The 72,089-nt window shown below is 38.2% G+C and overlaps 1 long non-coding RNA gene across 1 annotated transcript; it reads left to right on the forward strand.

The window, feature by feature from the left end:
- The first annotated feature begins 37,848 nt into the window (after positions 1-37,848).
- Positions 37,849-47,798, forward strand: LOC142174971 (uncharacterized). Its single transcript, XR_012704169.1, has 3 exons — positions 37,849-38,232; positions 38,334-38,385; positions 47,490-47,798. It is a non-coding gene; the product is annotated as an uncharacterized LOC142174971 (long non-coding RNA).
- The last annotated feature ends 24,291 nt before the right edge of the window (positions 47,799-72,089 follow it).

Raw genomic sequence — 72,089 nt, forward strand, 5'->3', positions numbered from 1 at the left:
ATTCGGGCTCGGGGGTTAATGTGTTTTGGTCCGAACTTCGAGTTTTGACCAAGCGGGCCCGGGGTCGATTTTTGACTTTTTGGGGAAAATGTTGGGAAACTTGTAATTATGCATTGGAATTGATTTCTGTAGCAATAATTGATATTATTAAGTTAATTATGACTAGATAAGAGTGGGTTAGAGGTGGAATCGAGAGGTAAAGTGATAATTGAGGCTTGATTTTGGCCGTGGAATCGAGGTAAGTGTTGTGGCTAACCTTAGCTTGAGGGATTATGTATTATTGCCTTATTTGCTGCATGTTTAATTGTTGAGCATGACGTATAGGTGAGGTGACGAGTATCTATACGTTGTTGACGGGTCATAGCATGCGAGTGAGTCTTATACTTGTGGCTTTTGTGTTTCTTTATACGTACTGTTCATGCTTAAACTGGTTATTCTTCATGTTAAACAAGCCCTATTATGTTTTCATGGTATTGGATATTGTTGAGTATTGACTCAAGTTGAGATTTATATTGTGAAGTTAAATGTTGAAACGAGATTGTTTATTGATATTTCCCTTGTTGGATTGTTATTGTTTTTGCTGTTTGGGTGAGAAAAAGTGTGAAGCACGAAGGGTGATGTCATGCAAATATTTTGCGAGTGAGTGATAAAGCACGAAGGGTGATGTTGTGCCATATTCTGTGAGTGTTAATGCACGAAGGGTGATGTCGTGTCGTATTCTGATATTGGTAATGCATGAAGGGTGATGTCGTGCCATGATTATGAGAGTGTTAATGCACGAAGGGTGATGTCGTGCCGTTTCTGTTGTTTCATATGGTGAGGATGAGAGTAAAAGCACGAAGGGTGATGTCGTGCACGTGTTACCGTTTTATTATTTCTATTGGTTCAAAACATGATATTTACTGTGTTTCTGTACTGTACTATTTTTAGAATTTGACATTCCCCTCAGCATGTTTTCCCCTTCCCGTTATTATCTGTTAAATTTCCATTATTATTATTTCCTCGTATATGATTTAACTGCACAGGTTCATGTTATTTGTCGTGTCCTAGCCTCGTCATTACTTCGCCGCCAAAGCCTCGTCACTTACCAGTACATGGGGTCGGTTGTACTAATACTGCACTCTGCACTTTCTATGCAGATTTAGGTGCCGAACCTCATTGATTAGAGTTGGGTTGTTGCCTTCAGTCCATCAAGAGACCCAAGGTAGATCGGCCAGCGTCCGCAGACCCTGGAGTCCCCTTCCCTCTATCTTAATTTTCCTGTCTCCTTCCATTTCGAGAATGGATGTATTTCTTTTAAATCAGTATTTATAGAAATTTTTTAGAAGTTCGTGGATTGTGACGCCAGATCTTTTGGGTAATCGTGTATTAGTGTTTTAAGTTGTTATAAAAATTTCCGCACTTCTTATTTATTTAGTTTAAATTGTAGTTAATTACTATTTTGGTTAATGATTAATGTGTTAGAACCATATCTGTTGGCTTGCCTAGCATTCTAAGAGTTAGGCGCCATCACGATCCCGATGGTGGGAAATCCGGGCCGTGACAGTTATATGAGTTTAGTTTAAGGAGTTTTATAACTTTATCCAAAAAACCAAATTAATTACCCTTGTCTATCCATTTATTTTTCTATATATTAAACTATTTATCTTTGCTACATGTTATAGCTTTTGTGGGTAATTAGCTTTTTTTTATCCTTTTTTCTCTCCTTTTTCTTTATTTTTTCCCTTTTTTCTCCTTTTCTGTTCTTTTTTTAAATCATATTACTATTTATTTTATTATTTTCAAATAATCTGATTCCATACTCAATTTTGGTTCCTTTTATTTTATTTTATTCTTTATCTTTTTACTTTTCTTTTTTTTTCATTTTCTTTATTTCTTCTTCCTTTTCTAAATTAATTTAGCTCTTTTATTCTTTTATTTTTTTGTTCTACATAATCTAATTACATTCACTTTTTTTTACTCCGTTTCTTTATTCTTATTTCTTACACAATAATAAAAGATAACTGATATAGTACATATTTATTCACCTTCTTTAATATAATTGATAGTATAATACACTATTTGTCTTTCTTTTTCTCTTTTTTCTTCTTTAAATCATTTATTAGAATGACTTATACATTATACATGTTTTCTCTTCTCTTTTTTTCATTTTATTTTTTTTATATATATATATATATATATATATATATATATATATATATATATATATATATATACCAAATAGGTATATTACTATTTTATGTCTTCCTGTCACGACCCAAACCGAAGGGCCGCGATGGGCATCGGTGCCTAACTCAACCGAGTACCAACGTAATGTATTTTTCTTATCATACTATTATGGGTAAATGAGCCGGAAAGGCCATCATGAGATAACCAGAATAAAACATAAGGGGATACTCGATATAGGATGACCCAACATGATATACAAACTTACACATGTGACATACATGCCTATAAGGATGACATAATTATTTGTACACTCAAAACATAGGCCAACAAGACCATACAAGTATCCATATACTTGACATATGTCTACAAGTCTCTAAGAGTACATAAACATCATAAAGGTCAGGACAAGGCCCTTCCATACCAATCATTTCATGTCCAAAATATGTTGACCAAATAGGCAACACCGGAGCAAGTGGAGTGCACTAAATACCTTCCGTTGAGCTAATAGCCTAATAGGAGGACTGCCGACCTGTCTATCGGTACCTGCGGGCATAAAACACAACGTCCCCAGGAAAAGAGACGTCAGTAAGAATAAAGTATCGAGTATGTAAGGCAGGAAATCATAGATATGAACAGTAATGTAAAGAGATAGAGAAGATACAATTTGTAACATCTGGGAGCCTCTGAGGGTGACTGGCATGAAATGTATGATACATATACATATATATATATATACACACACATAAACTTTTAAAAACATATACCTCTGTAGGCATCATCATCTTCATATCGTACCCGGCCTCGAAGGGGACTCGGTAAAAACGTACCCGGCCATCATAAGGCTCGTTATGAATCGTACCCAGCCACGTGGAGCTCGATAAAATCTAACTGATCAGTGATTGCATAATAAGTGTAGTATCCAGCTGACTATAGCACGACTCAGTAGAGTAATATATATATATATATATATATATATATATATATATATATATAATGCATGTTAGACTCATGGAATCACATTCTTAACCTTTCGAAGTGACGTAAGGTTGTTTCACCTTAGATTAACATTATGGACATCATACCATCAAAATGAACTTCAATAGGATTCAAGGATCATACATACTTTCTTAGAATAACTTTATAAGGAAAGAACAACATGAACAACCTTAGTTGGTAGGAGTAGATACGTTATAAAATAGCATATCATTTATGTTCATTTCACTTTAGATCATGCCAAAAGAAAAAAAGAAGTGCCTTAAAATACCTTTGCAATCTTCTCTCCAATCGTCAACCAAGCTCAATATGATCTTCTTATGTCTACAATGAGTAACCCGGCTTCGTCGTCATCATATAAGCATTCTAACTCTCATATTTCAAAACCAATATTCTACAAGAAAACAGACGACATCTCTCTAGTTTTTACTACATCCCATAAGTTATTAAAAGTCACCAAACAGTCCAAATAACAACAATATAATTCAATTTCTTACTTATTCTTACCATATCATTTTCATCCCAAAACATCATAAGAATAATCTTCAAAAATAGTCCATACGCCTAGCGCCTTAATCTTTATCGTCAACCTCTTGTTTTTCATGTTATCTTCTTTTATCAACTGAATTAGCACATAGATAAGCTTAACAACATCATCCAACACATACTCAAAATATTTATAACAATTTTTATCCAAAACAAGCCATATATATAGCCTCAACACAGCCTACAAAAAAAGATAATGATTCTATATGCGATGTCATTTATTATCTTGTAGATTTTCACTCAAACAACTGAACCAACACATGATTAAGCTTAAGCACAATCAAGAATATGATTTAATTGCCTTAGGTAGTAGATACAACTTGAAATCCCCAGCTGGTGTAGCTCATAACAACCCTCAATCACACCAGAATACTATAGGAGTTGTATTCTCTTCTTGAATCAACTTTTGTGTTCAAGTTGGTATGTAAACACTTGTATTTAACCTTGAAACTCTAATATATATGAAGGAGAGAATGATTATTAGCTTAATAATAAAGAATAACACGAAATATGAGGTTACATTACTTTGAAGAACCCTCCAAAACAGCCACAAGATGAAGAATTACGATCTAGGAAGCACCACGAGGTTTCTAGCGTTGGATTCATATTTGTATCTTAGGTTTTCACCCTAGAACATGGAGGAACCCTTGGAGAGCATTTAAGAGAGTTTAGGAACTATTTTGGGTGACAAAAATGCGTTCAAATGATTTGGAATCGACTTAAATACAAGCTGGAGTTTTACACCAACTTTGTGGATCCTATGGAAGCTACTTGCGCTGTCTCGCAAAAATACGAATATCTCTCTACTCTGATGTCGTATCGACGAACGGTTAAATGAGTTAGAAACTACACTCATATATATTCAATTTTTTAGGTGGATAACCCCATTATTCTAAGTATATTTATAGAAAAGCTCAGTTACATTTGACCTAATTTCAGCACATTTATGAATGAAACTTGTGATGGCTTTTGCCATCTTTTGTTCCACAACTCGCTTGACTTCAAAACTCAACATACGACTATAATACGACTATAATAACTCATAAAATTATCTCCTTATCATGTTAAGCAGCCAAGTCTCACCCCAAAAGTACATGTTATAACATTCCCAACTTGTCGACTCCCGATTTTCTTCAATTGGTTTAGCTTCCAAGCATTCCAACCCTCTTGGTACTTGTTAGTTACGATCATTAAATACTTGTAAGATCCAAGGTAACAATATTAACTTAATTTATATACTTCCAAATGTAATCTCATTGTAGACAATAAATTTACGTCAAGAAAATAATCGAGACCGAAAAATATCGCATCAATCGTAATATTTGATTTCGAATATTTGAGTGTTACAATCTCTAGGATTCTCTGATTCTTCTTTCCAACAGGAAATAAATTCAAGTGCCTTTGAGGTTGATCTTTAATCTTTGTTGCCACGAACTATGATCTTGAATTCAATTAGCACGAACTTTGATTTGAACTCGTACTCCTTGAACCTTGATTTGTTCTTCATTCTTGAGATTGAACTTGATTTGTTCTTCGTTCTTGAGCTTGCACTTGATTTGTTCTTCGTTCTTGAGCTTGCACTTGATTTGTTCTTCGTTCTTGAGCTTGAACTTGATTTCTTGAACTTAAACTTGATTGCTTGAAGCTTGAAAATTGTGGAGGAATTTGCAGCATTTGATCAGCGAGCTCTTTCTTGCTTCTTGTTATAACTTCTGGTGTCTTTTCTGAGTTATGAAGACCCTTATTTATAGTTGTGGGAGGGAGGAATTGTGATAAGAACAAACTCTTTTCTACCAATCAAGTTGAAGTGTGACAAGGGTGCATTAAATTGGCCAGAACATGTCACTTGTACACGTGGCACGATTTTATTGGCCTTTTAATGTGACTTGGAATGCCTTGTCATTTTGACGTATGGCATGATCCTATTGGCTCTTTGGTTTGATTTGGCATGCCACGTCATTTGACACATTGCACCAAACTAGGCCACTAGAAAGATGACATATTGAGCTTAATGAAGTGGGCTCATAACTTTAGCACAATTAAATGGGCTAGCCCAATAGATTCAGGCTTATTTATTTGATTCATATACATTGGATTTATATAACTAATCCAATTATATTAGCTCAATAAATTTATTGAATTAATATATCTTGGATTTAAAATATAGTCCAAATTATTTTGTAGATTTAATCCAATAAAATATATATGCCTACAGATGCCCCTTACTTCAAGACTTGCCAATATATCTACTAGTCGATTTTGAAAGACGAGGCTTGAAGTACCACACTTAAACGATTGAGTAACTCGCACATTGCTTTACATATAGATGAAAAGCTATTAAATTTTAAGCTTTCCAAGCTGAACTGCTTTTCTTTTAAAGTATAATCCATGCCAAGACTTTAATTCACAATCAATTAATCCAATGAGAAAATATCACAACGAAAGATAAAATCATATCAGAAAAGATAAGTCATGAAAACTTTACGGTAAACATGCCACGTTATTAAGGTCAAGTGACCAAAGACCACATAGAGTAGTATTGGGATATACATTTGGTCTCCAAGGACTTTCATTTGAAGAGAACTGGCGCAAATCAGCGTGAAAGGATTTGCAAGTGGTTTTCCGCACTGAGGCTGGATACTACAGACGGCTGCTTTTCCTCCAACCTTTATGTGGATAAAGCGATTAAACCAGGAAGCTATTTGACTCCTCCTTGAAGTCTACTAGTCATGTAATTCACATTGGACACAAATTATGCTACTGCCTTAACGTTGCTCCACATCGCCCAACAAAACTTTTAATTTCATATCTTGATTACTATATAAACTCGTATGCCTCCTCTTTACTAACATCAGTTGCAGCGTTTGCAAGCTACTTTCGAGTCTATTTTTGACGACTCGAGAATATTGACGCAAAGGTAATTTTTTCTTCTATTTTTTTTTTTGAAGGTTAAACGAGAAGGATGCGTTCTTGTTTAACGAGATGATCCATGCATGAAGAAGATAATCTTATGGTGTGAGGGGATGAATACTCATCCATACCCGAATATTGGAGAGATTACTCTCAATGTGGCTCGACTATCGGAGATATTACTCTCAATGTGGCTTGACTATTAGAGAGATTACTCTAAATGTGACTCTACTATCAGAGAGATTACTCTCAATGTGCCGCGACTATCGGAGAGATTACTCTCAATGCACCCCGACTATCGGAGAGATTGCTCTCAATGTGACTCGACTATCGGAGAGATTACTCTCAAGAGACTTACATGCCCGCCTTAAGATTGGAAAGTATAGTTTCCTTTTAAGGACAAACCCACAAAAGGCCAATTTTAGGTGCAAAGGGACTTATATGCCCACTTTAAGATTGGAAAATTATAGTTTTCTTTTAAGGACAAACCTACGAAGAGGCCAACTTAAGGTGCAAAGGGACACATATGTCCACCTTAAAATTGGAAAATTATAATGCTTCAACTCGAAGATTTCGTGGACTTAACAATGTCAACTTGAACACTTGGAAAACTTTGAAGATTTGGCGGACTTTGCAGACTTCAACTTGAAAACCGACAAACTTGAAGATTTGATGGACTTGAAGATTCGGGAGACTGTGACGCTTCAACCTGAAGACTTTGAGGGCTCAAATACTTCAACTTGAAAACTAGCAAGTTTGAGGACCTCAACTTGAAGACTTCAACTTGAACACTTGGATGCTTAAATATTTTGCCTTGAAGACTGGCAGACTTAAAGATTTGGCAAACATGAAGACATAGTGAACCCCCGGATTTCAGCCCTAAAAGACTATAATCATTTTATTGAAGACACCAATTTACCATAGCGGCTTGCCCCCTTTAAATCAAATGGGATCCAAAGTTTAATAGAAGAATAGTATCTCAACTCAATTTCCAAGTGCTGATTGAATGAATTACATTTCATCATACTTCATTCGGACAACGATTGGGGGATTATGTGTCTTTTGAACTTATGTGACTGAACTCATAATGAAACTCTAAGCTACCTACGTACCTCGGTGAAGAGGATCAAGTCATACCGTATTTCAGAATGGGTGATTTTTTTATTTTTTTATGTCCTAACTTTTGCCTAGGCCGCCTCTTTTGAGGTTTTCAACCTAGCAAACTTTTTTTTTTTTACTTTGCCTAGACTTATGCGGGCCAGGAGTGTAGGAACATGTTGTTTAGTCTCATGCGTCAAGGAGCATATTAACTTCAAGGATAATACTTCTTCAGAAACTTGCCATTGATAGAACCGATGCTGAAGTCATCTGCATCAACTAGCTTGTAAGCCCCACTTGAGTAAGCTTCTTGTATGACATATGGCACATCCAATTTTGAAGTGAACTTCCCTATAGGTTTATGGGAAGTAATTATGGGTCTTCGTATGGCAAGGACTTGATCTCCTACTTGAACAGATCTTGGGCGAACTCTTTTATTGAAGGCGCGAGACAATCGAGCTTGGTAACATTCAAGACTCTATTGAGCTTCCAACCTATAACGACCCGATCAGTCATTTTTAGAGTTATAGCCCCGATCCCCTAATTACTGCCTTCCACGTATCTGTTTCAGCTTATGTGACTTGCCGGGAGATTTTGTTTTTGGTTCGGGAGTGTTTTGGGACACTTAGACCCTAAAACGGAAGCTTAAGTCTTAAGATTTTGACCATAGTCGAAACTGTATGAAGACGACTCCGGAATGGAGTTCTGCAATTTCGTTAGCTTTGTTGGGTGATTTTGGACTTAGTGGCGTGTTCGGGTTGTGTTTTGGAGGTCTGTAGCTAATTTAGGCTTGAAATGGCGAAAGTCGAATGTTTGGAGATTTTGACCGGTAGTAGACTTTTTGATATCAGGGTCAGATTTCAATTCCGAAAGTTAGAGTAGGTACGTGATGATGAATATGACATGTGTACGAAATTTGGGGTCAATCGGACGTGTGGTTTGATAGGTTTCAGCATCAGTTGTAGAAATTAGAAATTTCAAGTTCATCAAGTTTGGATTGGAGGTGATTCATTATTTTAGTATTGTTTGATGTGATTTGATGGATCGACTAAATTCGTATGGTATTTTTGGAATTGTTGGTATATTTAGTTGAGGTCTCGGGGGCCTCAGGTAGATTTCGGATGGTTAATTGATCAAATTTGGTTTTGGGAGAATGGCTGAAGTTGTTGCACCTCGTGTAGTCGCACCTATGCAAGATTGAAAGCAGGTGCGAGCCAATAGACGTAGGTGCAATTGGAGAAGTTTGGTCTGTGGGCACAGGTGCGAGAGAAGGACCGCAGAAGCGGAGTCGCTTCTGCGGAAGGTGGAGCATAGAAGCGGAAGTCCTAGAGCATGGGAATCGCAGAAGCGGACATGTATCCACATAAGCCAGTGCGTAGATGAGGTCCACCTCGCGCAGATGCGGAATCTCGGTCTTAAGTTAAGTCTGTACCTGTAATGGTTTTTTCGCAGGTGTGGTACCGCAAATGCGGTGGACCCCTCGCAGAAGTGAGATCTTAGGCAGAAAAAAGGATAAGTTGAGGGTTTTATCCCATTTTCAATTTGGACTTTGAGAACTCGGATTTAGGAAATAATTCAGGGATTTTCCAGAGAGAACTTTGGGGTAATGATTCTTAACTCAGTTTTGGTTGTATTCCATTAATCTATAGTTGATTTTATAATTATAATTAAGGATTTTGGGTGAGATATTTGGGGGAAAAGGTTGGAAGTTCTTCAACTATGTTTTTGAGATTTGATTGGGATTTTGATATCGAATTTGGATAATTTTTGTACGAGTGAACTCGTGAGTGAATGTGTGTTCATAATTGTGACTTTTACCAGATTCTGAGACGTGGGCCCAGGGAGACTTTTTAGGGCAATTTTTTAATTTCTTGCTTTAGCTTTGATTTTATTAATTAAATTAGTTTATTACAGTTGTATTTACGATATGTAATTGCTTTTGTCTAGATTTGGGCCATTCGGAGTCGGATATTCGTGGAAAAAGCATTGTTATCGATTGATTGAGCTTGATTCGAGGTAAGTGGCTTGCCTAACCTTGTATGGGGGAACACCCCCTAGGATTTGATACTATTATGATATGTGAGTGTTGTGTACGTGAGGTGATGAGTATGTACATGGGCTAATTGTTGTAAAAACCCGATTTCCACTGAGTAATAGCCTGTTTTCTTCTTATTTGAGTTATAGCAGCATGTGTAGTATCCTGTTTAGCTTAGAATAGCTTGTCTAAGTGCCTTAATTGCTTATTTGAACTCTGTACAACATGTTTAGTGAATTTCCTACTTTTCCTTGACTCTTACTAAGTCTAAATTGTAGGTTTTTCTTGCTGCAACTATTATTCCACTGTTTGAGCTTCATATTTACTTTGGGACTACGGAACGGTATTCCGGGAGATCTCCCTACATATTTACTTTGGGACTATGGAACGGTATCTCGGGAGATCCCCTGTCTTATATATTTACTTTGGGACTATAGAATAGTATTCCGGGAGATCCCCCTGCATATTTATTTTGGGACTATGGAACGGTATTCTGGCAGACCCCCCCTGCATATTTACGTTTAGGACTACAAGATGGTATCTCGGGAAATCCCCTGTTGTTATCTCTATGTAGTATACTGTTAACTTTCAGTGATTTTCCTTCTAGTTGAATTTCAACCTGGATTTTACTGGGATATTTTTGTTCCGTCTTATTATATATATATATATACACACACACACACACACCAGTACGGCCCTGGCCTGACCTTGCCGGTAGGGCCCTAACCTGACCTCGTCACTACTCGATCGAGGTTAGGTTTGACACTTACTGGGTACTGTTGTGGTGTACTCATGTCTCTTCTGCACATGTTTTTCTTGTGCAGATCCAAGTATGTTCTACAACCTCGAGTTTAGTTGCACGGTTGCTGCTGTTCAGGAGACTTCAAGGTGCATCTGCCTGCGTCCGCAAACCTCAGAGTCCCCCTCTATCCCCTTATGTCGATTCTTCCCTTATTTCTTTAGACACTGATGTATAGAATAATTAGAAATTCTTAGAAACTTGTGACTTACGGTATCCCGGGTCTTGGGAGAGTTGTATATATTTCGAGAGTTTATTGTTGTATATGCCGAGCGACATCTCAAATGCTTATTTCAATTATCTGTTACTATTAGTAGTTAACTTTTATGGTTTTTATATCATTTATGGAAATTTTAGGCTTACTTAGTCGTAGAGACTAGGTGCCATCACGACAATTCACGGAGGGAGAATTTAGGTCATGACAAGTTGGTATCAGAGCTCTAGGTCCATAGGTGTCGTATGTAACAAGCTGGTTTATTAGAGTCTCACGAATCGGTACGCCGATATCTGTACTTATCTTCGGGGGGCTATGGAGTTGTTAGGAAAATTTCACTTCTTTTGATTCCTTGGCGTGCAAAATTGTTGACTTCGAAATTCTAAACTTATGTCTTCTATTCTCTCACAGATGGTGAGGAGACATGAAACCGGAGATGATCAGGCACCCGCACCCCCTACTAGAGCCGCTAGAGGTCGGGGCCAGGGTAGAGGCCGAGGACGCCCACGTGGTGTAGCCAGAGCACCCGAGCGAGCTGCTACAGAGAAGCCACCGGCAGCTCTACTTGGAGCTCACACACCTAAGACGCCTACTACTACTACTACACTAGCTCTTCAAGAGACCCTTGCGCAGTTCCTGAGTGTGTTCGGTACTCTAGCTCATGCAGGGTTGATTCCCTTTGCCCCGCCACATCTCAAGACGGGAGAAGAGGACAGACTCCCGCTGTCCGCACCCCAGAGCAGCGAGTCCAGGTTGATCATATTCTAGAGGTTCTATCGGTGCCACCTGTAGCCCCAGTTCAGCCTGATGGTAGGGCAGCAGTTTAAGAGGAGGTGCAGTGTAGACTCGAGAAGTACAAGAAGTACCACCCTCACACATTCAGTGGCATAACGTCAGAGGATGCTCAGGGATTTCTGGAGGAGTGCCACCGAATCCTCTGTATTATGGGCATAGCAGAGTCGAATGGGGTTTCTTTCACTACATTTTAGCTTCGAGGAGCAACCTATCAGTGGTGGCATGCTTATGAGTTGGACAGTTCGACTGAGGCAGCTTCCCTTACATGGACTCAGTTCTCGGATATATTTTTAAGGGAGTATGTTCCCCAGAACCTTAGGGAAGCATGGCGTGCCAAGTTTGAGCAGTTGCATCAGGGTGCTATGACTATGTCAGAGTATGCAGTTCCTTTCAGTGATTTGGCTAGACATACACCGGCCTTGGTTTCTACAGTTTGAGAGAGGGTTCATCGGTTTATTTAGGGGCTCCATCCCAGCATCAAGACTAGCATGGCCCGGGAGTTAGAGATGGATATTTCGTACCAGCATGTGGAGAGTATTGCTAGGAGAGTGGATGGCATGCTTGCTCGGGAGAGAGAGGCCAAGAGGTCTCGAGAGTCTCGCCATTATTCTGGTGCTCGTGCCCCACCTGCAGTTCAACATGGTAGGGGCTATGTGAGTCGCCCCATTCATTCAGCTCTTCCAGCAGCCAGTGGTATTCCGGCTATTCTTAGGCCCCAAGAACCTTATTATGCACTGCTAGTATCTAGTGTGCCTCCTACATGGGGTGCTTTTAGCGGTCAGTCCAGTAGACCTATCCCGAGCTAGTCACAACCGTTGTGCCCTCCTAGACCTTGTTTTGAGTGTGGAGACACTCGCCATATGGTAAGGGATTGTCCCAAACTTAGGAGGGGTGCACCTCCATAGACTTCTCAGCCACAACGTGCTCTACACGGTCCCCAGGCGATGATTACAACACCAACTACCACTTCACCTGCTCAGCCAGCTTGAGGTGGAGGTCGGGGAGGTAGAGGTCACCCTAGAGGGGGAGGCCAAGCCAGATACTATGCCCCTCCTGCTCGTATAGAGGCATTTGCTTCCGATTCTTCCATTACAGGTATTGTCCCGGTCTGTCATAGAGATGCGTCGGTATTATTTGATCTAGGTTCTACATATTCCTATGTGTCATCTTATTTTGCCTCGTATTTGGGCGTATCTTGTAATTCTTTGAGTTCTCCCATTTATGTGTCTACACCTATAGGAGATTCTATTGTTGTTGACCATGTGTCTCAGTCGTATTTGGTTGCTATTAGTGGTTTTAAGACCAAAGCCAATTTGTTATTGCTCAGTATGGTAGATTTTGATATTATCTTGGGCATGGAATGGTTGTCGCCCCATTATGCCATTGTTGATTGTCACGCCAAGACCATGATTGGTTATGCCAAATTTACCACGATTAGAGTGGAGAGGTACCTTAGAGTATGCTCCCTGCAGAGTTATTTCTTTTCTTAAATCTCAACGAATAGTTGAGAAGGGGTGTGACACATATCTAGCTTATGTGAGAGATGTCAGTATTGATACCCCTACAGTTGAGTCAATCGCAGTAGTGAGAGATTTCCCTGATGTGTTTCCAGCTGATCTTCTGGGCATGCCACCCAACAGAGATATTGATTTTGGTATTGATTTGTTGCCAGGCACTCAGCCCGTCTCTACTCCTTCATACTGTATGGCTCCTCCTAAGTTGAAGGAGTTGAAGGAGAAGTTATTGGAATTGCTTGATAAGGGCTTCATTCAGCCTAGTATATCACCTTGAGGTGCTCCTATCTTGTTTGTGAAGAAAAAGGATGGTTCTATGTGTATGTGCATTGATTATTGCCAGTTGTACAAATTTACAATGAAGAACAGGTACCCTTTGCCTCGTATTGGTGACCTATTTGATCAGTTACAGGGTGCCAGAGTGTTTTCCAAGATTGACTTGCATTCAGGTTATCATCAGTTGAAGATTCGGGAGCCAGATATCCTGAAGACTTCTTTCAGGACTCGGTATGGTCGTTATGAGTTCCTTCTGATGTCATTTGGGCTGACCAACGCCCCTGCAGCTTTTATGCATTTATTGCACAGTGTATTTAGGCCTTATCTTGACTCATTTGTCATTGTATTTATTGACGACATTCTCGTGCACTCCTAGAGTCGGGAGGATCATGAGCAGCACCTGAGGACCGTACTTCAGACCTTGAGAGAAAAGAAGTTATATGCGAGATTCTCAAAGTGTGAGTTCTGGCTAGATTCTGTGGCATTTTTGGGTCACGTAGTGTCGAGTGAGGGGATTAAGATGGATCCAAAGAAGGTGGAAGCGGTACAGAGTTGATCCAGACCGTCCTTAGCTACAGAGATTCAGAGATTTCTTGGTTTGGCGGGATATTACTGTCGATTTGTTAAGGGATTCTTATATATTGCAGCACCTATGACTAGGCTGATCCAGAAGGGTACTCCGTTCAGGTGGACAAACGAGTGCGAAGAGAGCTTTCAAAAGTTCAAGACAGCTTTGACCACAGCCCCAGGACTGATATTGCCTATAGGTTCGGGGTCTTATACTATTTATTGTGATGCGTAGCGAGTTGTTCTCAGCGCGGTGTTGATGCAGGATTGTAGGGTGATTGCCTACACGTCCAGACAGTTGAAGGTGCATGAAAAGAACTATCATATCCACGACCTTGAGTTAGCAGCTATTGCTCATGCCTTGAAGATTTGGAGGCACTATTTATACAGTGTCCCTTATGAGATCTACGCTGATCACCAGAATTTGCAGCATCTATTCAAGCAGAAGGATATTAACTTGCATTAGTGGAGGTGGTTAAATCTGCTTAAGGATTATGATATCACTATTCTGTACCATCCCGGGAAGGCTAATGTGGTGGCCGATGCCTTGAGTCGCAGGCAGAGAGTTTGGGGAGCTTAGCATATTTACCATCATCATAGAGGCCATTGGCATTGGATGTTCTAGCCCTAGCCAACCAGTTTGTTAGATTGGATATTTCTGAGCCAAGCCAAGTTTTGGCTTGTGTGGTCTCCCAGTCTTCTCTTTATGATCATATTAGGGAGCGTCAGTATGATGACCTCCATCTAATTGTCCTTAAGGACACGGTTCAACACGGTGATTCTAAGGAGGTCACTATTGGTGATGATTGTGCATTGAGGATGTAGGGCAGGCTATGTGTGCCAATGTAGACAGATTGCGTGAGTTTATTCTTTAGGAGGCTCACAGTTCACGGTACTCCATTCATCCGGGTGCCACGAAGATGTATCAGGACTTGAGGCAGCATTATTGGTGGCGTAGAATGAAGAAGGACATAGTGGAATATGTATCTCGGTGTCTAAATTGTTAGCAGGTGAAGTATGATCATTAGCGACCGAGTGGATTGCTTCAAAAGTTAGAGATTCTGAAGTAAAAATAGGAGCGGATCACTATAGATTTAGTTGTTGGACTCCCACGGACTCAGTGGAAGTTTGATGCAGTTTGGGTGATTGTGGATAGGCTGACCAAGTCAGCTCATTTCATTCATGTGATGACTACTTATTTTTCTGAGCAGCTGGCTCGAGTTTATATCTGCGAGATTGTCAGACTTCATTACGTGTCGGTATCTATCATCTCTGATCGGGGTACACAATTTACATCACAATTCTGGAGGGTCGTACAACATGAGTTAGGTACTCGGGTGGAGCTGAGCAAGGCATTTCACCCTCAAATGGACGGGCAATCCGAGCGCACTATTCAGATACTAGAGGATATGCTCCATGCATGTGTCATGGAGTTTGGAGGTTCTTGGGATCAGTTCTTGCCCCTTGCGGAGTTTGCCTAACCCAACAATTATCAGTCCAGGATTCAGATGGCATCATATGAGGCTTTGTATGGTAGGCGATGTCGATCTCCAGTGGGTTAGTTCGAGCCGCTAGATTATTGTAGTTCAGGATGCTTTGGAGAATGTTAAGGTGATTCAGGATAGTCTTCCACAAACCAGTCCAGATAGAAGAGTTATGCGGATTAGAAGGTTTGCGATATTGGATAAGGATCTATCTTATGTTGAGGAGCCAGTGGCTATTTTGAATAGGCAGGTTCGAAATTGAGGTCAAAGAACATTTCTTCAGTAAAGGTTCAGTGGAGGGGTGAGCCGATTGAGGAGACCGAGCACGATATGCGCAGTCATTATCCTTATCTTTTTACCACTCAGGTATGTCTCTATGCTCGTTCGAGGATGAATGGTTATTTTACAAAGGGAAGGATGTAACGACCTGGTCAGTCATTTTGAGAGCTATATCCCCTACCCCCTAATTACTGCCTTCCTTGTATCTGTTTCAGCTTATGTGACTTGCCGGAAGGTTTTGTTTTGGTTTCGGAGTGTTTTGGGACACTTAGTCCCTAAAATGGAAGCTTAAGTCTTAGGATTTTGACCGTAGTCAAAATTGAGTGAAGACGACTCCGGAATGGAGTTCCATCAATTTCGTTAGCTCTGTGGGATAATTTTGGACTTAGGGGCATGTTCAGATTGTATTTTAAAGGTCTGTAGCTAATTTAGGTTTGAAATGGCGAAAGTCAAATTTTTGGAGATTTTGACCGGTAGTGGACTTTTTGATACCGAGGTTGGATTTTGATTTCGAAAGTTGGAGTAGGTCCGTGATTTTGAATATGACTTGTTTGCAAAATTTGGGGTCAATCGGACGTGGTTTGATAGGTTTCGACATCAGTTGTGGAAATTGAAAGTTTCAAGTTCATTAAGTTTGGATTGGAGGGTGATTCGTGATTTTAGCATTGTTTGATTTGATTTGAGGGCTCGACTAAGTTCGTTTGGTGTTTTAGGACTTGTTGGTACATTTAGTTGAGGTCCAGGGGGCCTTCGGGTGGATTCAGATGGTTAACATATCAAATTTGGTTTTGGGAGAATGGCTGAAGTCGTTGAACCTAGTGTAATCGCACCTACGCAAGATTGACCGCATATGCGAGCCCACAGAAGCTATCCAATAGACACAAGTACGGTTGGAGAAGTTTGGTCTGTGGGGCGCAGGTGCGAGAGAAGGACCACAGAAGCAGAGTCGCATCCGCGGAAGGTGGAGCGCAGAAGCAAAAGTCCTGGAACGTGGGAATCACAGAAGCGGACATGTATCCGTAGGAGCGGGTGCACAGATATGACCCACCTTACGCAGATGCAAAATCTTGGACTTAAGTTAAGTCCGCACCTGTGATGATTTTTTCGTAGGTGCGGAACCGCAGATGCGGTGGACCCCTCGTAGAAGCGAGATCACTGGCAGAAAAAAGGGCTAAGTCGAGGGTTTTATCCCATTTTCAATTTGGGACTTTGAGAGCTCAGATTAAGGCAATAATTCAAGGATATTTTAGAGAGAACTTTGGGTTAATAAGTCTTAACTCGTTTTTGGTTGTATTTCATAAATGTATAGTTGGTTTCATCATTAAATTAAGGAATTTGGGTGAGAGATTTGTGGGAAAAAGTTGGAAGTTCTTCAACTAGGTCTTTGAGATTTGATTGGGATTTTGATATCGGATTTGGATAATTTTGGTACGAGTGAACTCGTGAATGAATGGGTGTTCATATTTGTGACTTTTACCAGATTCTGAGACGTGGGCCCAGGGAGACTTTTTAAGGTAATTTTTTTTATTTCTTGCTTTAGCTTTGATTTTATTAATTAAATTAGTTTATTACAGTTGTATTTATGATATGAATTGCTTTTTTCTAGATTTGGGCTATTCAGAGTCGGATATTCGTGGAAAAAGCATTGTTACCGATTGATTGAGCTTGGTTCGAGGTAAGTGACTTGCCTAACCTTGTGTGGGGGAACTCCCCTTAGGATTTGATACTGTCTTGCATAATTACTTTGGGACTACGGAATGGTATTTTAGGAGATCCCCTTGCATATTAATTTTGGGACTACAAAATAGTATTCCGGGAGATCCCCCTACACATTTACGCTTGGGACTACGAGACGGTATCTCGAGAGATCCCCTGTTGTTATCTCTGGGTACTGTACCATTATCTTTCTGTGATTCTTTCTTGTTAAATTTCAGTCTTTATTTTATCGTTTTATATCTTATTTTATATATATATACCAATAGTGCCCTGACCTGACCTTGTCACTACTCGACCGAGGTTAGGCTTGGAACTTATTGGGTATCATTGTGGTGTACTTATTCCTTTTCTACACATATTTTTCATGTGCAAATCCATGTACCTCCTACTAGCCTCAAGTTTAGTTGTACAATTGCCGTTGTTCAGGAGACTTCAAGGTACATTTGCCCGCGTCTGCAGACCTCGGAGTCCCCCTCTAATCCCTTATGTCGATTCTTCCCTTATATCTTTACACTATGATGTATAGAACAGTTAGAAATTCTTAGAAGCTTGTGATTTACGGTGTTCCGGGTCTTGGGAGAGTTGTGTATATTTCGAGAGTTGATTATTCTATATGCCGAGCAACATCTCAAATGCTTATTTAAATTATTTGTTACTATTAGTTGTTAACTTTTATGTTTTTCATTTCATTTTTGCAAATTTTAGGCTTATTTAGTCGTAAAGACTAGGTGTCATCACGACAATTCACGGAGGGAGAATTTGGGTCGTGACACAATCTCTTCTCACCAAGAGACTCCAACTCTTCTAATCGAAGTCAAGCATTTTCTTCATCAGTGATCCCTTATTGAATAGCTAATCGTAATAAAGTATTTGATGCTCGAGTGGTAAGACAACTTTGACTCCATAAACGAGTGCATAAGTGGTCGCTTGTGTTGGTATGCGCTGAGTTGTCCTCTATGCCTACAGAGCTTCTTCCATATAGTCATGCCAGTCTTGTTTGGATTTAGAGACAAGTTTATTTAAAAAGTTGCATAGAGTCTTGTTGAATATCTTGGCTAGACCATTGGCGGCATCATTGTACATAGAAGAGTTGCATTGCTTAAAGCCAAAGAGATCACAAATCTTGTTCATCAACCTATTGTCAAATGGCTTTCCATTATCCGTTATTATGTAATGGGGAACGCCAAACCGATAAATAATGTTTACTCGGATGAAACTTGTAACATTTTCCTTCTTTACTTCCTTAAGAGCAATAGCTTCAACCCATTTTGAGAAGTAGTCAGTTGCAGCCAAGATGTATAGGTGCCCACCAGAGGACTTTGGCAGTGGTCCAACAACATCCAATCCCCAAGCATCAAATGGCCAGGATGCAACAATCGGGTGCAACACTTTAGGAGGTTGATGAATAAAATTTGCATGGAATTGACAAGCTTTGCATCTTCAAGTATAGTCCAAGCAATCATTTACCATCGTTGAACAATAATATCCCATCCTTTTTATATGGAAGTGGAGCTTTGGTCCAGACTAGTGTGATCTACAAACACCAGAATATGCCTCTTGCAAAGCTTGGAGTGCTTCTTCTTCCCCCATGCATCGCAAGAGTACTCCCTCAAATGACCTTATGTATAGAGTATATTTGTAGTAAAGGAAGCAAGGTGCACGACAACAGATGTCAGTCCTTCTCCTCGGATTTTCTGGAAGTATCCCATAGCTTAAGTAGTCGAAAATAGGTTTTTGCCATTCTTCTTTCTCAGCTTCAGAAATAGCGACAAAATGCTTGAGTTCATTTTCTTCACCTTCGGCATCATTTGGTGGAGGTACTACCCATTTTTGGCAGACAACAACTTGCGCTTGATCAAGCAGGGTTAATGATGAAGCTAGGGCAGCTAAAGCCTCAGCCTTCTTGTTTTCTTTTCTTGACACATGTTGAATAGTCACGTCAACGACCCACCCCATTAATTTTTTTAGCATAATTATGATAAGGGCGTAGTTCAGGTTTCTTGACCTCGTAACTACCTAAAAGCTGATTGACCACTAACTGGAAGTTACCAAAGACTTGCAATTGCAACTGCTTCATATCAACAGCCATTTCAAGCCCGAGTATTAATGCGTGATACTCAGCAACATTGTTAGAAAATAGTTGTGTCAAGGTGAAGGAGTAGGGCAAGACTTCACCTTGGGAAGTGACGAATGCTACGCCAGCACCAGCTCATCCACGATGCACAGCACTATTAAAGTACATCTTCCATGGAGGTTGAACTTCAACGACCATTGCGTCCTCATCAGGTAGTTCGTCAGTTAGATCCCAGTCATCAGGTATCGGGGGATCTTCCAAGAAGTCTACCAATTCTTGTCCTTTTATAGCCTTTTGAGGGATGTACAAAATTTCAAATTATTGAAATTGGAGGTACCATCTCGCTAGTCGATCACTAAGAATATGTTTTGACATCTTGAACTTGATATGATTTGCTTTAAAAACAAGACAGACAACATGAGCTTGAAAGTAGTGCTTCAACTTTTGCATTGAGAAGACTAGCACCAAACACAACTCTTCAATTGGCGAATAATTCAGCTCATTTGGTGTCATCATCATGTTCAAGTTGTAAAGAGAGTTTTCTTTCCCTTACTATTTTCTTGGGCCAACAGTGCTCCAACAGACCTTTCTTGCGCCGCAATGTATAGTATCAATGGCTTTCCGGGCATAGGGGCTACTAAAACTGGAGGCTTCATCAAGTAGGTTTTGATACTTTCAAAGGCATTGGTACAAGCTTGGTCCCACTTGAAAGGAATGCCTTTCTTCATGAGGTGACTAAATGGTTGGCATCTCCCAGCTAGTTTTTAGATGAATCTTCTAAGGTATGCTAGATTTCCTTGCAGACTTTTCAAATTCATGAATATCCCGAGCCTCAAGCATTTTCAAAATGGCATCCACTTTGGCTTGATCAATTTCGATCCCTCGATGTCGGATAATGAAACCAAGGAACTTTTCAGAAGTAACTCCAAAGGCACATTTCAATGGATTCATCCTAATTTGGTACCTCCAGAGCAACTCAAATACCATTCTCAAGTCTTTCAAGTGGTCACCCTTCTCTCTTATTTTAACACCAAGTCGTCAACATAGCATTCGACATTCTTGTGGAGAAGATTGTCAAAAATATTCTGCATAGCCCTTTGGTAAGTAGCACTAGCATTTTTCAAGCCAAAAGGCATTACTTTGTAGCAATAAATATCCTTGGGGTGCGAAATGCAGTAAGCTCTTTATCTTTTGGTGCCATACGAATTTGGTTATAGCCCGACGAACCGTCCATGAAAGAAATTGCCTCGTAACCAGTAGTAGCACCGATCATCAGTCTGGAATAGGAGGTGGGAATTCATATTTGGGACACACATTGTTGAGATCCCTGAAGTCAACGCATACTCGAATCTGGCCATTCTTCTTCCTTACAGGGACAATACTTGAAACCCATGTTGGGTTTTTAGCTTCCGGAATAAATCCATCCTTCAATGAGTTTGTTAACTTCGGTTTCAATCAGGGGAACCAAGTCCGGCCTAAAGTGCCTTTGAGCTTGCTTAACAGGACGAGCGCCTTTCTTGACTGCAAGGTTATGGACTTCTACTTTAGGGTTCAAGCCAACCATTTCTTTGTAACTCCAAGCAAAGACATCCCTAAACTCCTTGAGTAACTCAATATAAGTTCTTTCTTCATCAAATTCTAGTAAAGCACTTAGGTATGTGGGTCTTGGTTCTTCATCAATGCCAAGGTTAACTTCTTTTAAGGCATTAATCGTTGCCTTCACCCTTTCTTCAAGTTCTGGTGGAGCATCTTTTGCATCTTCATCTTCTTGAGGGTCCGCATTGTTGAAGGATATGTGATAACATGTTAAAACATCATCCAATTTCTCGTCATCTTCCATTATAGATGAAACATCGTGCTTGCCTTGTGCAGTAAAATGATACAAAGAACCCACACTTTTTCATCTTCATCACGTTCTTTAGTGTAGACCACAATGTATGGCTTCACATTTAGAAGCTCATCACACAAAACCATGACTTTTGTTTGTCGCCTCATTCTAGAAGGAACCAAACTTTGGAAATCCTTAAAGATCTTCTGAATTTTGGGCGAAGAAAGTGTCATTGTATTTCGATAATTTCTCTAGAACTTATTCCTTTTCTTTAATGGACCCAATCTTTCAAACACGGAAGTCCTCACAGTTGATTTTCCAAGTCGATCAAAGACAGAAGGCTTGTTAGAAGCAGCAGATTCATCTTTTACAGTGATATAATTGTTGCTCGCCCTTCTTATAAAGATGCGCACTGGTGACGGTTGCTTATATCCCAAACCTTCGCGTGGTTGCCTCGTCGCAGCTTCTGATTCGAGCTTCCCTAACTTTGATGGCTCATTGGGATTGTCTCCAGCATTTGCAAATATTCTGTAAGCGTTAGGATCAAAACCTTCATCTGTTCACTTTGTAGGGAGTGCCACATTCTGCAAACGATTTTGGGCCACAAACCCTGCAAGTGGCTTTGAGGACAACTTTACTGCCTCAATTCGTTTTACCAGAAGAGTTAACTCCTTTAGAATGTTAGTTTGGAGATTAGATTATTCACCTTCATATTTCTTCCTTTTAGGGAGATATTGGAGCGCATGAGTTACTTTCTTGCCATAAGATGCAATATCCCCTCTATAAGATTTATTCAAGTTAGGTTGTACCTCCTCAGTAATAGCCTCGTCATTCTTGCTTTTCATGACATTATCAGCTTTTAGCTCCTTCAAAATGTGGTTCTTCAAGTAGAATTTTGCATCAACGAAGTGTGACTCAGCCTCGGTGAATGGCTCATCATCAACAATTATCTTCTTCTCGACTTCACCTTCGTAGTATTTCAAACATTAATGGTAGGTAGATGGAACCACCTTATTTTCATGTATCCAAGGCCTTCCAAGCAAGACATTGTATGAAGTCTTTGCATCGATAACATGTGATATTTTAAGCGTCAATACCACACAAGAGGGGGGGTTAATTTGTGTGGTACCCAATTTTCGCTCAACTGAACTATAGAAGGACCTGGTTCTTCTAGGTATTCCAACTACTACTATTTGCGGAATAATAAATACATAAAATAAAGAACACAGAGATTTTTACGTGGAAAACACCTGGCTCAAAAGGTGAAAAAACTACAACCTACTACTCAGTAGGATTTTCCCAACTTCCACTAAAATCACTGAGCCAAAACAGCATTTACAAAACTCTTTGTAAACCTAAGGATTAACTCTAATCCCGTTGTGGCAAACAGCCTCAACTGTTGTGATAACTTCACGTTAACTCTAACTTAAACACTCTAGGTACCTAATACAATTGCTTCTATGAAAGCTGAAAGGTACAATATAAAATCATTTACTACAATTGAACTAGAATAAAAGATAGACACATGGAACTGGTTCTTCTATCTCGTTCAAGTAGCTTCAAGATTGCACACTCAAATTACACATAAATTACTTGTAAAATCACCTTGCTCTTTTGCTCTCAATTTAAGTTTAACTTCTGCTTATGTGCATTACCTGTAAAAGAGAACAACACTGACATTTAATAGGTTAGTAATTAGAGTTTGACTTGGATTCAATTGCTACTCTTCTATCGTAGAAGAGTTCATGGTGATCTTAAACTCTAACACTATTTTCTTCCTAAACTATGTTCTCTTCATGTAAGGAGTCTTTCTCTCCTTATCAATATGCAATCATTTCGATCAGATTAGGAGATATTGCTTCTTGATCAGTTAGATTTATCTCTTTCAAGTGCATCTCACATGTATAGGTTGATCATGATTGTGCTTCACAAGCTGACCTGGTCCATGTCTGAGTTCTTTTGTCAATCTTCAAAACTTCACCTGTTCTTGGGCCAACAAATTCCCCTGTTTTGATGATGACAAACTCTGTGCTTTTTACTTACTTGGATCCTGTAAGAACTCAGCTGAACCATTAATTCAAAGTTTAGAAAATTCACTTATCATCAAGGACCAAGTTAATTAGGTTATAAATATCACATAATTCAGAATATGTAAAGCACTATCTCTTCTCCCTTTTAGCATCATCGAAAAGTTGCATACAAAGTGTGATTCCTAGATTTTAATAAATACTCATGGCCACTGGCGTAACTGCAAGTGCAATCATGGTTTAATCATCAGTAATCAAGCAAACATATTTAAACTATCAAGGAAAAATTAACATAGAATAAGAGCAAAAACATTAGATATCATTGATAGAGGATATGTTGCTACCACAATCCACAACCAAAAAACAAAAACATTTAAACCATAAGCAAAAAGATAGAAATATCCCTAATTCGGGTCACTGAAGATACTAGACAGATTCAGGAGACAAAATCTAGAATTCCTAAAGCTTGGGGGAGCTAGAGGGTTGGTTTTGGGCTTGGAGAAGATTCAGCATATTATGAAGAATTCCACCATTCTTCCCCTTTACCTTGGCAAGCTCAGTCTGAGAGCATCTCTCTCAGATTCCACCTCTGCCACATGAGTCTTGAGCCTAGCTATATCGGCATCCTTGGCTTCACATTCTTGAACAAGAGCCTTGATTTTACTATTAACAAGAGTCTTATTTGAAGAACCAGGTTCATTTGGGATGACATTGACCAAATAGTCATAAGCAATCAGAGTGTTAATGCCAAAGTGATCCTTGATTGAAGCCATTTCCCACTTCTTCAAAGGCACATTGCACCTATCCAGAATCGTAGTCAGAATAAAGCCATAGGGGGTAGCATGAGCCTTTGATCCATTGATAACCCTGTCCCGTAACTTGATGATGAAGGCAGACAAATTAATTTTCCTTCCACTTTCCAGGCACTCCATAAGAACTAGGTCCATATAATTTGCAATATGCCTTCTCTCTTGTTTGGGCAATAGGCACTTATTGACAAATTCAAACAAGACCTTGTGTTGAGGCCTCATTTCACTTTTCTGAACAGCCCTAGCCTCATTCACATCTTCAGCATCACAGAACCTCCTGGTAATGTCAAGGGCAGTAGGAAAGGAGTCCAGACAAGGCCACCTTTGCCTTGTATAGTCATCAAACCCTTCAGAGGGTATATCAAGGATCTCTCCCAGTTTTTCTGCATCAAAGGACACTTGAACTCCTTTCACCAGGTTGTTAACCTTGCCATCCTTAACCTCTGTATTTGCCATGAACTCGATGATCTCATTCCTGACTAGCCTACCATCCATCTGAAGGACCATGTCCTTCCACCCCTGAGCAGCTAAGGCATCCATCAGTCTCATCATTCCTGGTTCCACCAGGTCTTTCAACAGTCTACCCTTCAAAATCTTTCTTTTGCCAAACATGGCAAGCTTGTCTTATTCACCATCAGACTCATCATCTTCTTTTTCTTCCTCTCCACTCCATTCCTCATCTTCAGAAATTCTTACTTGTTTATTTTCACTGCAGACCTTGTCCTCTTTGCTAATGAAGGTTCAGCAGCCTCAGACACAGAGGAAGACTTCTTGGAAGAAGTTTTGGATTTTTTGGGCTTGGGGGTCTGAACCTCCAATATTTGAAGTTCCTCCTGATGGACCTGTTCCATCTCCTCAACCTCCACAGCCTCTGAGGACTCTGCAACCTTCCCTTTTCCTTTAGCCAACTTTTTCTTCTTACTCTCAGCTAGAGCCTTTTGAAGATCACTCTCACTCTGCTTCACCCTGCTTCTTGTAGCTCTTCCCTTTGGCAATAAAATTTCAGTAGTTGTTGGGATGAAGCCTTTCTTTTTTTGGAAGGTTTAGGAGCACTGGGGGTTTTTGGTGTGGGAGTTCTTCGTTTCTTAGGATCATAACTTGCCCCAACCTTTTTCAACAGGTCAGCTAGGGTCTCTTCAGTAGATGAACCAGGTTCATCTCATTGTTTGCTTAGATGAACTAACCCTTCAGCAGCTTCACCAGAATCACTTCCCCCTGACTTCTTGCCACTCTCTTATACCTTTTCTTGTTTAACCCCACATATAGAAGGCACATATAAATCAACAGTGGGTGAATGATCAACCACTATTTTCCCATTTCCCCTCTCTTCACCACATGCACCCTCTCTCTCTTTTTCTTTTTCAGAATTCTTTTTACCTCCACTCCTTCGTAACTCAGGTAATTCTACATCCTTAACAGGCCCAACTAGAATAAACCTCTAGTTTCTAGATTTTTAAATAGAGAAGAACTTACCTTAGAATGAGATTCTTTAGTCTTTTTAGAGTCAGAAGACCCAGGTCCTCCCCCCTCACTGGCGGATTTGTATGACTCAGAATCAGAGTTGGAGTCAGATTCTTGGACTTGGCTAGCCTTTAATTTCTCATTTAATTTTTTTTTGAGAGCCCCAGACGCTACTATTTTTCGAGCAAGCATTTTCACCCTTCTTAGCCTGGGTTTGGGAGATATACTAGGTGGAGGAGGGGTAGATGAATTAGAGGGAGTGGGTTGTGGTGGAGTTCCAGGATTGTTTTGTGGGTTTGTCATGATCGCTGGTTTGAGAGAATTGATGAGTTAGAATTTTGGAGAAGAAAGCAAATGAAAGCGAAGAGGGATTTTTGACGATTTAGAATTATGGAGATGGCAGGAGTTAATGATGTGTAGTTAAAGAGAAATACATATTTAATGTATAACGACAACTTTAGCAGTGGTCAATTAGAGGTCTAATCAACCTGAAATTGCAGGTTTGAATGATCAGTTAAGCTTTCCTAGATTTTAGGCAATTTTTGTGGTTTAGAATTCTAAGGCAGACGGAACTGGTTCAAAGCTAACAGATAGAATTTTCTAAGGAATTGAGCCAATTATAGGACTTCTGCTCATGATTTAAATATTTATATTTCTAATTGTGCAGAGTATAGAAAATATACCTTAGCTTTCAGATGAACTCATACTGATGAACCAGGTTCTTCATTTAGAATTCTCTTGAACATGCCTCAATTTGCCATAATAGAGAATATTTTGTAAGAGATCAGTGAGTCATATTAACACATGTCACAAGAGTATACTAATTACAGTATGAAGCTGAGTAAAAATTAATCTAGATATTTATACAAGTTCAGATTTCCTAGCCAAAAAAATTCATTTTTTTCATTTTGCATTCTGAGCTGGTCTTATTAGGTGATCTTAATCATCCCTAATTTCAACTTGTTCCTCTCATAGTTTTCTCTACTCAGTGCTTTAGTGAAGATATCAGCAATTTGTTTATCAGTAGCATAGAATTCTATATAGATTAATCCTTTCTCATAATTATCTCTTAAGAAGTGGTGCCTAACATATATGTGCTTAGTCATGTTATGATGAACAAGGTTCTTTGTCATACTTATAGCACTAGTGTTATCACAGAATATAGGAATGCAACCAACTTCAATGCCAAAATCTACCAACTGCTATTTGATCCATAGCAATTGAGCACAACAAGAGGCAGCAACAACATATTCAGCCTCAGTAGTGGATAAGGCCACTAAATTTTGCTTTTTAGTGGCCCATGATACAAGACATGAACCAAGAAAATGAGCCATACCGGAGGTGTTTTTCCTATCCACAAGGAAACTTGCATAATCAGCATCAACATACCCTACTAAATTGAAATTACTACCTTTAGGGTACCAAAGACACAGACCAGTAGTGCCTTACAAATATCTCAGTATCCTCTTGACAACAGTCGAGTGAGATTCCTTTGGATTAGCTTGAAAGCGAGCACAAAGCCCTACACTAAAAACTATGTCAGGTCTGCTGGCAGTTAGATATAAAAGTGAATCAATCATACCCCTATACAACTTCTGATCAACTGATGAACCAGGTTCATCTATGTCTAATTTAGTGGCAGTTGCAATGGGGGTGTCTATTTCCTTTAATTCATCCATTTTAAACTTTTTGATCAGCTCCTTTGCATATTTCTGCTGATGGATCATGGTTCTATTTGGTCTTTCTTTGATCTGTAAGCCTAAGAAAAAGTTAAGCTCACCCATCATACTCATTTCAAACTCACTCCCCATTAATTTGGCAAAATCCTTACTTAGTTTGTCAGTGGTTTCTCCAAAAATTATGTCATCAACATATATTTGTACCACAAGAAGATCCTTACCTTTTTCCCTCAAGAATAGAGTACTGTCAATTTTACCTCTTTTGTAGCCATGCTCAAGCAGGAATTTGGACAATCGTTCATACTATGCTCTAGGAGCCTGCTTGAGTCCATAGAGAGCCTTGTCTAATTTGTACACATGTTCAGGACACTCCTTGCTCTCAAACTCTGGAGGTTGTTTAACAAACACTTCTTCTTTTAGGTAGCCATTCAGGAAGGCACTCTTGACATCTATCTGATGAAGAGTGAATTCCATGTGTGCTGCAAAAGTTATGATAAGTCTTATTGCCTCTAGTTTTGCAACTGGAGCAAATGTCTCATCATAATCTATACCGTCCTCTTGACTGTAACCTTGGACCACCAGTCTTGCCTTGTTTCTTGTAACTGTTCCATCTTCATCAAGCTTGTTTCTGAAGACCCATTTTGTGCCAATCATTGATCTGTCCTTGGGTCTTGGAACTAGATTCCAAACTTGACTTCTCTCGAACTGATTGAGTTCATCTTGCATTGCATTTACCCAATCTACATCATGCAAAGTCTCAAAAATATTTTTAGGTTCAATAAGAGATATGAGAGCATCAAAAACACATAGATTCTTTAATTGTGATCTAGTTTTGACTCCAGAGGTTGGATCAATAATTATGTTCTCAATAGGATGAGAACTTTGATACTTGTGAGGTTTCACAACCAACTGATTTGTGCTTGATATTTCTCCCATGTTCTGCTGCTGAGGAACAGGGTCATGAATAGGTTCCTTTAGGGGATTGGTTTTAGTTCCTCTTTGATCAGTTCCCCATGTCAGGTTTCCTTGGATGGAAGAACCTGTTCCATCACCCGTTTCTTCTTTTGGAGCCACTTTAGCTTGAGCTGAGACTTCACTCAAATCTTTTACCAGCCCAATAGCTTCATCTTCATGTTCCCGTCTCTCAGAAAGAATGTTAGTTTTATCAAACACTACATGTACACTTTATTCTACACACAAAGTTCTTTTATTGAACACTTTATATGCTTTGCTATGTGAAGAATATCCCAAAAATACTCCCTCATCACTTGTGGGATCAAACTTACCTAGGGAGTCCTTTCCATTATTGTGCACAAAGAACTTGCATCCAAATGCCCTAAGATGGGATATATTTGTTTTCTCCCTTTAAGTAATTCATAGGGAGTTTCACACCTCCTTTTTACCACCCCTGTAAGGGTATAAGGGACTTTTTCTAATTTAAGTGACAGTCGAAACGGGATTATTTATATTAAAATCAGAGTCGCCACTTGGGATAATTTATGGTGTCCCAAGTCACCGGTTTAAATCCCGAATCGAGAAAGTTTGACTCTGTTTTATAGTCCGCGAAACACAAAAATCCGTGTAAGAAATTCTGTTAGCCCGAGAGAAGGTGTTAGGCATTCCCGAGTTCCGTGGTTCTAACACGGTCGCTATGATCATACTTGACTTAATCAAATTATCTAATTACTCATTTTAGAACCTATGTGCATTTGCCTCTTTTAATCAAGAAATTATCTTTAAACAGGTCACGTGCACGTGTACCTATTCGCTTGGCGCGCCAAAAAATCATGTCACGCGAACGTATCCACAATTAATAACGCTTTATTATTATTAAGAAAGGTTTGGCCAAAGTTGCACGAACGCATACTCCGGTTTTGTTTTTAAAATCGTAATCATGTCACGCGAACGTGTCCACAACCACGATAGTATATTAAACGTGCCTAAAGCAAACTACAAACATTTTTCATTTTTATATCTAGGTTATGAAATTAATACAAGAGTCATGTATGATTTAACGGTGTATGGCACACCTCAAACTATATGAACTAAAATTAATTAACGGCCCATTAGCACCCATTTTTATTGTTAAGAAAGTTTGTATGAAGTTGCACGAACTCATACCCCGAATTGGTTTTTAGAATCGTAATTATGTTACGCGAACGTATACATAATTACAATATTATTTTAAACATGCCTAAAGACCTTTCTACGAATATTCATTCTTAATAAATAATGCAACATTTATGAGGGCCATTGTGGTATAATTAAATGGCATGCCTCACTCTGTTTTTAAAGAGTCATATTTAAACTGGGCCTAAAGATGCTTGCATTTGCAAATAATTTGAACTTAAAGGAACTATTAGTCGTAAATAGATTGGACAGTGGGTTATTTTAACAAAATGGACCAACATGTCAGTACCTTGGGCCGTTAAAGTCAAATGGCCATAACTACTAAAGAGAAACATTAGGGGTCTTGGACCTGAGAAATGAATCCAAAATAAAAGGGAAGGTCCTGAGACATGCGAGCCTAGCTTGGGCCCAGCAGTCTCACTTGGGCCATTTAATAGGCCAGACCGATCCAAAGGGTGTGGTTCAATATTTTTATTTTGCAACCCTTCAAGCATCTGTTACACTTTGAGTAACCCAAACATTAATCTACATTAAGCTAAACTAATTCATCAAATCAAATAAGATATATTCACCATCTAATTTAAATCCAAACTGTAGAACGTTAGAACACTATACACTCAGCGAATACTCAGGCCACATGCATTTTAAAAATTAAAACTACTACTAACTGATGTTGAACTCATACATATAGTGATTCTAACAGTAGGATACTACAGACATTTAAACTAAGTATTACAATGGCAACAATGGATCCTAGACTCATTCAGATACTTAAACCAAAAGCCAAAATAGCAAAATCATGATGAGAGTTAACCTGGAACTTAACATCACTACTAACTTGAATCAATTCCATCAAAATCCAACAAAGAATGTTACTCATCTAAATTAAGCCCTCACTATAACAATCCAAACTAAACTCACATGACAAGCTAAAGTTTAATACAACCCTAAATGTATGGTCAACAACACGAATAAATACAGTAGATCATATAGTAAAACTGATGTAATGCATAAAACAAAGATAGATTATAAATAACATTAGCTGATACTAATGCTTAAATCTCCACATTCGATTACATGCTTCAAGTTTGAGCTTCACATTCAATAAGGTCTAAGAGGTACCTGGAAGTAAAGATAAAGCAAAAGATAAGGATTTCAGCAGTAAGCAGTAGCGCAGCAAATCAACATAGACACTTTTAGCTTCCTTAAACCATTTTTAGGACCCAGATAGTTCAGAAATCCCTTGAAACTCTCAAACTACTGCTAACAATGAAACGAAAGAACAATTCTTAGGAATTTTAACCCAAAAAGATGCAGAAACTTTGAATGCCTTTTTAGAGTATGAATTTTATCTTTTTTAGAAGTTTTTGTGCAGAAAAATGAGGCTTGAAGTCTGGTCTTGAGTAAAGGAAATGCTGCCTCTTTATAGGCCAAAAAAAATCCGATGTGCTGAAACAGAATTGAGAATATTTTCAGTCTGCAAAGTCATCTTTTTTAACTAATTGGGACAGTTGTCGACCTCTGATTGCCAAATGAGGCTAGCTGCCCCTTATTCTAGATCCTTCCCACAGGTTCTTTTACCCTAGACAAGTTTAACCACCCCTCAGATAAACTCCTGAAGTTTTCTTTCGTTTAATTAAACTCCCAAAACTATCTAGTGACTTACAAATTATAGCAAACATCAACAGAACCCATAATTGTTCTAAATCAAATTAAAAGACTGCCTAACTAAAAAGCAATCATGCTGGTCTATGCTAATATAGGCGATATGAACAACCAATAGAACACTAAAAGCCCTTAAATCATGCTAACTTAATCAGAAAATAATTTTGAAAGGGAAAACAAAAAAGAATAAGGGCAGAAAATAACACACAGTCACGAATCTGAAATAAATCAATATTACTAACTAACTTATGGCTAACAAAACAAGAGAAAACAGAATCAAACAAAACTAAAAAAAAAAACTAAATAAGATAGTGGTCTAATGATATTTTTTTCTTTTTGTTTTCACAAACATGAATCAGAAAAAGAAAAGATTGTACCTATTTGAGGAATAGGAAAGGAAATTCAAGTGGATCTCGTGATTGGGCTTCGATACAGCTCAAAACTGACCCCAAATGATTGTTCTTTGTCAAGGACAATTCATTTGGGGTGAGTTTCGAACTATCGAATGGAAGAAAATCACGGAGGAGTGACCACGCAGGAACCAGTGTTCTTTTTTTTGATTTTCAGATTCGATCTTTGACTGGTTTGAGGCGGATTTGGGAAAATAACTCATGGATTTGGAAAGGAGGGGTGAAGGTGGTTGTGTGGTAAAGATCTGAAGGTGTTTGGAGAGATAGAGTTTGGGAACTCTGGTCTTCGATCTAAAATTCGAAGGGCTCGATGATAATTTGAAGGAAGCGGGTTGGAGATTTGGGATGAGGGGACGAAGGGACGAAGGGAATTCCGGGGTGTTAAATTGAAGGGGATTGGAATGGTTTACGTCATCGCCGCCGGTCGGTGAGGGGTTTGGGAATTTAGGTCGGCTAGGGTTTGGGTTCTCAGAAATTGGGAGATGAAACGAGGCAGATGGAACTAGGGGGTCCAATTCGGACATATGTATATTAACCAAGCACCAGTTCCGGGCCGTTGGATTATTAAAATCCAACGGCTGATATGACATGCACTTGAAACGGGGTCGTTTTGGCTTAATGATGGGGCTGGACCGGGTTAGGGATTGGGTCTGGGCGGATAGGTCGAAATTGTTTGGATTGAATGGGATTTGGGCTTTGCATTTTGGTCCCTTACACAACAGTCCTGTTTTTAATTCTTTCTTTTTTTTCTTTTCAATTTTCTTTCCCTATTTTAATTAATTCAAACCTAAATTAAACTCCTAAAAATAATTAATTTGAACAAAAAAAAATAAAACTGATCAACTACTAAAATATTTATGACAATTAATTACTCCTAAATTAAAAGGGAAATTACAAATTTAAAATTAAAAGGCTAAAAATGCAAAAGTAAGCCATTTTTTGTGATTTTCATTTTTAATAAAGCAACGAATTTGCTAATTAACCTAAAAATGTAAAAATAAATCCTAAATGCAAATGCATGGTATTTTTGATATTTTCATGATTTTTAACAGAAATAAACATGCACGGAAATGCAAACAATTAGCACATATTTTCACAAAATCCTATAAAATTGCAAATAATGGAAAAAATTTATTTTCTTGAATTTTATGGGAGTGATTCATATAGGGAAAAAACCACGTGCTCATAGGGAGTCTTTTCTACAAGAGGTCTAGTCATACATCTATTTATGATATAACATGCAGTGTTGACAGCCTCTGCCCAGAAGTTATGAGGCGGTTTACTAGAAAGAAGCATAGTCCTAGCCATATCTTCAAGAGTCTTGTTCTTCCTTTCAAGTACTCCATTTTGTGGAGGAGTCCTAGGGGCAGAGAAGTTATGATCTATACCATGCTCATCACATAATTCAGCAAACTTAGCATTTTCAAATTCAGTTCCATGATCAGACCTGATGGATGCAAGTTGATTACCTAGTTGTTTCTGAGTTTTTCTAACAAAGGCAGTAAACATATCAAATGCTCCATCCTTTGATGTTAAGAATAGTACCCAGGTAAACCTAGAATAATCATCAACATGTACCATAATATATTTCTTACCACTTTTGCTCAATGTTCTCATTGGACCATATGAACCAGTTCCAACGTCCTGGTCGTGCTTACCAATTTCTTACTTTTAAAGGATGATCTTACCTGTTTCCCCCTTACACAAGCCTCACAAACTTTGTCTTCCTTGAACTTGATGTTAGGTAACCCTATCACCAAGTCCTTGGAGACTAATTTGTTGAGTTGGTTCAGACTCGCATGACCAAGTCTTTTGTGCCACAGGAGGGGATCATTGTCCAACACACTCAAGAAAGTGAGCTCATTTTTTGAAAGAGTGAACAAATCTACAATGTAAATATTGTTAACTCTTTTTCCCTGCAAAACAATCTTGTCAGTGGTAAGGTTAATCACAAAGCATTTGGTAGAAGGTAAATGCTACAAGGTTACCTCTGTCACACAGTTGTGATATACTGATTAGGCTATATTTCAAGCCATCTATCAAGTAGACATTCTCAATGGAGTGTGAGTCTGTCTTACCTACCTTTCCAACCCCAATAATCTCACCTTTCTTCCCATTTCCAAAGGAGACATTACCTCCTTTTAAGTCCTAAAGTGAAAGGAACCGATTCTTGCTTCAAATCATATGTTTTGAGCAGCCACTATCCATGTACCATATTTAGCTACTTCCCTTCACTTGGACCTGCAAAAAGAAATTAGGGGTTAGTCTTAGGAACCCAAACTAGTTTGGGTCCCTTTCTATAGGCAAAGGGATAAATCAAATTTCTTTTAGCCCATACAGGCAGCCTATTTTTCTCTTGAACAAAAGCTTTGTTCTTTTGACTGGCCTTTTCTTTTGTATTACATTTATTTTTGTAATGGCAAGTCTTGCCACAATGTGTGCAGATTTTATTTTCAGGAAGAGTGAGGTACTTGCTTTTGGGGTCCCACTTAGGTGCTTGTGCCCCATAGCCAAGTCCTCTCTTGTTGCTACTGTGATGTTCTTGTAGCCAGGATAGTGCATTAGAAGCCTTATTCCATTTGTAAGTTCTGTCTAGTTCATGTTTTACCTTCCCTAGGTCTTCTTTTAAGACTTCTATCTGCTCATCCTTCCTGTACAACTCATCCTTCATTATTCCTAGGTTTTCTTCTAAGGTGAGATGTGTGTGATCAACTATCTTCTTACCTGTTCCTAATTTTAGTTTTAAATTATCAGACCTAAGTTCTTGGATACTGGTGTCAAGTTCAAGAACCTGGTTCATCAACTCCACATTTTTACTGTCACTCTTATTAGCCCTAGATTCTAGATTTTTGCACTTGGCTTTTAAGATCACACACTCCCTAGACAGCTCTTCATTCTCACTATTAATTATTTCAGACTCATTGATGAAGTCCAGCAATAGTTCAGACAACCTTTCTTTAGACAAAAATTTAATCTTGTCTTTGAGATGAAGGACGCTTACCTCTTGTTCATCATCTGATTCTCTGATGGCCATAAGTACTTGTTCATCTCCAGCTTCATCTTCTGAATCCTCATCTGATGTTTCTCCCTAAGAAGCAACCACAGCCTTTGTTGTTCCTTTGTTCCTTTTGGGTTGAACCTATTCCTTCTTCTTGTTCTTTCGTTCAGCCCTTTCCTTCTTCCATTCAATTTCCCACTGAGGACAGTTCTTGATCATGTGATCAGTCTTGCCATATTTGTAACAACCCTCGTTGGTTTGTTTCTTAGGAGCCCTTGGTTTGTTGAATGTTGTACCTCTTGAAGAACCTATTCCTCTCATTAGGTACTTTTTGAAATCCTTGTGATCATGGCAATTTCATCATCCTCCAGATCTGCACCTTCAGCTATTCTGAGAGCCAAACTCCTCTCTTTCTTGGGTGCATCCATTTTCATGGTTTGCCTTCTCAGTTCATAGACAGTGAGGTTTCCAATCAGTTCATCCAACTTGAGAGTAGCAATGTTCTTTGATTCTTGAATAGCAGTGATTTTGCTTTCCCAAGTCACTAGTAAGACCCTTGTCAAGATTTTCTCAACCTTGTCTTCTTCAAGGATAATTCTCCCAAGAGATTTAAGTTCATTTGTTAGTTTTGTGAACCTTGTGTACATCTCCTGGATAGTTTCTCCTTCCTTCATAATGAAATTCTCATATTGATAATATAGCAGTGTTCCTCTTGATCTCTTTACTTGAAGAGTTCCTTCATGAGCCACTTGTAAAGTGTCCCACATATCCTTAGCAGTGGTACATCTTTGAATCATGTTGTACTCGTCTGGACCCAGTCCACACACAAGCCATTTCTTGGCCTTGGCATTCTTCTCTCATTTCTTCAAGTCTTCAGTAGTGTAGTCAGCTCTTGTCTTTGGCACATCCACTTCTTCAGCATTCTTCTTTGTAGTTGCTAGGGGATCATCAATGACTATGTCCCAGATTTCATAGTCTTCTCCTATGATATGATCTCTCATCTTGTTCTTCCACCAAGAATAGTACTGACCATTAAAGAGTGGAGGCCTCGCAGTGGATTGCCCTTCCCAGTTTCCAGGTGGTGCACTCATCTTGATCTTTTCCTAAGGTGTTAACCTCTTCAAGGATAACCTGCTCTAATACCAAATGATATTTTAAGCGGCAATACCACACAAGGGGGGGGGGGTGATTTGTGTGGTATCCAATTTTTGCTTAACTAAACTATAGAAGGACCTGGTTCTTCTAGGTGTTCCAACTACTACTGTTTGCGAATAATAAATACAGAAAATAAAAAACACTGGGATTTTTACGTGAAAAACACCTGGCTCAAAAGGTGAAAAAACCATAACCTACTACTCAGTAGGATTTTCCCAAACTTCTACTAAAATCACAGAGCCAAAACAGCATTTACAAAACTCTTTGTAAACCTAAGGATTAACTCTAATCCCGTTGTGGCACACAACCTCAACTGTTACGGCAACTTCAAGTTAACTCTAACTTGAACACTCTAGGTACCTAATACAATTGCTTCTATGAAACCTGAAGGGTACAATATAAAATCACCTACTACAATTGAACTAGAATAAAAGATAGACACATGGAACTGGTTCTTCTATCTCGTTCAAGTAGCTTCAGGATTGCACACTCAAATCACACATAAATTGTTTGCAAAATCGCCTTGCTCTTTTGCTCTCAATTAAAGTTTAACTTCTGCTTATGTGCATTGCCTATAAAAGAGAACAACACTGACATTTAATAGGTTAGTAATAAGATTTTGACTGGGATTCAATCGCTACTCTTCTATCGTAGAAGTGTTCATGGTGATCTCAAACTCTAACACTATCTTCTTCCTAAACTATGTTCTCTTCATGTAAGGAGTCTTTCTCTCCTTATCCAATATGCAATATTTTCGATCAGATCAGGAGATATTGCTTCTTGATCAGTTAGATTTATTTCTTTCACGTGCATCTCACATGTATAGGTTGATCATGACTGTGCTTCACAAGATGGACCTGGTCCATGTCTGAGTTCTTTTGTCAATCTTCAAAACTTCACCTGTTCTTGGGCCAACAACATGCAGCCATGCACTTGATTGCATATCTTCAATGGTAATTCCCAACCTGATCACACATATAGCTCTTTGCTCCCCTTGGTTGAATCTTTGGATCATCACACAACTTTCTAAGAGTTCATTCATGGGAATCAAGTTCTTTCACAATGCAAATTGGCAAGATGTTCAATGAGGATCCTCCATAATTTGATTTACCCTTTCATCACTCATATAGCCAATCAGGTACAATAGGCAGTTATGAAGAGTGTCACCTAGTAGATGATCGTCATCAACTTCTTGAGGAATAGACTCGATGAGCTTTTCTGAAGATGGTGCCAGCGGTAGTTCATCACTCTTTTCTTCCCCTTTATCAGCATTGCAACAAGAGGCCTCAATACCATCACGGTAAAATGTAAAACCAACATGGCAAGTAATCCTCCAAGGTCACTAGATGTTGTGGCTTTTGAGGGTGGTGCACCTCCACTTTTGCTTTCCCAAACGCGTAACTGGATTATGTTTCATTGGTCTTTTTACCATCATTTTTCTTGTTGGTTGTTCTATCGATTCTTTTCGTGGGCTCCTTTTATGGCGCCTACGACGAGTCATCAACGTTCAACCTTCATCATCATCAGGTTGATCGACTCCAACTTTGTTGTTCTCCAGTAATCCTTCATCTTTACTTTCTTTAAAACCATATAATTCATCCGGACTGAATGAGCCAAAGGTGATAGAATATCTCCAATATCATAAAGGTTCACTGAATTCAATCAAGTCACATTATCCACATAAGACTTCATATTCATAAGAGTTATTCAATTCTTGAAGAGTTCAAAGACAATATCTCCAATATCAAGTAATCATTTAAGAAACCTCATTTATCTGAAAATCAACCAAGTCCATCAAATATCAACCAGCACTTAGTTCACCATCAGATAATCAATGCAATGAAGTATGTATGGTTTGAATGCAATGCATATGCCAGGTACCTTTCTTTTCCCATATAAAGGTCCAAATTCTATGGACTGCACACCCATAGGGGACCCGTGAAGTCCATATATCCTCCGAAATTTCTCAACGGACCCCAGCCTTTGGCTGACTAATTTGTTGCAGTCGTGCAAGCCATACCCCCCCCCCCTCCCCCCGTGTATGGTGATTACCACAATGTTTCCAAAAAAAAATTACCCACTCCGTGATAATGATAGGCGGGTCGGGGCGGGTCAACGAAGGGAGTGGGGGTTTCCATCCAAATAGGGGTATAAGTGTGAAGTTTAAAGACGGCAGGGGTATTTTGTTCATAATCGCTAACGAAGGGTAAAGTTAGCGAATAAAATAAAGTAGAGGGGTACTTTACCCACAACTCAAAATTAAAGTTACAACTCAAAGGGAAAAAAGAAAAGGAATAATTCAAATTAGTATGAAATGGGTCCAGGTGGAGTACATACTGTATATGAGAATTTTTATTTTGTTTCTTTCTCCAAAAAAATTCAAAATTTAATTCTTTTTTGCTGGCGCTTCGTATTGCCAAGTGCCTGCTCTGATTAACATTAAATTTCTTCTATTTTAGCATTTTATTCTCTTAATAGCAGCATCTTCGAAAAAAATTGGGAAGCTTTCTTAGATTTTTCTGGATATTCATGTTGCCAAGGAGTTTTTTCATCTAAATAAGATTTGAGAAGAATCATCAATGTATATAAGTGAAGATTAAGGTACTTCTTACCTTAGTCCAATTCAATTTAATTTATCTTTCTTAGTCCAAATTTCTTCTCCTAAACAATTACTGCTCCTTTCCGCTCCTTTTGTTTTTCAGGTTTTCTCCTTTCTACCTCCAACATTGTTTGCTGTCTCTTGAGCACTTACAGGTAAACATTTCTCTGTCTTTTGAAATAATTTCTTGCTGGATTTTCTTACATGCATGTTGTTTGTTCTGTCTGATCTCTTTGTTTATTTGGGAATCAAACTTAACTCTTTTTCCTCTTCATTTACGAATGATTGCAATTGAATTTTCGTGAAGCTATCTAGATAGATTGTTTCCTACATATTTCTTATATTAGTGGATCCATCCATCTGAAGTTGTATGTCTTCTCTTCTTAGATATTAATGCAGAAAATGCGCATTTTCTTATGCGATCTTTATACTTTGATTTTGGATGAGTTGTATCTTTAATAATTAGTAGTTCAACTTCTAAAGATAGGTAATCATTACCAAAATTTAATATAATTGTCCATATTTATTCATTTCTTATATATTGGTTTCTGTTTATATTTTGAGAAAGAATCATCATAGAATTAGAGGATGAACAGAGAAGATGAAGTATCTCAGTGGCTCATCTATATCCTCATGCTCCATCTAATACGATTTTACAAAAGTGGGTGGCTATCAGGATGAAATTGGATCTTATGATAGGTATTAGATTATTATAATGGAAGGATTATGTCCTTAGATTGTTCGTATTTCTATCCTATTGTAGCATAAAATAGAGTTTCTTGACAGTTTGTTGTTTGAGGTTTATGGTGAATACTTAAAAACTATTAATTTGAAAGCGGATAGACTGCGGCAAAGAACGCTGCACCTGATGCAAATTAAGTAGTGGAGCTTAAATATATTTAGATTTTCATGACCTGTTTTGTGAACTTGCTTGGCTTAAATAACTTTTTCTTTCTTCATTAAATTAGCAAGTAGGTTATGTTCATTTTCTTCTCATTTTGTTGCTAGAGAATTTAGGAATGGGAATCTTAAAAGAGAAGTGGTGGAGCATGTGGTTCTAAATAGGACACAGTATAGAGCTAATATATACCGTTGACCCGAATTCATTTGGAATTGAGATAGTGATATTAATCGATCAACATTCATTTCGTGTACATAAGTCAAGAAACACTAAGATCTTAAATTGAAGTGTCATTGTGCTACCTCACTTTTATAGATGCAATTCAAATATACTCACAAATGCAATGTCAGATCTTCTATTTTGCTGCTAAAAAGGCCTTTCAGTAAGCAAGAGGCAAACCAGTGTATGGAATTGAACTTTCTTGGTAAGGGTGTGTTTGGTACGAAAGGAAAATATTTTCCAATTTTTCCATGTTTGGTTGGCTTAAATATTTTGGAAAATATTTTCCTCATCAACTCATTTTCCTCTAATTGGAGGAAAATATTTTCCCTATCAGAGGAGGGAAAACATTTTTTAAAACTCTTTCTCAACCTTCTTCACCCTATTCCTTATTCCTCACCAATCCACCCCACACCCACCCACCCACCATACACCCCAAGAAAAAAAATTATTTTTACTTTTTTTTTTAATTTTAAAATTTCTGTTTTTTTTTCTGCACCCCTCCCTACCCCCACCCCCTGCCCCAATCCCGCACAAGAATTTTTTTTTTTTACTTTTTTTGTAATTTTCAAATTTCTATTTTTTTTCTGCACCCCCATCCCCAACCCCCCTCTGCCGCCACCCCTTTTTTTCTGCACCACCCCCTCCCCCCGCCACCCCTTTTTTCTGCACCCCACCCCCTTCCCCCTCCCTTGGAAAAAAAATATTATTTTAATATATTTTCAGTTTTACTTTTTTCATCTTTCGGTTTACAAGTTCAAAATTTTACAAGTTCCACAGTTATGAGTTCGGAGGTTTATGTGTTTCGAAGTTTACAGGTTTAGAAATTATAAAGTTTACGGGTTCGAAATTTCGCGGTTTCAAAAGCTTTGCGATTCAGAAGTTTATGAAATTTGTGGGTTCGGGAAGTTGTTGGTTCGAAAGTTTATGGCTTCATGTTTATTGTATCAAAATTATTTATGAATACTCTTGAGAAAATATTTTCCCTGATTTGCATACCAAACACGGAAAATGAATAAGATTACTACTTGTGTTCCAAGAAAATATTTTCTTGGAAAACATTTTTCACGGAAAACATTTTCCGTCATACCAAACACACCGTAAGTCTTGTAGCCTTTTCAGTTGTTGTTGTAGACGTAGAAGTCAAGAGGATTCAACGAGTTCATTACTCAAATGGTCATTCAACTATCCCAAATTATCTCTTAAAGTCACTTTTCTTTCGTTTGTAACAACAAAATCACTGAACTATGCCTATTGCACTCAGGAGGTCACTCAACTAGATTTTTCAAATTTTGGATTATCAAATACCTATTTTAACCTTTAAATTATAAACATATATCTTCTTTTTATTTTTTTTTAACTTTTTAGTATTAACAACAAAAATTCAAAAATTTATTTACACTATTCAGAATGAAAGAAAATAAAGGTTGTAAAATATATATTTCATGTACGTAATATAAAAATAATTATTTAAATAAAGATATTTTTATAATATACATTATATATTCTTGAAAATTATGCTCAATTATATTATTATGTTTCTATCAACTTTCCGACGACACAAAGTTATGTCACTGGAAAGCAGGGGGACTATCTGTATAGGGTAAAATATGCTATGTTAATTTTCAAGAATATATAATGTATATTATAAAAATAATTTTATTCAAATAATTATTTTTATATTATGTGCATGGAATATGTATTTTACAATCTTTATTTTCTTTCATTTTGAATTGTGTAAATAAATTTTTGAATTTTTGTTGTTAATACTTAAATTATTATTACTAACAAATTATTCTAATTAATTTTTTTTACTATGCTCATTATTTTGTTATTCCAGCATTATATATGCTTAAATACTTTTTTATTTTTTTAATTTGTAAATAATTTATTTATTCTATAGGTAAGTCCATAATGTAAATTAAAAAGGGAAAAATTATAATATTAAAAAGTTTTAAAAAAATAAAAAGAAGATAAATGTTTATAATTTAGAGGGTAAAATAGGTATTTGACAATTCAAAATTTGGAAAATCTAGTTGAGGGATCTTCTGAGTGTAATAGGTATAGTTCAGTGACTTTGTTGTTACAAATAAAAGAAATGTGACTTTAAAAAATAATTTAGGATAGTTGAGTAATCATTTGAGTAATGGACTCCATTAATATGTCTTGTGTTAATCTTTTTGAGATTTATTCGGAAGGTCCATTACTACATTGTTCTGCCTTCTTTGGATTGAATAAGAATTAATAATTTGTTATTTCTCTAAAGGTCCGTGTCTTTGTGAAAATTGGAGCAATCTTTTCCTTTGAGTTCCTAAATATTCTATGCGAATATTATTAGATTTGATTGCTCTTACAGGTGGTCGTTGATGATGTCTATCTCATTGGAGAAGTATTAGGCATGTGCCTAATAAAAGTTCTTTTGGTTTGGTAATCAACCTTGTTGACTTGGTTTGGTTAGGTAGCCAACCTTGTTGAATTAGTTTGGTTTGGTAGCCAACCTTGTTGAATTGTGAAAAGTGTGTGTATATTGTCAAATATTGTAGACTTTAGAGGGTGAAACTTTGGCTATAAAAGGAGAGCTTCAACTCTCATTTCTACACACCAACAAAGAGAGAAAGAAAGAGTGAGGTTTCACAGACAATGTATAAGAAAATAGTCTGTGAGGAAAATAGAGAGTGAGCGATATTGTAGTGAGGTGAGAATATCAAAAGAGGGTTATTTCTTTTGAGTGTTGTAGTGGTCTTTGGAGTATTTATCTCCGACCTACAAAGTGTAAAATTCCTTACTATAGTGATATCAGTTGCTCCTCTCGGGGCCGTGGTTTTTTCCCTTATTAAAAGGGTTTTCCACGTAAAAATCTTGGTGTCGTTGTTACTCTTTTATTCTTGTTAATTACCGTATCTCGGTGCTACATTATTATTCCACTTTTATTACCGTGAATATTATTTTGGCAAGGGGTTTATTCCCAACAACTGGTATCAGAGCACAGGTTCTGCTCGTTCACTGAAATACTATTCACTATCGGTAGTACTATACTCGGTGAAAAATAAATGTCCGGAGTAAAGTACGAGGTAGCAAAATTCAACGGAGATAACGGTTTCTCAACATGGCAAAGAAGGATGAGAGATCTGCTCATCCAACAAGGATTACACAAGGTTTTAGATGTTGATTCCAAAAAGCCTGATACCATGAAAGTTGAGGATTGGGCTGACTTGAATGAAAGAGCTGCTAGTGCAATCAAGTTGCACTTATCAGATGATGTGGTAAATAACATCATTGATAAAGATACTGCACGTGGAATTTGGACAAGGTTGGAAAGCCTATACATGTCCAAAACGCTGACAAATAAATTGTACCTGAAGAAGCAGTTATACGCCCTACATATGAGTGAAGGAACGAATTTTTTGTCACATTTAAATGTGTTTAACGGACTAATCACATAGCTTGCCAACCTCGGAGTGAAAATCGAGGAAGAAGATAAAGTCATCTTGCTATTGAACTCGTTGTCATCTTCGTACAATAATTTGGCAACAACCATCCTGCACGGTAAGACTACTATTGAGTTGAAAGATGTCACATCGGCTCTTCTACTCAATGAGAAGATGAGAAAGAAGCCTGAAAATCAAGGACAAACTCTCATCACAGAAGGTAGAGGCAGGAGTTATCAAAGGAGTTCGAACAACTATGGTAGATCCGGAGCTCGTGGGAAGTCAAAGAACCGATCCAAATCAAGAGTCAGAAATTGCTACAACTGTGATCAACCAGGTCACTTCAAAAGAGATTGCCCAAATCAAAGAAGGGCAAAGGTGAAACCAGTGGCCAGAAGAATGACGAAAACACAACCGCCATGGTGCAAAACAATAATAATGTTGTCCTCTTTATAAATGAGGAAGAGGAATGCATGCACCTGTCAGGTCCAGAGTCGGAATGGGTGGTTGACACAGCGGCATCTTACCATGCCGCACCGATAAGAGATCTTTTTTGCAGATATGTAGCAGGTGATTTCGGCACAGTGAGAATGGGTAACACAAGTTACTCAAAGATTGCGGGGATTGGTGACATTTGTATCAAGACAAATGTCGGATGCACATTGGTTCTAAAGGATGTGCGGCATGTACCTGATTTGCGGATGAACTTGATCTCGGGAATTTCTTTAGACCGAGATGGATACGAGAGTTATTTTGCAAATCAAAAGTGGAGACTCACTAAGGGATCATTGGTGATTGCAAAGGGAGTTGCTCGTGGCACGTTGTACAGGACAAATGCAGAAATATGCCAAGGTGAATTGAACGCAGCACAAGATGAGATTTCTGTAGATTTGTGGCACAAAAGAATGGGTCATATGAGCGAGAAGGGATTGCAGATTCTTGCCAAGAAATCACTCATTTCTTATGCCAAAGGTACAACGGTAAAACCTTGTGACTACTGTTTATTTGGTAAGCAGCATAGAGTCTCATTTCAGACATCGTCTGAAAGAAAATTGAATATACTTGATTTAGTATATTCTGATGTTTTCGGCCCAATGGAAATTGAATCAATGGGCGGTAACAAATATTTTGGTACATTTATTGATGATGCTTCACGAAAATTATGGGTTTATATTTTGAAAACCAAAGATCAGGTGTTTCAAGTTTTCCAGAAGTTTCATGCTCTAGTAGAAATAGAGACGGGTCGAAAGCTAAAGCGCCTCCGAAGTGACAATGGAGGTGAGTACACTTCAAGGGAATTTGAAGAGTATTGTTCAAGTCATGGGATCAGACATGAAAAGACAGTTCTTGGAACTCCACAACACAATGGCGTAGCCGAGAGGATGAACCGCACCATTGTGGAGAAGGTGAGAAGCATGCTCAGAATGGCTAAACTGCCTAAGTCATTCTGGGGTGAAGCAGTTCAGACAGCCTGTTACCTGATCAATAGGAGTCCATCAGTTCCGTTGGTGTTTGAAATCCCAGAGAGAGTTTGGACCAACAAGGAGGTGTCCTACTCGCATCTGAAGGTGTTCGGTTGCAGAGCTTTTGCACATGTACCAAAAGAGCAGAGAACAAAGCTGGATGATAAATCTGTTCCCTGCATATTTATCGGATATGGAGATGAAGAGTTCGGGTACAGACTGTGGGATCCTGTAAAGAAGAAGGTCATCAGAAGCAGAGATGTAGTCTTCCGAGAAAGTGAAGTTGGAACTGCTGCTGATATGTCAGAAAAGGCGAAGAATGGTATAATTCCTAACTTTGTTACTATTCCTTCTACTTCTAACAATCCCACAAGTGCAGAAAGTACGACCGACGAGGTTGCCGAGCAGGGGGAGCAACCTGGTGAGGTTATTGAGCAGGGGGAGCAACTTGATGAAGGTTTCGAGGAAGTGGAGCACCCCACTCAGGGAGAAGAACAACCTCAACCTCTAAGGAGATCAGAGAAGCCAAGGGTAGAGTCATGCAGGTACCCTTCCACAGAGTATGTGCTCATCAGTAATGAGGGGAAGCCAGAAAGTCTTAAGGAGGTGTTGTCTCATCCAGAAAAGAACCAGTGGATAAAAGCTATGCAAGAAGAGATGGAATCTCTACAGAAAAATGGCACATACAAGCTGGTTGAACTTCCAAAGGGTAAAAGACCACTCAAATGCAAATGGGTCTTTAAACTCAAGAAAGATGGATATGGCAAGCTGGTCAGATACAAAGCTCGATTGGTGGTTAAAGGCTTCGAACAAAAGAAAGGTATTGATTTTGACGAAATTTTCTCACCTGTTGTCAAAATGACTTCTATTCGAACAATTTTGAGCTTAGCAGCTAGTCTAGATCTTGAAGTGGAGCAGTTGGATGTGAAAACTGCATTTCTTCATGGAGATTTGGAAGAGGAGATTTATATAGAGCAGCCAGAAGGATTTGAAGTAGCTGGAAAGAAACACATGGTGTGCAAATTGAATAAGAGTCTTTATGGATTGAAGCAGGCACCAAGGCAGTGGTACATGAAGTTTGACTCATTCATGAAAAGTCAAACATACCTAAAGACCTATTCTGATCCATGTGTATACTTCAAAAGATTTTATGAGAATAACTTTATTATATTGTTGTTGTATGTGGATGACATGTTAATTGTAGGAAAAGACAAGGGGTTGATAGCAAAGTTGAAAGGAGATCTGTCCAAGTCATTTGATATGAAGGACTTGGGCCCAGCACAACAAATTCTAGGGATGAAGATAGTTCGAGAGAGAACAAGTAGAAAGTTGTGGCTATCTCAGGAGAAGTACATTGAACGTGTACTAGAACGCTTCAACATGAAGAATGCTAAGCCAGTCAGCACACCTCTTGCTGGTCATCTAAAGTTGAGTAAGAAGATGTGTCCTACAACAGTGGAGGAGAAAGGAAACATGGCTAAAGTTCCTTATTCTTCAGCAGTCGGAAGCTTGATGTATGCAATGGTATGTACTAGACCTGATATTGCTCACGCAGTTGGTGTTGTCAGCAGGTTTCTTGAAAATCCTGAAAAAGAACATTGGGAAGCAGTCAAGTGGATACTTAGGTACCTGAGAGATACCACGGGAGATTGTTTGTGCTTTGGAGGATCTGATCCAATCTTGAAGGGCTATACAGATGCTGATATGGCAGGTGACATTGACAACAGAAAATCTACTACTGGATATTTGTTTACATTTTCAGGGGGATCTATATCATAGCAGTCTAAGTTGCAGAAGTGTGTTGCACTTTCAACAACTGAAGCAGAGTACATTGCCGCTACAAAAATTGGCAAGGAGATGGTATGGCTCAAACGGTTCCTTCAAGAGCTTGGATTGCATCAGAAGGAGTATGTCGTCTATTGTGACAGTCAAAGTGCAATAGACCTTAGCAAGAACTCTATGTACCATGCAAGGACCAAACACATTGATGTGAGATATCATTGGATTCGAGAAATGGTAGATAATGAATCTCTAAAAGTCTTGAAGATTTCTACAAGTGAGAATCCCGTAGATATGCTGACCAAGGTGGTACCAAGGAACAAGTTCGAGCTATGCAAAGAACTTGTCGGCATGCACTCAAACTAGAAGACAGTGCTACCTCCTCTTGGATGAATGAGACTGGAGGGGGAGATTGATGATGTCCATCTCATTGAAGAAGTATTAGGCATGTGCCTAATAAAAGTTTCTTTGGTTTGGTAATCAACCTTGTTGACTTGGTTTGGTTAGGTAGCCTACCTTGTTGAATTAGTTTGGTTTGGTAGCCAACCTTGTTGAATTGTGAAAAGTGTGTGTATATTGTCAAATATTGTAGACTTTAGAGGGTGAAGCTTTGGCTATAAAAGGAGAGCTTCAACTCTCATTTCTACACACCAACAAAGAGAGAAAGAAAGAGTGAGGTTTCACAGACAAGTTATAAGAAAATAGTCTGTGAGGAAAATAGAGAGTGAGCGATATTGTAGTGAGGTGGGAATATCAAAAGAGGGTTATTTCTTTTGAGTGTTGTAGTGGTCTTTGGAGTATTTATCTCCGACCTACAAAGTGTAAAATTCCTTACTATAGTGATATCAGTTGCTCCTCTCGGGGCCGTGGTTTTTTCCCTTATTAAAAGGGTTTTCCACGTAAAAATCTTGGTGTCGTTGTTACTCTTTTATTCTTGTTAATTACCGTATCTCGATGCTACATTATTATTCCATTTTTATTACCGTGAATATTATTTTGGCAAGGGGTTTATTCCCAACAGTCGTTTGAACTGAAAAACTGAAATTTTAGTTTACTCCACTTACCTTGCGTTATTTGGATCCATTTAATAGAAGACTAGATGAGTCTGATGATTTTAATTATGGAAGCTAGAAAGAAAACTCTAGATGCTTGCTGCTTTGGGACAAGATGCTTTTCAAAATGAAATTGTCAATGTTTGGTGCTATATTCTCCAAATATATAATGCTTTCCTTTGTCTATAGTAACTTATCAAAGTCTGAGGTTCATTTGTAAATGTGACTTCTGATGGTTAAGAAATGGAATTTGAGGGCAGGCATTTTGCCAAAATTATTGTCACTATTCAAGGCAGTTCCTTACGAATCTCCTATTCTGCCGCATAACGATTTAGATTCATTTACGAGTATACTGTATCCTTGTGCATGCATATAATTATATGTGTTAATAATGTGATTCTGGTTATGTGGATCTAGAATGCCTGGGATGGTGGTGCACAATAACTACAGACTAAGAAGTCTTGAAGCTAAAAGGCAAAACAATGTGCTGCTCTATAGCTTTCAAGATGAAAACAGCTTATGGTGGATAAAGTTGGTCAGCAAACTCAAAATCTTGCTCATATTCTTCCTGTTAAAAATGTCTATGTTGAGTACGACTTCGTAACAAGGAAAATTGTAGAAAATGTTATGCTCATTTCTTGGTATTGTTACGTCTGCGTATTTAAAAAGGAAATTGTACTACTTCTATCTCATTGTACTTTTCCTGGTGAAGGCACCCTAAGATGAGTGAGCCTTTGAGTGGTAAAGAAAAACAGAGAAAATAGAGAGTGTGTGGCTTCTCAAGAGTATTCATAAATAATTTAGATATAATAAACTTGAAGTCATAAACTTTCAAACCAACAACCTTGTAAACCCACATTTTCATAAACTTTCAAACCGCTAAACTTTCGAAACCGCGAAATTTCGAAATCGCAAACTTTATAATTTCTAACCCCGTAAACTTCCAAACACATAAGCCTCTGAACTCATAACTTTGGAACTTGTAAAATTTTGAACCTTTAAACCGATAAATAAAAAAACTAAAACTAAAAAATATATTTAAAATATTTTTTCCCAGGGGGGAGGGGGAGGGGGAAGCAAAAAAAACGAGAAAAAAAAGAAATTTGAAATTACAAAAAAAAAAAGTAAAAAAAAATTGTGCTGGGAGTGGGGGAGATTTGGGGGGTGGGTGGTGCAGAAAAACGACAAAATAGAAATTTGAAATTGCAAAAAAAAAAAGGTAAAAAAATAATTTTTTTGCGGGAGCGGGGTTGGGGTTGGGATGGAGGGGTAGTAGGGTGAGTGGTAACGGAAAAATTAAATTTTTTTTAAAAAAGTCTTTTTTGGAGAGAGGGGGTGGGGTGGGGAAGGTTGAGAAGGAGTTTTGGAAAATGTTTTCCCTTCTCTTGATAAGGAAAATATTTTGAGTTCATAAAGAAAATATTTTTCAAATCATTTAAGCCAACCAAACATGAAAAATTTAAAAAATATTTGTTGGAAAATATTTTCTCCCTCGAGTGAGCCGTAGAGTCGCTTCAAGCCTTTGGTGAGTATGCAAGAAGTCACAGCCTCTATGCACTCACTTTCATTTAATTTGTTTGACGAGTCAATTCATTAACTTACTCTTAATTGGTTACTTTCAGTAAATATACAAGGTGATTGTATATTTGTATCGCTCACTCATATTTTGGAACTTGTTGAAGAAGAGTGCTATCTTAAAGATTGATGAAGATTGACATAGCAACATTTCATATGGGTCTGAACTACAAAGATTTATCTTCACGATTCTAAGAAGTGTTATAAATGAATAGTTATATTTATGGAAACTATAATCATCATTGTGAATTTGGCAACGATGTATTTGATAAAATCGAGCCGCCATTTTCTTAAATTTTGAATTCATTCTATGTGGAATTGACCATCAAACATTTTTAACACCGTTAATAACACTATCTTTGGAACAGTATGAATTATCTGGACTTATCTTTTTATTTTAATATTTGACTATTCAGAATGTTGTAATATTTTAGTTGCAATTCAAGTTCAATCAATATTTTTGGGAAGAACCTTCCTATTTAAATTGGTAAGTTTTTATGTGAAAGTACGGGGGAGGGGGAGGAGAGATATTGTGGTTGATTTAAAACTTAGTTGAACCAAAAGAGGAATTAGTCGACTAAACTTCACAATGGGATCAATAGCAGCAGAATTAAATTTCGCAACCAGAAACGTAGTTGATCTAAGAGAGGAAGTAGTCGACTAAACTTCACAGTGGGATCAATCGCAGCAGAATTAAATTTCGCAACCAGAAACGTAAAGGAGGCACAACAGTTTTTATACTGGTTCAGTATAGGTGTGGTACCTACATCCAGTTTCCTTGGGTCACCAGGGTTCTCTTAGATCTTTAGTAAGTCTTTACAACAATCATGGTTTCAGTACGTTCACCACCAACAATATACAACAACAATATTTTTTTCTAATGTTGACACAACTCTTGTTTTGTTTTCTAGCTCTTCCTATCTTTTACTAACACTTGTGGACTCAAGAATATAGTTTTATACAAATAACTAGAAAGGTGTAGAAACAAATGTGAAATTGTGCAATCTTCTTTGTCCTTCTACTTCTTCTTTTATATTGCCCGATGAGTCTTCTGATTTCTCTTTCTAGGATCGTATAGCAGCAATGATTGGAGTTCTTTCCTTGTGAGGCATAGATTTCTAAGAGTGAGACCCAAGGATAGCCTCATGAATCTAGCTTGAGAGGTGTGACCAGATTCATTCTTAGTTTGAAGATTTAGTTCCTCCAATTATCCTTGATTAGAGCTTTCACAGATTGCCCTTTGATTTGCTCTCTATCCTTTATTGGCTCTCTTTCCTTTCTTGCACGCTTGAGAATCTTTAGCAAGTCTGAATGATTGACTTTCCTTCTTTGTTCTTTGACTGATTGATTCTCTTTCCATTTGATGCAACGTTCGAAGAACATAGCCGTTGGCTTCCTCTGATTTACTCGTAGGATTATCTTTCCTTTCATTCATCAATGCTATTGCTAATCTGCACATAAAGTGAGATGACATTAGTCAAAGCTCTTTTGATTATTGATCATTATTAAAATTCTAAACCTAAGAATCTCCCCTTTTTTGATGATGACAATAATCCAAAAAGAGTTCGACTAGTTTAGGGGATACTTCCCTTTACGAGTGTACTTCTGCTCCCCCTGGATTTGTGCTCCTTGTTTGTTTGCATGCTCCCCCTATCTTTGGACTATTTTTCTTCTCCCCTTTTGACATCAATCAAAAAGAACAAGAAGAGAATAATAGCTAATAATAATACTAGTTAAGCAGCAAAAGTATATACAACTAGCAGTTATACCAGGCATAATCGACTACATGCCTATCCAGACACAGCCAAAACAAAAATTTTAACAACCAACATAAAAATAAAGAAAAAGATTGTTTAAACAGCTCAGACACTTAATTCCTTTCAAGGAAATACTTCAAGGCATTGATCACTGTGACGACCCGACCAGTTGTCTCATGAGTTACCGCTCCGTTTTCCCCATTTCTGCTTCTTTATGCTTTGTTCATCCGTGTTATGGGGTATCGGGTTGGCCGGATCAAATCCGGAATGATTTTAGTAAGGCTTGAGACACTTAGTCTCTTTTAAGGAAGCTTGAGCTGGAAAAGTCAATCGGATGTTGACTTATGTGTTAGAGGGTTCGGATGTGAGTTCCGATGGTTAGGATAACTTCGGGAGGTTATTTTGGACTTAGGATTGTGATCGGAATGCGTTTTGGAGGTTTGGAGTAGATTTAGGCTTGAATTGGTGAAGTTGATATTTTGGCGATTTCCGATTGGTAGGCGAGATTTTGATATAGGGGCCGGAATGGAATTCCGAGAGTTGCAGTAGTTCCGTTGTGTCATTTGGGATGTGTATGCAAAATTTTAGGTCATTCGGACGTGATTTGGTTGTTTTTTTTATCAAAAGCGTAATTTAGAAGATTTGGAATACTTAGGCTTGAATCCAGCGTGTTTTGGTTGATTTGATGTTGTTTGAGGTGTTTTGAAGATTGGTACAAGTTGGACTAAGGTTTTGGAATATGTTGGTGCTTTTGGTTGAGGTCCTAGGGGCCTCTGGGTGATTTCGGATGGTCGACGGGGAGTTTGAGGAATTGTTGCAGCTGCAGATTTTGTTGCTTCTGGCATTTCCGCACCTCCGGATTGGGGACCGCAGGTGCGACGCTGCACATGCGGGAAAAAGGGCGCAGAAGCGGAAGTTGGGATGTAGGTAGGAAACTGCAGAAGCGGTGAGGAGGACCACATCTGCGATGTCGCAGATGCGGGATAGAGGAACATAAGTGAAAACCGCAGAAGTGGTTGATTTGCCCAAATACGGTAGCGCAGAAGCAGTTAGTTATGGGGCCGCAAATGCGAAAATGTTTGGGCAGAAGGTATAAATTGTCTCCTTCGTGATTTTTGAGCTATTTTCACAATTTCTAATTCGGCTTGGGAGCTTTTTGGACGATTTTGAAGAGGGATTTCAAGGGAACTTCATTGAGGTAAGAAATTTGGACCTAAAACTTTGTCCTATGCTATTATTTCACGGACTAGAGCTATGATTAATGGAATTTAAGGGCTAAAATTGGGGAAACTAGGGCTTGGAAACTTAGACCTTTGCTTGAGGATTTGAAGGACCATTTGAGGTCGGATTTCAGAACTTTTGATATGTATGAACTCGTAGGGAGATAAGGAATCTATTGATGTAAAAATTATCGAATTTTGAGACGTGGGCCCGGGGGTCGGGTTTTGGTGATTTCGAGATTTATGTTGTAAATTGATTATTTTCGCTTGGGTTTCGTTCCCTTAGCATATTTTGACGTCCTTGTTCTGATTTTAGATAGATTCGATGTGAGTGGAGGCCGATTCGAGGGGCAAAGGCATCACGAGCTAGAGATTTGACCGGTTCGAGGTGAGTAATAATTGTAAATGATATTTTGAGGGTTTGAAACCCCGGATTGTACGTTATAGTGCTATATTGAGGTGACGCACACGCTTGATGATGAGCGTGGGGTCATGCACTGTTGGGGATTGTGACTTAGTCCGTCCCAAATGACTATCTTACCGCATATTTGACTGAAATCTATTTGCTATCATCATGATTTGGGCTGAATGCCATATTTGGGGCCTTGTGCCAACTATTTGAACCCTTCGGGGATTTTTACTGGTATTTCTTCACTGTTTTGACTTTATACTTGAACTCAGTCATGTTATATTTTACTGTTTTTCGTACTCAGTCATGTTTACTCTGTTTTAATACTTACATGATCTATTAAATGATATTTTTGGGCTAAGAATCATGTTTTACTATTGTCCGAGTGGCTTGTGAGGATTTTGACTGAGTAAGGCTGAGGGCCTATGTTGTGAGGAAACATTTGATACTAATTATGAGGCCGAGGGCCTGAGATGTGTACGCCACGAGGTGGCTTGATTGATATGAGGCCGAGGGTCTAGTGATGATGCCACGAGGTGGCTTGATATTACGTTTGGGCCGTAAATGGCCCCTCCAGGAGTCTGTACACCCCTAGTGAGCGCGGGTACCCATTGTGATGTGAGATTGAGCCTGAGGGCTTGTATTGTTCTATGTGATTGCCCGAGGGGCTGATATTGTTCTATATGATTGCCCGAGGGGCTGGTATTGTTCTGAGATTTTGCCCGAGGGGCTGGTATTGTTCTGAGATTTTACCCGAGCGGCGGATTTGTTGATACTGTGCCCGAGGGGCGAACCTTTATGTGTTTACTTTTCATAATTGACTGCCAATTACCTGCTTAATTGTTGAAAAAGGCTTTTCATGAAGTTAAATTTGAGTTAAAGGATTTTTACCTATCTTTCACTAGTTTTACTGCTTTAATGGTTTTACTGCTTCATTATAGCATGTTTTGTGCCTTACGTGATTTCCTGCTTTCAGCCTTTATTTATGATTATTACTCACTGAGTTGGAGTACTCACTTTACTCCCTGCACCATGTGTGCAGATTCAGGCGTATCTAGTCCCGCTCCCGAGTGCTGATCATTTCTGGCTCAGGCGGATCCGAGGAGTCTCTAGGTAGTTATTGGCATCGCAGCCCGGAGCTCTTCCCTATCTTGCTTCTTCATGTTCTCAGTTTCTGTATTAAACTTTTTAGTTTGATTTGGAGTATTCTGGATTTCTTAGATGCTTATGACTAGTGACACCCCGGTATCGGGCTGTGTTGGGTTATTTTCCACGAATTATGCTATTATCTGTTAACTTTGGATTATCTTATCATGCTTTACATTTATTTCGTATGGTTTAACTGCTAATAATTGGATATGGGAAGTGTCGGCTGGCCTTGTCTTCACGAGAGGCGCCATCACGACTGGGTTCAGGTTTAGGATCGTGACAAGTTGGTATTCGAGCCTAGGTTACATAGGTCTCACGAGTTATAAGCAGGTTTAGTAGAGTCTTGCGGATCAGTACAGAGACGTCTGTATTTATCTTCGGGAGGCTACAAAACCTTTAGGAAAAACTTCATATTCTTGAAATTCTTGTCGTGCGAATTTGTTGATCCGAGTACTAAACTTCTGTTGTTCTATTCTCTCACAGATGGTGAGGACACGCGCCACCGGTCAGGATGGACGACCACCAGTACCACCAGCTGTGGCCACCGGAGGCCGAGGACGCGGGCGTGGTTGTGGTAGGGGCAGAGCAGCTAGGGCAACACCTGCAAGTCCACCAGCCGCCCCAGTTCAGGATCAGGTCCCAGTTATGGACACTCTAGCAGCACCAGCTCAGGAACCAGTTGTGCCCATTGTGATTTCGGGTCTTTAGGAGGCCTTGGCTCAGATCTTATCAGTTTGCACTGGCCTAGCTTAGGCGGTTTCAGCCACTACCGCCGCAGTTACTTCCCAGGTTATCGTGAGGCATCATCGAGTCATGGTTCTCACAGTTCTCATCAGGGCTAGTCATCACTTAGTTCCCTTCCAGCTCAGAGTTCGCACCGTGCTCCATCGGTTCAGGGCTCTTCTATGCCGAGTGCATCTTCTAGTCACTTCGGTGCGAAGGGTTCCCTTCAGTCGTCGATCATGTGGCAGTTAGGCCCATTTCTATGCACTTCCAGGCAGACCCGATGCTATTGCTTCCAATACTGTCATTACAGGTATTGTTTCAGTCTGCCACAGAGATGCCTATGTATTATTCGATCTCGGTTCCACCTTTTCTTATATGTCATCATACTTTGCTTGTTATTTGGGTACGCCCCATGAGTTTCTTGCTTCACTTGTTCATGTATCTACCCCGATGGGCGATACTGTTGTTGTAGACCGTATGTACCGGTCGTGTGTGGTGACTATTGAGGGTATAGAGACCCGTGTGGATCTTTTATTATTGTGTATGATGGATTTCAATGTCATTTTGGGCATGGATTGGCTATCTCCGTGTCGTGCTATTCTGGACTCTCATGCTAAGACAGTCATATTGGCTATACCGGGTGTGCCACGGATCGAGTGGCGAGGTGTGACTGATTATGTTCCCAATAAAGTGATCTCATTCTTGAAAGCCCAGCGTATGTTTGGGAAGGGTTGTCTTTCGTATCTAGCCTTTGTGAGGGATGTCAGTGTTGAGACTCCCAGTATTGATTTTGTTCCAGTTGTGAGGGATTTTCCCGATGTGTTTTCTATAGACCTATCGGGCATGCCACCGAACAGGGATATTAATTTTGGTATTGACCTGGTGTCGGGCACTCAGCCCATTTTTATTTCGCTGTATCGTACGGCACCAGCAGAGTTAAAGGAATTAAAGGAGCAGCTTCAGGAACTCCTTGATAAAGGGTTCATTCGTCCTAGTGTGTCACCTTAGGGTGTCCCAGTTCTATTTGTGAAGAAGAAGTATGGCACTATGAGGATATGCATTAATTATAGGCAGTTGAACAAAGTAACAGTTAAGAATAAGTATCCTTTGCCTCGCATTGATGATTTATTCGACCAACTTCAGGGAGCGAGAGTGTTCTCAAAGATTGATCTTCGTTCAGGTTATCACTAGTTGAAGATCAGGGACTTGAATATTCTTAAGACAACTTTCAGGACCCGATATGATCATTATGAGTTCTTGGTGATGTCTTTTGGACTGACCAATGCCCCAACAACGTTCATGCATTTGATGAACAGTGTGTTCCGGCCTTATCTTGACTCGTTTGTCATAGTTTTCATTGATGATATTTTGGTATATTCGCGTAGTCAGAAGGAGCATGCAGAGCATTTGAAAGTTGTGTTGCAGAGATTGAGAGAGGAGAAGCTTTATACAAAATTCTCCAAGTGTGAGTTTTAGCTTAGTTCAGTGGCTTTCTTAGGGCACGTGGTGTCCAGCGAGGGTATTCAGGTTGATCCGAAAAAGATAGAGGCAGTTCAGAGTTGGCTCAGACCGTCCTCAGCCACAGAGATTCACAGCTTTCTTGGTTTGTCGGGTTATTATTGCCGTTTTGTTCAGGGATTCTCATATATCGCATCGCCCTTGACCAAGTTGACTCAGAAGGGTGCTTCATTTGTATGGTCGGACGAGTGTGAGGAGAGCTTTCATTCCTGTGTGTACTACCTAATCTATAGAGCGGTTGGCAGAGATCTATATCCAGGAGATTGTTCATTTGCATGGTGTCCCAATTTTCATCATTTCAGATAGGGGCACTCAGTTTACACTGCAGTTTTGGAGGTCTGTGCAGCAAGAGTTGGGTACTCATGTTGAGTTGAGCACAACTTTTTACCCTCAGATGGACGGGCAGTCCGATTGCACTATTTAGATATTGGAGGACATGATGCGTGCTTGTGTCATTGATTTTGGAGGGCCATGGGATTAGTTTCTACTGCTTGTAGAGTTTGCTTATAACAACAGCTACCAGTCGAGTATTCAGATGGCTCCATATGAGGCCTTGTATGGGAGGCGGTGTAGATCTCCAGTTGGTTGGTTCGAGCCCTGTGAGGCTAGGCTATTAAGGACAGACTTGGTGCAAGATGCCTTAGCAAATGTGAAGGTGATTCAGGAGAGGCTTCATACAGCGTAGCCGAGGCAAAAGAGCTATGCTGATAGGAAGGTTCGAGATGTGTCTTACATGGTTGGCGAGAAGGTTGTGTTGAAGGTTTCACCCATGAAGGGTGTTATGAGATTTGAGAATAAAGGGAAATTGAGTCCTCGGTTCATTGGGCCTTTTGAGGTGCTTCGGAGGATTGGGGAGGTGGCTTATGAGCTTACTTTGCCACCCAACTTATCGAGTGTGCATCCGGTATTTCATGTTTCTATGCTCCAAGAGTATATTGGGGATCTGTATCATGTTCTGGATTTCAGCACGGTTCAGTTGGATGATGATTTGACTTATGATGTGGAGCCAGTAGCTATTTTGGGTCGTCAGGTTCGAAAGGTGAGGTCAAAGGATATAGCTTCAATGATAGTGCAGTGGAGAGATCGGCCCGTGGAGGAGGCTACCTGGGAGACCGAGCGGGAGATGCGGAGCAGATATCCTCACATGTTTGAGGCTTCAAGTATGTTTCTTGACTCGTTCGAGGACGAACGTTTGTTTATGTTGGGGAGGATTTCATGACCCGGACAGTCGTCTCATGAGTTACTGCTCCGTTTTCCCCATTTTTTCTTCTTTATGCTTTGTTCATCGGTGTTATGGGGTATCGGGTTGGTTGGATCGAATCCGGAATGATTTTGGTAAGGTTTAAGACACTTAGTCTCTTTTGAGGAAGCTTGAGTTGGAAATGTTAACCGGATGTTGACTATGTGTTAGAGGGTTCGGATGTGAGTTTCGATGGTTCGGATAGCTTCGAGAGGTGATTTGGGACTTAGGAGTGCGATCGGAATGAGTTTTGGAGGTTCGTAGTAGATTTAGGCTTGAATTGGTGAAGTTGATATTTTTGGCGATTTTCGGTTGGTAGGCGAGATTTTGATATAGGGACCGGAATGGAATTTCGAGAGTTTCAGTAGTTTCGTTGTGTCATTTGGGATATGTGTGCAAAATTTCAAGTCATTCGGACGTGGTTTGGTTGGGTTTTTGATCAAAAGCATAATTTAGAAGATTTGGAATACTTAGGCTTAAATCCAGTGTGTTTTGGTTGATTTGAGGTTGTGTGAGGTGTTTTAAAGATTGGTACAAGTTGGAATAAGGTTTTGGGATATGTTGGTGCTTTTGGTTGAGGTCCTGGGGACCTCGGGGTGATTTTGGATGGTCGACGGGGAGTTTGAGGAATTGTTGCAGCTGCAGATTTTGGTGCTTCTGGTATTTCCGCACCTCCGGATTGGGGACCGCAGGTGCGATGCCGCACATGCGGGAAAAAGGGCACAGAAGCAGAAGTTGGGATGTAGGTAGGAAACTGCAAAAGCGGTGAGGAGGACCGCATCTGCGATGTCACAGATGCGGATAAGGGATCGCAGATGCGGAATAGAGGAACGTAAGTGAAAACCGCAGAAGCGGTTGATTTTCCGCAAATGCGGTAGCGCAGAAGTGGTTATGGGGCCGCAGATGCGAAAATGTCTGGGTAGAAGGTATAAATTGTCTCCTTTGTGATTTTTAGCTATTTTCATCATTTCTAATTTGGCTTGGGAGCTTTTTGGATGATTTTGAAAAGGATTTCAAGGGAACTTCATTGAGGTAAGAAATTTGGACCTAAAACTTTGTCCTATGCTATTATTTCATGGACTAAAGCTATGATTAATGGAATTTAAGGGCCAAAATTGGGGGAAACTAGGGCTTGGAAACTTTGACCTTTGCTTGAGGATTTGAAGGACCATTTGAGGTCGGATTTCAGAACTTTTGATATGTATGAACTCGTAGGGAGATAAGGAATCTATTGATGTAAAAATTATCGAATTCCGAGATGGGGGCTCGGGGGTCGGGTTTTGGTGATTTCGGGATTTATGTTGTAAATTGATTATTTTTGCTTGGGCTTCATTCCCTTAGCTTATTTTGATGTCCTCGTTCTGATTTTGGATAGATTCGACGCGAGTGGAGGTCGATTCGAGGGGCAAAGGCGTCGCGAGCTAGAGATTTGACCGGTTCGATGTGAGTAATGATTGTAAATGATGTTCTGAGGGTTTGAAACCCGAGATTGCACGTCGTAGTGCTATATTGAGGTGACGCACATGCTTGATGACGAGCGTGGGGTCATGCACTATTGGGGATTGTGACTTAGTCCGTCCCGAATGATTATTTTACCGCGTATTTAACTGAAATCTATTTGTTATCATCATGATTTGGGCTGAATGCCATATTTGGGCCTTGTGCTAACTATTTGAACCCTTCGGGGGATTTTTACTGGTATTTTCTCACTGTTTTGACTTTATACTTGAACTCAGTCATGTTATATTTTACTGTTTTTCATACTTAGCCATGTTTACTCTGTTTTAACACTTACATGATCTTTTAAATGATATTTTTGGGCTGAGAATCATGTTTTACTTTTGCCCGAGTGGCTTGTGAGGATTTTGACTGAGTAAGGCCGAGGGCCTATGTTATGAGGAAACATTTGATATTGATTATGCGGCCGAGGGCCTGAGATATATATGCCACGAGGTGGCTTGATTGATATGCGGTCGAGGTCCTAATGATGATGCCACGAGGTGGCTTAATATTGCTCTTGGGCCATAAGGGGCCCCTCCAGGAGTCTGTACACCCCCAGTGAGCGCAGGTACCCATTGTGATGTGAGATTGAGCCCGAGGGGCTGGTATTGTTCTATGTGATTGCCCGAGGAGCTGGTATTTTTCTATGTGATTGCCCGAAGGGCTGGTATCATTCTGAGATGTTGCCCGAGGGGCGGATTTGTTGATACTGTGCTCGAGGGGCGAACCTTTATGTGTTTACTTTTCCTAATTGACCGCCAATTACCTGCTTAATTGTTGAAAAAGGCTTTTCATGAAGTTAAATTTGAGTTAAAGAATTTTTACTTATCTTTTACTGGTTTTATTATTTTAATGGTTGTACTGCTTCATTATAGCATGCCTTGTGCCTTACGTGATTTCCTGCTTTCAGTCTTTATTTATGATTATTACTCACTGAGTTGGAGTACTCACTTTACTCTTTGTACCCTGTGTGTAGATTCAGGCGTATCTGGTCCCGCTCCCGAGTGCTGATCATTTCTGGCTCTGGTGGATTCGAGGAGTCTCTAGGTAGTTGTTGGCGTTCGCAGCCCGGAGCTCTTCCCTATCTTACTTCTTCATGTTCTTAGTTTTTGTATTAAACTCTGTAGTTTGATTTGGAGTATTCCGGATTGCTTTGATGCTCATGACTAGTGACACCTCAGTATCGGGCTGTGTTGGGTTATTTTCTGTGAATTATGCTATTATCTGTTAACTTTGGATTATCTTATCATGCTTTGGATTTGTTTCTTATGTTTTAATTGTTAATAATTGGATATGGGATGTGTCGGCTGGCCTTGTCATCACGAGAGGTGCCATCACGATCGTGTCCGGATTTAGGGTCGTGATAATCACTTTGGTGCAGAAACTATCATAGGATGCATCAATCTCCTTGGTGACTTTGGTCAGCTTCTCAGTGACATCCTGCATAGCCCTGATCCCTTGCCTCTTTGTGGTTGAGAGAGTGATACTTAACCTGACTATATCTGCTCCAGTTTCATTAGTTACCTCTCTGATCTTGTCCACCTGTTTCTGCATAGAGGTTAGCCGTTCCTTGATACCTGCAATATTTTGTTGCATTAGTAGAAACTGATATGAGGAAGAGGATTTGCTAGATTCAGATTTAATCCCTTCAGTGCTCTATTGAGGAGTGGAATTTGGTGATTTGTCTTTCTTGAATCAGGTTCCTTCAACCAAGGTGTACCTCATCATATCAAGGCAGTTTTGTCATATATGCTAGAGATGATTTTTGGGGAATAAGGAGACAAATCTACTTTCATAACTTGCAAGATGTGAGAGATTAGTAAATCATAGAGCAAACTGTTCACAGAATATGAGACATCCCTGATGCTTTCAAGCATGTACTGACGCATCCAAGCAAACCAATTAATAGCCTTCCCATTCACAAGATAGTACAGGACAAACACATCTCTAAGATACAGGGTATTAAGTGAACTAGTACGGGATAGCAGGGTGATAGCTATAATGTGGGCTAGTACACAATGCTCAAATTTTAAATTTTTGGGACCAATGTCAGGGGATTTCACGTGCGCGTGTGTATTCTTAGAAGGCGCTTGGACATAAACATTGTAATTTTTGAAACAAAGTAGTACTAGTATTTAAAGTTAAGTTGAAATTAAAATGGTATTTGAAATTTGAAATTATGCGTAGACATGCATTTCACTTGAAAAAATGTTACAGTTTTGTGAGTGGAGAAAAAAAAAATTCTGAAAATTTGAAAAGGTGGTTTTTTGGAAAACTCATTTTCTAAATTTTTTTAAAAACTTGCAAAATTTCATGGACAAACACTTTTGAATTTTTTCTTTTTTAAAAAAAAGAAAATTTTTTCATGGACAAACGGGGCTTTCATGTGTGTATTGTGAGAAACAACCGGATATTCTTTCAAGGAATTCTCTTTGATAGGTTAGCAACGTATGTCTACTTCTGACAATCTCCTCTATGTGTTGCAAAAGTTCACGTTGCTATTGATTCTCAACATGGACAAGCAAGCAATGTTACCACCACCGGCTCTATCATCGTTAACTGGAGGTTTCTTCGGGATCTCATCAACCGTGTGACCTAGAAATTGAATTGGGTTGCCTTGGAAACGAGCTGAAGCGGAACTTGATAGAATTAATTACATCAAAGAAATATCAATGACAGAGATGCTGATGAGCTCTTGGCCTTTGTACAAAAAATAATATTCAAGTTTGTAGTCAGAATTTTTTGCGAGGTGGAATCCACTGTTCAAGCATGGATGCACTCTTGAAACAAAAATAATTAACTTGGGAGGTGAAGTTTAACCGAGCACCAGTTAAAAGGAGCTCCAAGAAAATTTCTCCATTGCAAGTTGTAGAAACAGAAGGAGTAACGTAATAAAAAGCGAGGGAAGCAGTTAGCTAGTTAGTGTACAGATATTACATTTAGTTATTAGGAGCATTGTAGGGACCACTAACATGTTAGAGAGTTTTTAATTAAGTGTACATGTATAAGTACCTTGTACTGTTACATCGAACAATACATAGAAGATATTTTCTCTAATTCTTTTCTTCTCCAACTCATTCTCTCTCTGCCTATGCTTCTTCCATTACTAGGGTTCTTTATCCCAAGTATTCTCTGAAATCTAACATGGTATCAGAGCTTTGAGCTCTGAATTGAACCTCACAAGTCGATATGGGTCTCTAATCATCTCCTAAATTCTCTTCCTTACTTAATTCTCTTCTTTGCATCTCAAATATGAAGCTTTAAGTCGTCAACAATGGCGGTTGACAATTCTGAGCAGGAAACACCTGCAACTGTAATTGAAACTTCTCAAACCTCATCAGAGGATGAATTTGAAGAAGGAATTTCAGTTCCAATCACTTATCCTTTGTATTTGGCACCTACTGATACGAGTGAAACATCTCTGATTTCCTTTCAACTAACAGGTACAAACAACTTCTCATTGTGATATCGATGCATGAAAATTGCTCTTCTAGGTCGAAATCTCGGAATGGTTGGCAGAAGGTGGAAGAAGGAAAAATTTTGAGAAAAATACTGGTACCAGTGGGAAAGATGCAATGCCATTATCTTGTCAAGGCTGATGAATGTTGTAGCACCGACTTTGATCAATGGAATTGCATATGCAACCAACGCACACACTGTGTGGATGGATCGGCAAGAGCGTTTTGACAAAGTGAATGACACTAGATGCTACAACCTATACAAGGAAATTGCAACCCTAACACAAGGTATCTCCTCTATATCTGTGTATTATTCTAAACTCAAAGACTTATAGGATGAAACTGAAGATCCGGTTCCACATCTTGGCTGTGACTGCCCTAAAACTAAGAAATTCATTGAACATCTTCACAAACAAAAGTTGTATCAGTTCCTTATGGGCTTAAATGACTCATACACACAAGATCGTAGTCAAATCCTTATGATGAAAGTTGTTCCCTCTGTAAATCAAGCTTATGTTATGTTAATGAGTGAGGAGAGTCAGAGAAATGAAGCAGGATCAGTAGGAATCTTAGGCTCTGCACCTAATGTCACTGATGGACACTATAAATCTATAGCACTGTATAGCTCTAAGCCTAGTAATAGACCAAAATACAAAAATAACTTTAATCTATACTGTGACTTCTATAAACTAAAAGGTCATAGTAAGGAGAATTGCTACAAAATAGTTGGTTATCTAGCAGACTACAAGTTTAAGAAGAAAGGGGGAGCTGGTGCTTACAATGCAGTTGCTGAATATGGATCAACTTTTTGTAGTTACAATTCACTACCTGAACAAGAAAAATGACTTCTAGAGACGAGATAAATGGTCCCTAAAAGCATAATTTTGGTCCCAGAATATATATAGGGACCAGTTAAAACTGGTCGTCACCGGTCGCTAGATCCTCTGTCGTTAAAGGCTATTAACGATGGGTTTGACATCTGGTCCCTAAATATGTTTGGCGACCAAACTAATACTGGCCCTTGAAAGGTATTAACGACTAGTTGTAATATGGTCCTTAAATAATTTCAGGGACCAGAAATATGGTCTTTACTGCAAATCATTGTCGTGTAGTATTTAGTTACTTTAAACATTTAGCGACGAGTTTACCGATTCTAAAACGATTTAAGGACAAGAAGATCTGGTCATTAATCTTATTAAGGACCAAGCATGAGTGATCCTAAATTCTAATTTTTCATAAATTCTCAAATCAGATATATATATATATAAATAGAAAATTTACTCACAAAATTATAATATAATGATAGATATGGTTTCATATATAATAATTAAGGACAAAAAGTGAATAGTATATGTCAGTGGCACTGTACAGCCATGGTCGAATAATTTTTGGAACCCTTTAGCAAAAGATCTAATTAACATCCCTACACTTAATATAATATTTTGTCCAACATTTCTAGCAAAGTAAACGTCAACTTGTATATCTTCAAAACTCACATCTTGATTTGTAAACTTTAGCCTCCAAAACCTGTAAAAATATTCAAAAAAGTTTCCTTTAATAAGATTGTAAATATCACAAGAAATTTATATTAAATAATTTTTTCAATTTCACTTTAATAATAATTTGACCTCTTACCTGAAAAAGTATCCAAATTCACCAAGTGTAATATATATACACTTCAAAAATAAAACAGCTAGCAATATAAACGAGGCTGCATGAATATAAACAAAAACGAATTAGAAAAACTATGTGTTATATAACTGTCGTGTCATTTACGTAAACCTAAAAGGGTAATCCTCTACCAAGAACTGCAAATTTAGTTTCAATTTAAACATCTAGATAATAGCTTATATGTACTTTATGAAAATCTAGGAATGTAAAGTCCAAATTCAAAAAAAAGATCATATTCTATACAACAGAGCAACCAGCAAAGAGCATACATAATCAAAGCCAAAGCCAAAACTAAGAGAGTCAATATTTTTAATTATCTTTTAGTATTTGAAACTATACGAAGGAAATGGATCCTTAATCAAGCAGTGAGCATAGAGCCAGAGTCAAAAGTAATGCACCAAGACATAAAGAGAAAATATTTGCGGTTCTTGGTAGAGAATTACAAATGTAAATGCTGTACAAATTGCTCTAATCTGTAACCAATAACCATACACATGCAAGAAAAAAACCCATAAATCATACATAGGAAAAGAAGAGTGCTTTCAACTGCATACTCGGATATTAGTACAAAAAACGAGCACATTCGATTTTCTATACTGAGCATAGTCATGTCCTTTAGTATGAGACCGAATATTTATCCCCCCTTACTCTTTTTTACAAGTCTCAAGCGATATAGAGAAAAATGGATGGACATCATTTATGGTATACAAATATATAACTTATAACATGTTACATTTTTTGTTAGAAGGTATATTATAAGTTTTCCACTAACATATTTTTCCATGAAACACATTTGCTAACCAGAGAGAATATACTCTTATATGCCCACATGAAACACATTCATACATCCAATATTAATGTAATACAGAACAACTAAAGATTTACGTTTGACTTAGAAGGATCAAACTGAAATTCAGAGGAGAGGTTAATAAGAAAAAAAACCATACTCATTGTTAATAAAAAACAGAACCAGTAGATAGACCATCAGCATTTCCTTTATTATTCTCCGCACCCACTTTTCAATGCAATATCATACAAGTAACAATACCATACTCATTGATCAACTAGTTAAATGGAATATTACTGGGAGATTTTTAGCTTTAAAAAGTTGTTCTTTAGCTATTATAGTTGCATGAAACTTACTAACACTTTTAAGTATTTTATACTAATCGCAGCAGTCTAATTATAAGATGTTCACCCATTGAGAGTAGTCTTACAAGTTGTAACAATATAGTTGAGACTAGTTGCAGCAATCTCATTATTAGTTATAAACAAAACACATTTTTTAAGCCAAGTAACATACTAGTTGCAATAGAATTTTAGTAATTGCAGCAATATTGTATTCAAATATTTATTAACTAAAAAATAATTGACATGAGTAAGTTGTTACTAACTTGGTATGTTCATCAATGGTCATTCTCCTGATATGGTGATGCCGAAGGCTGAACATTAGCTTGTTGAGCCACCGGAGGCTGGACATTAGAGTGTTGACTTAAGAAAAATTCTTTTAGTTCCTTGAGTTCTTTCACCTCATCTTCTACAGTAGACAATCGATTCTGCAATGATTGATTATGCTCTAGAGCTGAACGTAACTCAGATCTTAATTCGACCTTTGAGGAACCACCATCTTTCATGTCCTTTGCTTTTACTCCACCCTCAAAGCCAAATACATGATTATGAGTTTGAGGTCCAAAGTATTTTTTCACTATCTCTATGTTAGGAAGAAATGGTTCAGACTGCACCAGTTCTTTGATTTGAGCCTTCAAAATATATAAAGAAAAATTTCTATTAAAAGCAATAACCAAAAGTTCTTACATGTTTAATTAATAAAACGCACATGTTTTACAATTGTCTCTGGTTCAACAAGTTTGTTGTTCTTCTTGCGAGTCTCAAAACAAATAGTTGCCAAATCTGGTGGATTGCCATCTTTCTCGTCCTTAACATTAAAGTCAAAATGTCAAATAATGCCTCCTCAATATTTATATATATGAAAAAAGAACAGATATGATAACACCTTTTGATAAATAATTTCTCTAATAGACTTGCTACCAATATGATGAGGCACCTTCAACTTAGCTCTGTTTGCTGCAGTCCTGTTGCTTTTACCTGAAAACTTTCTGTACAAAAATATTCTTTTACCAACCACTCCCATTGTTTCTTGTCTACCCCCTTTTGTATATTCTTAAGAGCCTCTTGGATCGGGTTACCCCTCACGTATTTTGCATGCAATTATCCTCTCCATTTGTTCCACAATTCTTTCATCCCTCCCAAAATATGATTGCGATGAATATCTAGGTCATCGCTCTCAAACTTATCCTACAATAAATTAAACATATCATAATACACACTTTAGCAAAATGGATAAAAGCTTCAGAATTGATAGAATATAGAAAAAGAAAATGGTAAAACTACTTTAGCAAAAGAATATTGTAAGGTTGTGAAAATATATTTTGAGTTGTAGCAAGCAGCTTATAAATAAATTGGATACATTTGCTACCTCAACAACTGCCCACATGTGATTTAACTTTTCTTCTTTAATATCATCCCATGATGATACTTCCAACGGATACATATTACGATCAGGAACTATTATTCCCAAGTGCCTTGAAAATAGACTGTTATTTTTTCCAACAATTCGATTATTATAAAATGTCACTTTCAACTTTTCTCCAACTTCAAGTGATATAACTTCTTTACACTTGTTCCTTCCTCGAACTTTCTTTTACCTTTTCAGTAGTACCTGAACCTGCATTGCATGATTTAGTAATATCTAAAACTATTGTATGTGTCAAGTAAATTTATAATCATATATTTGTCAAATCATACATGTTTCAACTGTTTGCATAACTTGATCAGTGGATGGAAGAAATGGAGTCTCATTTTGCATTTGATCTTTCCTAGAAACAAATGAGTTTTTCTTTGTAGATGCAGGTAATAAAATATCAGTAGATGGAGGCAATGAAAAATTAGTTTGCATCTGCTCTTTTTCAAGAACTAGGGAGTTTTTCTTTGTTGCTTGCATTCCTTGACCAACAGATAGGAGAGTATTTGATCTTGTAACATTAGAAGATATTAACATATTTTGGCTTCTTTCACCAGTAGAAGGTTTAGACATATTTTGAGCAGTAAGAAAAGCGTTTTGATGGAAGGATTCCACCTTATTCCCAAACGCCCCTAAAAAGCACATTGATCTAAGCCTCTGTCCTCATCCCTTTGCTAGAGCACGTGGTGGAAGGAATCCATATTTGGCAGCCTTCGCAGTGGATCCAACCTCCATTCAAGCTTTGATCTTTTCATGTTAGGCCTATAAAATAATCAGAAGAAACCAAAATAAGAATGACATAATGAAAATAATATATTGACAAAAAAATCATGCAGCCAGAATGTAAAACAGTTGATATATCAATACATAAAGAGATATTTACCTCATCCGTTCTTTTTCATTTATTTTGTGAAGGATTTTCTGAATCTACAATACTATCATATATTTGTTGCACAATCTCATAAGAATCACGAGGTTTCGTCTTCCTCACCACACGCCAACCCTTATTTGAATTGTCATAGCATAAAATACTTGTGATGGTCCGCTAATACAAAAGGCTCATTTATTTTTAAAAATCGCCCCCAATTAACACTTATAAATTCATATTCATCTTGTTTAACTTCTTTTATTTTATCATACATATCGAACCAATTACATCTAAACAAAATCACTCTTCTACTAGGGACGAATTGCAATTCATGTATATCAGTCAAAACTCCATAGTAATCAAGGTTCTCGCTATATTTATCAGTCGCACCAACTACAACTACCCCACAATTTTGAGTCTTTAACTGATTATCATAATCTTCCACATGAAATTTGTACCCATTAACAATGTAGCCATTATAACATCTGACATATCCGGTCGGACCACGTGAAAGTGAGAGTAAAACTTTCATGATCTTACTGTTATCTCCTTTATGCAATTGTGCAACCTATCAACAAGATAAATTGAACATCTTAATATAAGTCATACAATAATAAATTTTTATGTTTAAAGTCTACCTATTACTCACCCTATCTTTAAACCACTCAATAAACTGTTTGTTCCATTCTGAATCGGACAAGTGTTGAAGATTATCGACATGAATTTGTGCAAACTCTCTACAAAATTTTGATCAACCACAAATGTCATATAGAAGGAGAAATAATCCTAAAGAAAATATGGAGTGAACAAAATGATATGAAATACAGTTTTTCATACTCGAGATATGGTAGAACTTCATCGCAATTCTTCAATATGTATATATGTACATGTTCTAATTCATTTGCTTCAAGCTCCTATTATTTTCCAGCCCCTAAAGTTTTTCCAGGTTGATAAAATAGAGATAAAACTCCAGCAAATTTATTTAAACCACCATCATAATTTCGTCCAGGCTGATTGAACTTTGTATCAATTTTATGCAGATATCTTGAACATAAAGTCATGCATTCAGTTGCAACGTATCCCTCTGCAATAGACCCTTCTAGACAAGCCCTATTACCAATAAGAGATTTCAAAAAATATAGCCAACGCTCCACAGGATACATCCACCGGTAATGAATAGGCCCAAAAATCTTAGCTTCATTCGCTAAATGAATAGGCAAGTGCACCATGACATCGAAAAATGAAGGAGGGAATACTCTTTCTAACTTGCAAAGAGTTAGAGGAATTTGGGCTTCAATTTGCTCCAACTCTTCCTTCCTTAACTCCTTTGATCCAAGGACATTAAAAAATAAAAATAACTCAATAAGTGGTTCACACACGTCTTTGAACAACATACCACGAAGTGCAAGTGGAAGCAGGTACTGTAGAAGAACATGACAATCATGACTCATTAAGCCAGAAATCTTGTGATCTTTTATATTCACACATTGAGAAATATTAGATGAAAATCCATCTGAGACTTTTAAATTCTTTAAGAAAAGGTATAACTTGTACTTTTCTTCAAGAGACAATGTGTAACATGCCATTGGAACTTCGTATTTTTCCCCTTTTTGATTGGGTGCAATTCCGACCTAATCTTCATTTCTTGTAAATCTAGCCAAGTTTTAATTGTGTCTTTGGTCTTTCCTTTGGCATTCATGATAGTCCCCAAAATATTATCACATATATTTTTCTCAATATGCATAACATCTAAATTATGTCTCAACAAAAGAGATTTCCAATACGGAAGTTAAAAAAAATACTCTTCTTGTTCCAATTATCCTTTCGAGCATCATGTGATATTTTGATCCTTTTTTTTTGGATCTTTTGTTAATCGTATCCCTTCAAGATCTTATACTTGATTAAGTATCTCAGTACCAGAACTCTCTTTTGGTGGGAGCCTTCGCTCTTTTGTTCCATCAAATGACTCCTTATCATTCCACCATTTATGATTTAGAGAAAGGTAACACCGATGATCCATAAAATATTGCTTCTTACTATTAGCCAATCTAATTGAGGAAGTGTCTTTATTACATCACGGGCATGCCAATTTTCCTTTTATGCTCCATCCGGATAAATTTTCATATGCTGAAAAGTCATTGATGGTCCATAACAAAGAAGCGTGCAACTTAAAATTCGGTTTGGTTGATGCATCAAAGCTCTCAATATCAATTTCCCATTGCTCCTTCAATTCGTCTATCAAGGGTTGAAGATAAACATCAATTGCATCTCCAGGACTCTCTGGACCGGGAATAAGCATTGACAAAATGTTTGGGTAAGGCGGAAATTGAGGCATTACATAAATTTTCTTGCTTCATACACAACCAAGGTGGTAAATTATAAGGAATAAGTACCACAGGCCAAATGCTATATGAGGTTTTTGAATTTCAAAATGGCTGAAACCCATCACTAGAAAGTCCAAGTCGAACATTATGAGACTCGATTGCAAATGAGGGATGAAGTTCATCAAAAGACTTCCACGCCATTGAATCAGTTGGGTGCCTCATCGTTCCATCATCAACTCTTTCATCTTGATGTCATGTCATTAGAGAAGATGTCTTTGAAGACATGAACAACCTCTGAAGCCTAGGCTTTAATGGAAAATAGCATAAAGTCTTTGATGCTACCTTTTTACCATTTTTATTCCTTGTTTTCCCTCTATGCTTATCCAATTTCCATCTGGACGCCCCACAAACTTTGCATGATTCAAACAGTTTATCCTCCTTCATATATAGCATGCAATTGTTTTTACAAGCATCAATCTTTTGGTAAGAAAGCCCGAGATCTCGAATTACCTTCTTTGTCTCATAATATGAACCTGGCAAGTTAGCTCCATCAACCCATAATTCATCCTTTAACATTTTGTAAATGACACATTAATCCAACGACCAATACTTTTTATGTGAAGCAATTTAATCAAAGTAGAAAGATTTGAACATTTAGAATTTTGATATAGTGGTTGCACAAAATCCTCCAATAAGCCGTAAAAAATTTTTGCTTCAATATTCGGTTCTTCTTCAAGGAAGTCATCAGAACCAATGCCCGTAGTGCCTCCATCAATATTAGGATATAAATCACTCAAAATTTCTCGTATTTCATCATCACTCTCACACTCCTCTACTTCGTCATCATCTTCATCTTCACATTCAGATTGTGGCTCACCTAAAACTTCTTCATGATAATACCAAAAAGTATAATTTTGAATTATTCCATATACTTTCAAATATGCAACTACAATCTCACGTATTCCTAAAGTTGTGTTACAACATTTGACACATGGACATGGTATTTCACACATTTCTTTTGTTCTTCTAAAAGCATAATCCAAAAAAGTTTGCACCCCATTTAAGTAGGCTTCATCAAGTCTATTGACAACTTGCATCCACTGCTTACTAGGTGCCATATCCTTGGACATTACATAAGAATCATATTAGAAAAAATATAAAGGATAATGAAAGTACTCTAAGATGCACATAACCTTTTAGGAAAAACGAACTGAGTAAGGAGGAAGAAGCCCGAATTCTAAATTTTATATCATATAAGCAATATTATCATGACTCAACTAGAAATATAACAAAAGGACTTGATTACCATTTCTCTGCTATCATGACTCATTGCCTAGTACAAATGCACTAAGAAATTAAGACCATAACCGTTGTACAGAAGTAACATGGTATGCACATTACTCTGTCTAAAAAAATAGATACCATAATTCTATTCTAATCACCTCAAATACAGAACACAAATTCTCAGTTATTTTTATCATTATGACAAACTTTAAGTAATTGTGGTATGCAAAAGATATCTCACAACACGACTAAGCATTGCAATGAGATGCAATACTAACATCCAAATACACATATTTTCTTCTTCTCTACTTAACATAAAAAATAAAGTTTCTTGAATTAGGATATAAGAGCACTAAAAAACCAAAAGGAACCAAGAATAATTTAAATGCTACAACAACAAGGCTCCAAAGAAAATTTACCCTTAGACAATCTAAACAAAATGAAGTAAAGATATGATTTCTTATATAAAAAATAAACAATTGCACAAATCCTTGAGAGTTAGAACATTCCTGCAAAGTATGGATCTGAGGAGAAACTTTTAATCTGAGTAATGCTATAATGGACCCAATGTTTGATAATGCTAAGCTTATACAACACTAGACGACGTTGTATGACTGCAATACCAAACCTAATTGAAGCTATGTTTTTTGCTTACTAGACTTTTCAATGGCATAGCCTATAGTATATGATATGTGCAATAGTTTTGTTGTTGGTCGAATATGTTAGGCTATGATTATTGAGTTCTGCATAATTTGATACTTATACCATTAAACAATGAATCTGACCTCTTTATTCTGCAAACTCTTTTTTCTCACACAAACAGGTACCTGGGGTGACTTACTTAGGATTAGTACCACGACGCATAATAAAGGTTGCAATTCTTGGAGGTGATTTAATGGGTTCTAGAATTGCAACTACACTGCTGTTTCGTCAGTGGCGGATCCAAATTTTTAAAGTAATGGGTGCTCCATTGCCTTTAACTTAGATTGACCCATATATATATATTTGTTGGTGTACTGTTAATAGAAGATAAGGTTAAATTTAACCAGAAAAATGTACTAAGGTTATCATTACAATAGAAATTAGATGCTATTTTTGAACGGTGAATACTTCATTTTTCAGTAATAAACCGATCAAAAGAAAGAAAGAAAATAAATTAACAAAGGAAAATATAAGAGAGAAATGGTACAAGGAATGTAAAGAAAATAATGAAAAGGGAAATAGGAAAGAATCGACAAAAAAAAAATTCAATTGGAAAACTGTGCCTCAGATAAGTTTCGTGGGTGCTCATTGTTCTATATTGTGATTATCATTAATTTACTACACAATACCCATACTTTAAACCAAAGATAATGGGTATTGCACCCACACTGCTCCGCCCATGTGCTTAGTGGCTATCCAATGATCTTGAAAGAGGATAATGACAAATTCCTCCAACTTGAATAAAACGAGAAATTCTTCTTAGGGTAAATTTCAAAAATAAAAATAGAGAACCATAGTAGAGGAAGAACAAATTTGAAGAACAAACACCAAACAAAGCATAGGCTTTTATAAAAAATGTGACGACCCGACCAGTTGTCTTATGAGTTATCACTCTATTTTTCCCATTTTTGCTTCTTATTGCTTTGTCTATTGACTCTATGAGTGATCGGGTTGGTTGGCTCAGGTTCGGAAAGGATTTGGTAAGGTTTGAGACACTTAGTCTCTTTTGATGAAGCTTAAGTTGGAAAAGTCTTCCGGATATTGACTTATGGGTTAGAGGACTCGGATGTGAAT

This window comes from Nicotiana tabacum, chromosome 20 (genome assembly GCF_000715075.1).
Source record: "Nicotiana tabacum cultivar K326 chromosome 20, ASM71507v2, whole genome shotgun sequence".
Taxonomy (NCBI): Eukaryota; Viridiplantae; Streptophyta; class Magnoliopsida; order Solanales; family Solanaceae; genus Nicotiana; species Nicotiana tabacum.